The following is a 72,089-nucleotide window of genomic DNA, read 5'->3' on the forward strand; positions in this document are numbered from 1 at the left end:
CAACATCAAATCAGTCCCTTCCTATGAAACTGAGCTGTAGCTTTTTTACAATGAGACACTTGCATGTAATTTCACTGAATCTTATCAAATGAACGATATATAGTCCTTCTTATTCAATATATGCCGAAATTTTGGAATCATCCTATTCATCCTAGGCCCAATTTTGATTTTGAAATAATGAAAACAGCATAGAAAAAATGAAAATAACTCGTTGATGAGGAACTACATAATGGAGAAAAATAAAGAATACTAGTATCATTGTTTTCATCTTCTCAAGTGGCGATAATAATAGAATAAAAATTCTATCTCAGACTGCACCGACTAATTATGAAGTGCGGTGGACTCTTAGACAAGGCCAAAAGTTGTTCGAGTAGTGGGGATAACTACGACAAGCTCCCGACAGCGATTCGGTATATAAACCATCGCAGCTTAAGTGTCGCTCAGTGCTTGGGATTGCAGCAGCGCAAACGCTCTACTATTGACCACTTTGATGCTATTCTAGAACAATTGAGTTGGTCGATCGTCCAGTTTGTGTGCTCTCTCCTCGTGTACATTGGATATTTCTAGCGACTCAATCAAAACGCTTCGTTTTCAATATGGCGTCGAAATCTGAAAACTACTCGTACGAAATGTTCGAAGATGGAAATATTATAACCGAGAAGACTTTCCATCTCATTTCATCTAGTAGGCGTTCGGATCGATGCATTATGATATCAGGACTTGAAAACGCTGGTAGAAGAAGAGTTGAGTTAGGTAGAAATATTTATGAACCAAGAATTACTCCTCAAGATCTCGAAGTTCTGCTCTCTGAGCCATTTTGCTCGATACAAGAACAATATTGAGGAGGGGAATTTCATCACGGACATATCATTTAGTTGAATAGATGATCAAAAAATAGGACGAGGATGAATCACCATCACTCATTTATTCAATAAAAATTCAAGTATAATAACCACAATTTGCATAGATTTTTGTTTCCTTTTCATCCCAAAGTGAAGTGATATTCGATTATTTGCAATTTCGAGTATATAAGAATATATACTTTGACATCAAATGTCAGAAATATTCGAATTTTCGAGACGACTGCTATTCTCCAGGTTTGTCCTCTCTTCAAAACATAGTTGTTTTGACTTTTCAGGAATCAAGGTCAGAGTGTCTCTTTTCTAAGAATTGCATATGGTATAAGAGTGAAATCGATGAATTAATTACACATAACCCATTGCAGAGGAATTGTTTCATTATATTCAGTTCTGATTCCACCCTTAGCATATCGCTGCTTGATAGTCTGAAAGTATGGTAAGATTTTCAACATGAAATCAGTCCCTTCCTATGAAACTGAGCTGTCGCTTTTTTACAATGAGACACTTGCATGTAATTTCACTGAATCTTATCAAATGAACGATATATAGTCCTTTTTATTCAATATATGCCGAAATTTTGGAATCATCCTATTCATCCTAGGCCCAATTTTGATTTTGGAATGATGAAAACAGCATAGAAAAAATGAAAATAACTCGTTGATGAGGGACTACATAATGGAGAAAAATAAAGAATACTAGTATCATTCTTCATAGTTCATGTCCATGCTGATTCAATATTAATAAAATTCACAGGGAATTGGACAATAGTTTATTCTCAAAGTACTTATAACGAAACGTCGGCGATGTTATAAGTACTTTGAGAATAAACTATTGTCCAATTCCCTGTGAATTTTATTAATACTAGTATCATTGTTTTCATCTTCTCAAGTGGCGATAATAATAGAATAAAAATTCTATCTCAGACTGCACCGACTAATTATGAACTGCGGTGGACTTTTAGACAAGGCCAAAAGTTGTTCGAGTAGTGAGGATAACTACGACAAGCTCCCGACAGCGATTCGGTATAGAAACCATCGCAGCTTAAGTGTTGCTCAGTGCTTGGGATTGCAGCAGCGCAAACGCTCTACTATTGACCACTTTGATGCTATTCTAGAACAATTGAGGTGGTCGATCGTCCAGTTTGTGTGCTCTCTCCTCGTGTACATTGGATATTTCTAGCGACTCAATCAAAACGCTTCGTTTTCAATATGGCGTCGAAATCTGAAAACTACTCGAACGAAATGTTCGAAGATGGAAGTATTATAACCGAGAAGACTTTCCATCTCATTTCATCTAGTAAGCGTTCGGATCGATGCATTATGATATCAGGAGTTGAAAACGCTGGTAGAAGAAGAGTTGAGTTAGGTAGAAATATTTATGTACCAAGAATTACTCCTCAAGATCTCGAAGTTCTGCTCTCTGAGCCATTTTGCTCGATACAAGAACAATATTGAGGAGGGGAATTTCATCACGGACATATCATTCAGTTGACTAGATGATCAAAAAATTGGACGAGGATGAATCACCATCACTCATTTATTCAATAAAAATTCAAGTATAATAACCACAATTTGCATAGATTTTTGTTTCCTTTTCACTCCAAAGTGAAGTTATATTCGATTATTTGCAATTTCGAGTATATAAGAATATATACTTTGACATCAAATGTCAGAATTATTCGAATTTTCGAGACCACTGCTATTCTCCAGATTTGTCCTCTCTTCAAAACATAGTTGTTTTGACTTTTCAGGAATCGAGATCAGATTGTCTCTTTTCTATGAATTGCATATGGTATAAGAGTGAAATCGATGAATTAATTACACATAACCCATTGCAGAGGAATTGTTTCATTATATTCAGTTCTGATTCCACCCTTAGCATATCGCTGCTTGATAGTCTGAAAGTATGGTAAGATTTTCAACATAAAATCAGTCCCTTTCTATGAAACTGAGCTGTCGCTTTTTTACAATGAGACACTTGCATGTAATTTCACTGAATCTTATCAAATGAACGATATATAGTCCTTCTTATTCAATATATGCCGAAATTTTGGAATCATCCTATTCATCCTAGGCCCAATTTTGATTTTGAAATAATGAAAACAGCATAGAAAAAATGAAAATAACTCGTTGATGAGGAACTACATAATGGAGAAAAATAAAGAATACTAGTATCATTGTTTTCATCTTCTCAAGTGGCGATAATAATAGAATAAAAATTCTATCTCAGACTGCACCGACTAATTATGAAGTGCGGTGGACTCTTAGACAAGGCCAAAAGTTGTTCGAGTAGTGGGGATAACTACGACAAGCTCCCGACAGCGATTCGGTATATAAACCATCGCAGCTTAAGTGTCGCTCAGTGCTTGGGATTGCAGCAGCGCAAACGCTCTACTATTGACCACTTTGATGCTATTCTAGAACAATTGAGTTGGTCGATCGTCCAGTTTGTGTGCTCTCTCCTCGTGTACATTGGATATTTCTAGCGACTCAATCAAAACGCTTCGTTTTCAATATGGCGTCGAAATCTGAAAACTACTCGAACGAAATGTTCGAAGATGGAAGTATTATAACCGAGAAGACTTTCCATCTCATTTCATCTAGTAAGCGTTCGGATCGATGCATTATGATATCAGGAGTTGAAAACGCTGGTAGAAGAAGAGTTGAGTTAGGTAGAAATATTTATGTACCAAGAATTACTCCTCAAGATCTCGAAGTTCTGCTCTCTGAGCCATTTTGCTCGATACAAGAACAATATTGAGGAGGGGAATTTCATCACGGACATATCATTCAGTTGACTAGATGATCAAAAAATTGGACGAGGATGAATCACCATCACTCATTTATTCAATAAAAATTCAAGTATAATAACCACAATTTGCATAGATTTTTGTTTCCTTTTCACTCCAAAGTGAAGTTATATTCGATTATTTGCAATTTCGAGTATATAAGAATATATACTTTGACATCAAATGTCAGAATTATTCGAATTTTCGAGACCACTGCTATTCTCCAGATTTGTCCTCTCTTCAAAACATAGTTGTTTTGACTTTTCAGGAATCGAGATCAGAGTGTCTCTTTTCTATGAATTGCATATGGTATAAGAGTGAAATCGATGAATTAATTACACATAACCCATTGCAGAGGAATTGTTTCATTATATTCAGTTCTGATTCCACCCTTAGCATATCGCTGCTTGATAGTCTGAAAGTATGGTAAGATTTTCAACATGAAATCAGTCCCTTTCTATGAAACTGAGCTGTCGCTTTTTTACAATGAGACACTTGCATGTAATTTCACTGAATCTTATCAAATGAACGATATATAGTCCTTCTTATTCAATATATGCCGAAATTTTGGAATCATCCTATTCATCCTAGGCCCAATTTTGATTTTGAAATAATGAAAACAGCATAGAAAAAATGAAAATAACTCGTTGATGAGGAACTACATAATGGAGAAAAATAAAGAATACTAGTATCATTGTTTTCATCTTCTCAAGTGGCGATAATAATAGAATAAAAATTCTATCTCAGACTGCACCGACTAATTATGAAGTGCGGTGGACTCTTAGACAAGGCCAAAAGTTGTTCGAGTAGTGGGGATAACTACGACAAGCTCCCGACAGCGATTCGGTATATAAACCATCGCAGCTTAAGTGTCGCTCAGTGCTTGGGATTGCAGCAGCGCAAACGCTCTACTATTGACCACTTTGATGCTATTCTAGAACAATTGAGTTGGTCGATCGTCCAGTTTGTGTGCTCTCTCCTCGTGTACATTGGATATTTCTAGCGACTCAATCAAAACGCTTCGTTTTCAATATGGCGTCGAACTCTGAAAACTACTCGTACGAAATGTTCGAAGATGGAAATATTATAACCGAGAAGACTTTCCATCTCATTTCATCTAGTAGGCGTTCGGATCGATGCATTATGATATCAGGAGTTGAAAACGCTGGTAGAAGAAGAGTTGAGTTAGGTAGAAATATTTATGAACCAAGAATTACTCCTCAAGATCTCGAAGTTCTGCTCTCTGAGCCATTTTGCTCGATACAAGAACAATATTGAGGAGGGGAATTTCATCACGGACTTATCATTTAGTTGACTAGATGATCAAAAAATAGGACGAGGATGAATCAGCATCACTCATTCATTCAATAAAAATTCAAATATAATAACCACAATTTGCATAGATTTTTGTTTCCTTTTCACCCCAAAGTGAAGTGATATTCGATTATTTGCAATTTCGAGTATATAAGAATATATACTTTGACATCAAATGTCAGAAATATTCGAATTTTCGAGACGACTGCTATTCTCCAGGTTTGTCCTCTCTTCAAAACATAGTTGTTTTGACTTTTCAGGAATCAAGATCAGAGTGTCTCTTTTCTATGAATTCAATGGTATAAGAGTGAAATCGATGAATTAATTACACATAACCCATTGCAGAGAATTGTTTCATTATATTCAGTTCTGATTCCACCCTTAGCATATCGCTGCTTGATAGTCTGAAAGTATGGTAAGATTTTCAACATGAAATCAGTCCCTTCCTATGAAACTGAGCTGTCGCTTTTTTACAATGAGACACTTGCATGTAATTTCACTGAATCTTATCAAATGAACGATATATAGTCCTTCTTATTCAATATATGCCGAAATTTTGGAATCATCCTATTCATCCTAGGCCCAATTTTGATTTTGGAATAATGAAAACAGCATAGAAAAAATGAAAATAACTCGTTGATGAGGGAATACATAATGGAGAAAAATAAAGAATACTAGTATCATTGTTTTCATCTTCTCAAGTGGCGATAATAATAGAATAAAAATTCTATCTCAGACTGCACCGACTAATTATGAACTGCGGGGGACTCTTAGACAAGGCCAAAAGTTGTTCGAGTAGTGGGGATAACTACGACAAGCTCCCGACAGCGATTCGGTATATAAACCATCGCAGCTTAAGTGTTGCTCAGTGCTTGGTATTGCAGCAGCGCAAACGCTCTACTATTGACCACTTTGATGCTATTCTAGAACAATTGAGTTGGTCGATCGTCCAGTTTGTGTGCTCTCTCCTCGTGTACATTGGATATTTCTAGCGACTCAATCAAAACGCTTCGTTTTCAATATGGCGTCGAAATCTGAAAACTACTCGTACGAAATGTTCGAAGATGGAAATATTATAACCGAGAAGACTTTCCATCTCATTTCATCTAGTAAGTGTTCGGATCGATGCATTATGATATCAGGAGTTGAAAACGCTGGTAGAAGAAGAGTTGAGTTAGGTAGAAATATTTATGAACCAAGAATTACTCCTCAAGATCTCGAAGTTCTGCTCTCTGAGCCATTTTGCTCGATACAAGAACAATATTGAGGAGGGGAATTTCATCACGGACTTATCATTTAGTTGACTAGATGATCAAAAAATAGGACGAGGATGAATCAGCATCACTCATTTATTCAATAAAAATTCAAGTATGATAACCACAATTTGCATAGATTTTTGTTTCCTTTTCACCCCAAAGTGAAGTGATATTCGATTATTTGCAATTTCGAGTATATAAGAATATATACTTTGACATCAAATGTCAGAAATATTCGAATTTTCGAGACGACTGCTATTCTCCAGGTTTGTCCTCTCTTCAAAACATAGTTGTTTTGACTTTTCAGGAATCAAGATCAGAGTGTCTCTTTTCTATGAATTGCATATGGTATAAGAGTGAAATCGATGAATTAATTACACATAACCAATTGCAGAGGAATTGTTTCATTATATTCAGTTCTGATTCCACCCTTAGCATATCGCTGCTTGATAGTCTGAAAGTATGGTAAGATTTTCAACATGAAATCAGTCCCTTCCTAAGAAACTGAGCTGTCGCTTTTTCACAATGAGACACTTGCATGTAATTTCACTGAATCTTATCAAATGAACGATATATAGTCCTTTTTATTCAATATATGCCGAAATTTTGGAATCATCCTATTCATCTTAGGCCCAATTTTGATTTTGGAATAATGAAAACAGCATAGAAAAAATGAAAATAACTCGTTGATGAGGGACTACATAATGGAGAAAAATAAAGAATACTAGTATCATTCTTCATAGTTCATGTCCATGCTGATTTAATATTAATAAAATTCACAGGGAATTGGACAATAGTTTATTCTCAAAGTACTTATAACGAAACGTCGGCGATGTTATAAGTACTTTGAGAATAAACTATTGTCAAATTCCTTGTGAATTTTATTAATACTAGTATCATTGTTTTCATCTTCTCAAGTGGCGATAATAATAGAATAAAAATTCTATCTCAGACTGCACCGACTAATTATGAACTGCGGTGGACTCTTAGACAAGGCCAAAAGTTGTTCGAGTAGTGGGGATAACTACGACAAGCTCCCGACAGCGATTCGGTAAATAAACCATCGCAGCTGAAGTGTTGCTCAGTGCTTGGGATTGCAGCAGCGCAAACGCTCTACTATTGACCACTTTGATACTATTCTAGAACAATTGAGTTGGTCGATCGTCCAGTTTGTGTGCTCTCTCCTCGTGTACATTGGATATTTCTAGCGACTCAATCAAAACGCTTCGTTTTCAATATGGCGTCGAAATCTGAAAACTACTCGTACGAAATGTTCGAAGATGGAAATATTATAACCGAGAAGACTTTCCATCTCATTTCATCTAGTAGGCGTTCGGATCGATGCATTATGATATCAGGAGTTGAAAACGCTGGTAGAAGAAGAGTTGAGTTAGGTAGAAATATTTATGAACCAAGAATTACTCCTCAAGATCTCGAAGTTCTGCTCTCTGAGCCATTTTGCTCGATACAAGAACAATATTGAGGAGGGGAATTTCATCACGGACATATCATTTAGTTGACTAGATGATCAAAAAATATGACGAGGATGAATCAGCATCACTCATTTATTCAATAAAAATTCAAATATAATAACCACAATTTGCATAGATTTTTGTTTCCTTTTCACTCCAAAGTGAAGTGATATTCGCATTTGCTATTTCGAGTATATAAGAATATATACTTCGACATCAAATGTCAGAATTATTCGAATTTTCGAGACGACTGCTATTCTCCAGGTTTGTCCTCTCTTCAAAACATAGTTGTTTTGACTTTTCAGGAATCAAGATCAGAGTGTCTCGTTTCTATGAATTGCATATGGTATAAGAGTGAAATCGATGAATTAATTACACATAACCCATTGCAGAGGAATTGTTTCATTATATTCAGTTCTGATTCCACCCTTAGCATATCGCTGCTTGATAGTCTGAAAGTATGGTAAGATTTTCAACATGAAATCAGTCCCTTCCTATGAAACTGAGCTGTCGCTTTTTTACAATGAGACACTTGCATGTAATTTCACTGAATCTTATCAAATGAACGATATATAGTCCTTCTTATTCAATATATGCCGAAATTTTGGAATCATCCTATTCATCCTAGGCCCAATTTTGATTTTGAAATAATGAAAACAGCATAGAAAAAATGAAAATAACTCGTTGATGAGGAACTACATAATGGAGAAAAATAAAGAATACTAGTATCATTGTTTTCATCTTCTCAAGTGGCGATAATAATAGAATAAAAATTCTATCTCAGACTGCACCGACTAATTATGAAGTACGGTGGACTCTTAGAAAAGGCCAAAAGTTGTTCGAGTAGTGGGGATAACTACGACAAGCTCCCGACAGCGATTCGGTATATAAACCATCGCAGCTTAAGTGTCGCTCAGTGCTTGGGATTGCAGCAGCGCAAACGCTCTACTATTGACCACTTTGATGCTATTCTAGAACAATTGAGTTGGTCGATCGTCCAGTTTGTGTGCTCTCTCCTCGTGTACATTGGATATTTCTAGCGACTCAATCAAAACGCTTCGTTTTCAATATGGCGTCGAAATCTGAAAACTACTCGTACGAAATGTTCGAAGATGGAAATATTATAACCGAGAAGACTTTCCATCTCATTTCATCTAGTAGGCGTTCGGATCGATGCATTATGATATCAGGACTTGAAAACGCTGGTAGAAGAAGAGTTGAGTTAGGTAGAAATATTTATGAACCAAGAATTACTCCTCAAGATCTCGAAGTTCTGCTCTCTGAGCCATTTTGCTCGATACAAGAACAATATTGAGGAGGGGAATTTCATCACGGACATATCATTTAGTTGAATAGATGATCAAAAAATAGGACGAGGATGAATCACCATCACTCATTTATTCAATAAAAATTCAAGTATAATAACCACAATTTGCATAGATTTTTGTTTCCTTTTCACTCCAAAGTGAAGTGATATTCGATTATTTGCAATTTCGAGTATATAAGAATATATACTTTGACATCAAATGTCAGAAATATTCGAATTTTCGAGACCACTGCTATTCTCCAGGTTTGTCCTCTCTTCAAAACATAGTTGTTTTGACTTTTCAGGAATCAAGATCAGAGTGTCTCTTTTCTAAGAATTGCATATGGTATAAGAGTGAAATCGATGAATTAATTACACATAACCCATTGCAGAGGAATTGTTTCATTATATTCAGTTCTGATTCCACCCTTAGCATATCGCTGCTTGATAGTCTGAAAGTATGGTAAGATTTTCAACATGAAATCAGTCCCTTCCTATGAAACTGAGCTGTCGCTTTTTTACAATGAGACACTTGCATGTAATTTCACTGAATCTTATCAAATGAACGATATATAGTCCTTTTTATTCAATATATGCCGAAATTTTGGAATCATCCTATTCATCCTAGGCCCAATTTTGATTTTGGAATGATGAAAACAGCATAGAAAAAATGAAAATAACTCGTTGATGAGGGACTACATAATGGAGAAAAATAAAGAATACTAGTATCATTCTTCATAGTTCATGTCCATGCTGATTCAATATTAATAAAATTCACAGGGAATTGGACAATAGTTTATTCTCAAAGTACTTATAACGAAACGTCGGCGATGTTATAAGTACTTTGAGAATAAACTATTGTCCAATTCCCTGTGAATTTTATTAATACTAGTATCATTGTTTTCATCTTCTCAAGTGGCGATAATAATAGAATAAAAATTCTATCTCAGACTGCACCGACTAATTATGAACTGCGGTGGACTTTTAGACAAGGCCAAAAGTTGTTCGAGTAGTGAGGATAACTACGACAAGCTCCCGACAGCGATTCGGTATAGAAACCATCGCAGCTTAAGTGTTGCTCAGTGCTTGGGATTGCAGCAGCGCAAACGCTCTACTATTGACCACTTTGATGCTATTCTAGAACAATTGAGGTGGTCGATCGTCCAGTTTGTGTGCTCTCTCCTCGTGTACATTGGATATTTCTAGCGACTCAATCAAAACGCTTCGTTTTCAATATGGCGTCGAAATCTGAAAACTACTCGAACGAAATGTTCGAAGATGGAAGTATTATAACCGAGAAGACTTTCCATCTCATTTCATCTAGTAAGCGTTCGGATCGATGCATTATGATATCAGGAGTTGAAAACGCTGGTAGAAGAAGAGTTGAGTTAGGTAGAAATATTTATGAACCAAGAATTACTCCTCAAGATCTCGAAGTTCTGCTCTCTGAGCCGTTTTGCTCGATACAAGAACAATATTGAGGAGGGGAATTTCATCACGGACATATCATTCAGTTGACTAGATGATCAAAAAATTGGACGAGGATGAATCACCATCACTCATTTATTCAATAAAAATTCAAGTATAATAACCACAATTTGCATAGATTTTTGTTTCCTTTTCACTCCAAAGTGAAGTGATATTCGATTATTTGCAATTTCGAGTATATAAGAATATATACTTTGACATCAAATGTCAGAATTATTCGAATTTTCGAGACCACTGCTATTCTCCAGGTTTGTCCTCTCTTCAAAACATAGTTGTTTTGACTTTTCAGGAATCGAGATCAGAGTGTCTCTTTTCTATGAATTGCATATGGTATAAGAGTGAAATCGATCAATTAATTACACATAACCCATTGCAGAGGAATTGTTTCATTATATTCAGTTCTGATTCCACCCTTAGCATATCGCTGCTTGATAGTCTGAAAGTATGGTAAGATTTTCAACATGAAATCAGTCCCTTCCTATGAAACTGAGCTGTCGCTTTTTTACAATGAGACACTTGCATGTAATTTCACTGAATCTTATCAAATGAACGATATATAGTCCTTCTTATTCAATATATGCCGAAATTTTGGAATCATCCTATTCATCTTAGGCCCAATTTTGATTTTGGAATAATGAAAACAGCATAGAAAAAATGAAAATAACTCGTTGATGAGGAACTACATAATGGAGAAAAATAAAGAATACTAGTATCATTGTTTTCATCTTCTCAAGTGGCGATAATAATAGAATAATAATTCTATCTCAGACTGCACCGACTAATTATGAACTGCGGTGGACTCTTAGACAAGGCCAAAAGTTGTTCGAGTAGTGGGGATAACTACGACAAGCTCCCGACAGCGATTCGGTATATAAACCATCGCAGCTTAAGTGTTGCTCAGTGCTTGGGATTGCAGCAGCGCAAACGCTCTACTATTGACCACTTTGATGCTATTCTAGAACAATTGAGTTGGTCGATCGTCCAGTTTGTGTGCTCTCTTCTCGTGTACATTGCATATTTCTAGCGACTCAATCAAAACGCTTCGTTTTCAATATGGCGTCGAAATCTGAAAACTACTCGTACGAAATGTTCGAAGATGGAAATATTATAACCGAGAAGACTTTCCATCTCATTTCATCTAGTAGGCGTTCGGATCGATGCATTATGATATCAGGAGTTGAAAACGCTGGTAGAAGAAGAGTTGAGTTAGGTAGAAATATTTATGAACCAAGAATTACTCCTCAAGATCTCCAAGTTCTGCTCTCTGAGCCATTTTGCTCGATACAAGAACAATATTGAGGAGGGGAATTTCATCACGGACATATCATTCAGTTGACTAGATGATCAAAAAATTGGACGAGGATGAATCACCATCACTCATTTATTCAATAAAAATTCAAGTATAATAACCACAATTTGCATAGATTTTTGTTTCCTTTTCACTCCAAAGTGAAGTGATATTCGATTATTTGCAATTTCGAGTATATAAGAATATATACTTTGACATCAAATGTCAGAAATATTCGAATTTTCGAGACCACTGCTATTCTCCAGGTTTGTCCTCTCTTCAAAACATAGTTGTTTTGACTTTTCAGGAATCAAGATCAGAGTGTCTCTTTTCTAAGAATTGCATATGGTATAAGAGTGAAATCGATGAATTAATTACACATAACCCATTGCAGAGGAATTGTTTCATTATATTCAGTTCTGATTCCACCCTTAGCATATCGCTGCTTGATAGTCTGAAAGTATGGTAAGATTTTCAACATGAAATCAGTCCCTTCCTATGAAACTGAGCTGTCGCTTTTTTACAATGAGACACTTGCATGTAATTTCACTGAATCTTATCAAATGAACGATATATAGTCCTTTTTATTCAATATATGCCGAAATTTTGGAATCATCCTATTCATCTTAGGCCCAATTTTGATTTTGGAATAATGAAAACAGCATAGAAAAAATGAAAATAACTCGTTGATGAGGGAATACATAATGGAGAAAAATAAAGAATACTAGTATCATTGTTTTCATCTTCTCAAGTGGCGATAATAATAGAATAAAAATTCTATCTCAGACTGCAATGACTAATTATGAACTGCGGTGGACTCTTAGACAAGGCCAAAAGTTGTTCGAGTAGTGGGGATAACTACGACAAGCTCCCGACAGCGATTCGGTATATAAACCATCGCAGCTTAAGTGTTGCTCAGTGCTTGGGATTGCAGCAGCGCAAACGCTCTACTATTGACCACTTTGATGCTATTCCAGAACAATTGAGTTGGTCGATCGTCCAGTTTGTGTGCTCTCTCCTCGTGTACATTGGATATTTCTAGCGACTCAATCAAAACGCTTCGTTTTCAATATGGCGTCGAAATCTGAAAACTACTCGTACGAAATGTTCGAAGATGGAAATATTATAACCGAGAAGAATTTCCATCTCATTTCATCTAGTAGGCGTTCGGATCGATGCATTATGATATCAGGAGTTGAAAACGCTGGTAGAAGAAGACTTGAGTTAGGTAGAAATATTTATGAACCAAGAATTACTCCGTAAGATCTCGAAGTTCTGCTCTCTGAGCCATTTTGCTCAATACAAGAACAATATTGAGGAGGGGAATTTCATCACGGACATATCATTTAGTTGACTAGATGATCAAAAAATTGGACGAGGATGAATCACCATCACTCATTTATTCAATAAAAATTCAAGTATAATAACCACAATTTGCATAGATTTTTGTTTCCTTTTCACTCCAAAGTGAAGTGATATTCGCATTTGCTATTTCGAGTATATAAGAATATATACTTCGACATCAAATGTCAGAATTATTCGAATTTTCGAGACGACTGCTATTCTCCAGGTTTGTCCTCTCTTCAAAACATTGTTGTTTTGACTTTTCAGGAATCAAGATCAGAGTGTCTCTTTTCTATGAATTGCATATAGTATAAGAGTGAAATCGATGAATTAATTACACATAACTCATTGCAGAGGAATTGTTTCATTAGATTCAGTTCTGATTCCACCCTTAGCATATCGCTGCTTCGGCTGCTTGATAGTCTGAAAGTATGGTAAGATTTTCAACATCAAATCAGTCCCTTCCTATGAAACTGAGCTGTAGCTTTTTTACAATGAGACACTTGCATGTAATTCCACTGAATCATATCAAATGAACGATATATAGTCCTTCTTATTCAATATATGCCGAAATTTTGGAATCATCCTATTCATCCTAGGCCCAATTTTGATTTTGAAATAATGAAAACAGCATAGAAAAAATGAAAATAACTCGTTGATGAGGAACTACATAATGGAGAAAAATAAAGAATACTAGTATCATTGTTTTCATCTTCTCAAGTGGCGATAATAATAGAATAAAAATTCTATCTCAGACTGCACCGACTAATTATGAAGTGCGGTGGACTCTTAGACAAGGCCAAAAGTTGTTCGAGTAGTGGGGATAACTACGACAAGCTCCCGACAGCGATTCGGTATATAAACCATCGCAGCTTAAGTGTCGCTCAGTGCTTGGGATTGCAGCAGCGCAAACGCTCTACTATTGACCACTTTGATGCTATTCTAGAACAATTGAGTTGGTCGATCGTCCAGTTTGTGTGCTCTCTCCTCGTGTACATTGGATATTTCTAGCGACTCAATCAAAACGCTTCGTTTTCAATATGGCGTCGAAATCTGAAAACTACTCGTACGAAATGTTCGAAGATGGAAATATTATAACCGAGAAGACTTTCCATCTCATTTCATCTAGTAGGCGTTCGGATCGATGCATTATGATATCATCTAGTCAACTAAATGATAAGTCCGTGATGAAATTCCCCTCCTCAATATTGTTCTTGTATCGAGCAAAATGGCTCAGAGAGCAGAACTTCGAGATCTTGAGGAGTAATTCTTGGTTCATAAATATTTCTACCTAACTCAACTCTTCTTCTACCAGCGTTTTCAACTCCTGATATCATAATGCATCGATCCGAACGCCTACTAGATGAAATGAGATGGAAAGTCTTCTCGGTTATAATATTTCCATCTTCGAACATTTCGTACGAGTAGTTTTCAGATTTCGACGCCATATTGAAAACGAAGCGTTTTGATTGAGTCGCTAGAAATATCCAATGTACACGAGAAGAGAGCACACAAACTGGACGATCGACCAACTCAATTGTTCTAGAATAGCATCAAAGTGGTCAATAGTAGAGCGTTTGCGCTGCTGCAATCCCAAGCACTGAGCAACACTTAAGCTGCGATGGTTTATATACCGAATCGCTGTCGGGAGCTTGTCGTAGTTATCCCCACTACTCGAACAACTTTTGGCCTTGTCTAAGAGTCCACCGCAGTTCATAATTAGTCGGTGCAGTCTGAGATAGAATTTTTATTCTATTATTATCGCCACTTGAGAAGATGAAAACAATGATACTAGTATTCTTTATTTTTCTCCATTATGTAGTTCCTCATCAACGAGTTATTTTCATTTTTTCTATGCTGTTTTCATTATTCCAAAATCAAAATTGGGCCTAAGATGAATAGGATGATTCCAAAATTTCGGCATATATTGAATAAGGACTATATATCGTTCATTTGATAAGATTCAGTGAAATTACATGCAAGTGTCTCATTGTAAAAAAGCGACAGCTCAGTTTCATAGGAAGGGACTGATTTCATGTTGAAAATCTTACCATACTTTCAGACTATCAAGCAGCGATATGCTAAGGGTGGAATCAGAACTGAATATAATGAAACAATTCCTCTGCAATGGGTTATGTGTAATTAATTCATCGATTTCACTCTTATACCATATGCAATTCATAGAAAAGAGACACTCTGATCTCGATTCCTGAAAAGTCAAAATAACTATGTTTTGAAGAGAGGACAAACCTGGAGAATAGCAGTGGTCTCGAAAATTCGAATAATTCTGACATTTGATGTCAAAGTATATATTCTTATATACTCGAAATTGCAAATAATCGAATATCACTTCACTTTGGAGTGAAAAGGAAACAAAAATCTATGCAAATTGTGGTTATTATACTTGAATTTTTATTGAATAAATGAGTGATGCTGATTCATCCTCGTCCAATTTTTTGATCATCTAGTCAACTAAATGATATGTCCGTGATGAAATTCCCCTGTAATGAGAAAATGGGTTTTCCAACCTATTCCCTCATTTTAGAATAATTATTTTAGTTTTCCTTTTTAAATAATTTTGTTTCGAATTAATTTCCGAGAAATCTTTTCGAATTTCCAATTCAGGATTCCGACATCGTTCGGAATTGTAAACATACCGTACCGTTTTTATTCCGTTTTTATTTCCTAAAAACGATGTCGCACCGTATAAAACATCCTGAATTGGAAGATAACCGAGTTTTTTGGTTTGCTAGCACAGATAAGTCGAAATTAAGACGTTTTCATCGACGCAAAATTACCGAATTTCGACTGTCGGGCACATCTGATTTCCGCACCCCCCCTGTGGGTATAAAATCAGATGTTTCCCCGCAGGCCACTTCACTTGCGACTTACGTTTTTCACTTAAGATTTCCTGACTGTCGACTTGCTAATTGCGATCATTAGTGCCGTCCGCCGGAGTTTTTCAGAAGATTTTTTTTGTTTCTTTATATTAGAGTTCAAGTTCTTTTTTTTTTTGCTTTTTCCTCATTCACCGCCGTTGGGGCGAATTACTTTCTGTTTCGCGAGTGCAAGTGGCCAAGCCAAAGGTAAGACGACACGCCGTTATATTTTTTTTTTAATGTTGGAACTTCAGTTTTCCGTCTCTCATACCCGAGTCTGAGTTCCGCCCCTACTGTCATTAAAGTACCCTGCAGGTGCGTACGCCCAGGGGGTACCGAAGACACTTTGGGGTGGCTCACCCTTTCCCGAAATTTCCCGTCTTATCTAGTTCACCCCTACTGTCATTAAAGTACCCTGCAGGTGCGGACGCCCAGGGGGTACCGAGGACACTTTGGGGTGACACACCCTTTCCCCAGTTCCCGTCTTTTTACCCCGTTCCGGTGTTCACCTTTACGGTTAGGGAGGCATTCTGCTGGTGCGGAGGCCCGGGGAGTGCCGAACGAGCCTGAAGGTGAGCCGTCGTATTTCTGTGCTGTCTTTTATCCCCTAACCCGGCTGAAGTCCAATATCTGTCCGTCAAGTGTACGTCTCAGGTTCTGGCTGGCGAACAACTCCGTTAACCCCCGTATACCGTTGAGATCGGATCCATTGTTATTCCGTTAGTTTTTGCCCTGTAAATCTCACCGATTTCGAGTCACTGAATTGTGTAATAGTGCTAGTTGTGTTCCCCTTTTTCGAATCGACAAATAAAAGTTGTATACGTTGATTCTGCCTATCATTGTGCGTCGCTAACATCCTAGACACAAGGGAACCCTGTCTCCGGCTAGTAGCTGCCAGGGTAGGTTTGCTATTCTCCCTTAAAGAATAGCTGGCGCTCGAGTCCACCGAAGAAAACCCCGTTACAAAAATGGCGCAACGAGCAGGGACCGTTCAGAATCTACCAGGAAACAACTGAGGTGAGAGACATTAACCGGACAGTGAGTGAATTCCCGAAACAGTGAGTAAAACCTCAGAACAGTGAGTAACTATTCCTTGAACGGAAAACCGTGAAAAATAAACTTGAACTGTGTTTTATTCCCTGCCACTCCATATTGAACTGTTATACTGTGAATTGAATTGGACTATATTTTGGAAATTTTTCCTACTGTTGAACTCCGTTGAAAATAATTTGTGATTATTCTTTTTGCCGATTACTGTATTGAGTTGTTGAAATCTGAACTGTTATTCCGCCGTTATATCAGTGAAAATTATTTCCGATTTCTAATTGCATATTTCTGATTTATTGAATTGAACTGTTTTAATTTCACAGTTAAGGTGAGTGAATTTCCGGACTTTGAAAAATTGAAAATTTATTGTCGCAATTGGTAAAATTTAATAGGTGTGATTTACCTATCGGTTCAATAGGGAATCACCTATTACCTATTGATAACCTATCTACCTGTTTGCTATTTCTTTTGACCTGTACTGTTGAAACTTACCGATTATTTCTGATTTTTCTGAAAACTGAAAGTCAATTATTGTGATTTATTTTCTGGCTATTGAACTTGAAAGACTGTTTGGAGTTTAACCTGTGCGTTTTGGTGCTATTCGAATTTCAGGAAATTTTTTCGGACTATACGAGGTGATTTACGATTGTGTGCGGCATTTCTCGAATATTTTCGGACTTTAGTGGGACTGATTGAAATTTTTTTCGAGTAACGTTGGACTTTAAAAATTTTTTTTTTTTTGAAATTTTTTTTTGATACATCGGGACTTAGATTGTTTTTGGTGCGCCGGGACTTAGACTCTTTTTTTGATACACCGGGACTTAGACTTAATTTTTGTTTGGGGTACACCGATACCCACTTCGAACTTAAGTGAATAGGTTGGCTAACGATTAACTTACCGGGTTGGACTTAGAACTTAAACGGATTGTGAAGGACATACCGAGTGTGAAATATTGGTGCGTTCTGAATCGGACTTAGTTGAAATAATATGTCGAACATGGATGTGAACCGGTTACTCAGTGATGAACTTACATTCGAATTACAACTGAGAGGACAATCGATACCCGGTACTGTGATGACTAAACGGAGTCTGCTACGACAGGTGCTTCAGTCTAATGAACCTCTACTACCCCCAACATCATTGAATCCCGCCTCCGAGATTGAGATCTGTCAAAATAAACTAACCGATTTGGTGGAATCCCTTCAGAACTTCAATCATAGTAATGCGGCTAACGAATTTTCGCGAATTTACACCAGATTAATACACATTCAAGGCAGGCTGAACTTTATTGTCACCACAGACACAACACAGTTACAATTGATTGAACAAATGAAGGCAACTACAGATAAGGCGTTGGAGGCACTGGAGGGACTGCGTAGGAAGAGTAATCCGGAACAGCCGCAGACATCCAACCGAGGTCAGAGGTCTCTCTTGGATGAGGAGGTGCCCAGTTCACCTGGGATGTCAACGATCCAACCGGAGAGGTTATCAAAGGTTGAGACATCACTTATCGACTTAGGAGATGGTGTCGATCCTCCTGCTGTAGTTAATGTCTCACGTACCGGTACACCTGTAAGAAATCCAACATTAGAACGGGTCATGAATGAGACAAGGCAGACATGTAGAGCATTACTACAACAATTACCAGCGATACCTCTCACACAGTCACAGGACTGTGGGACAACAACACCTGAGGGTCCGACACAAAGTAGATGGGTTAATTCCACACGAAGGGTGTCTTTTCCACACTTACCTGCACCGTGGATAAGTTCTGACCGGCCAATTATCACAACACCTGCCAGATCGGAACCGGAGTCTCGATCAACAGTACCAACTGTTCCGGTACACAAATGGAACATCTCCTTTGATGGCACTGGTAGTGTGACCGGATTTCTTGAAGAAGTGGAGAGACTGGCTGAATCCCGTAAAGTGTCCCTGGAACAAGTTTTCGAATCAGTGTATGAATTGCTGAGAAAGGATGCAAGGGATTGGTTCATTCCCCGGAGAGGTACTTTCGAGGACTGGGAGGATTTTAGCAACCAGCTAAAAGAAGCATTTCTGCCAGTTAATTACGAGGAGAATCTGTTGGAGGAAATAAAAAGGCGAACACAAGGCCCTGAAGAAAAGTTGCTTCTATATGTTACCCGGATGCAGAACTTATTCCAGAAACTCACCTATGCAAAACCATCCGAGGTGGAGCAGATCCGGCTTATCCGACAGAGGTTGATCCCGCCCTTACAACAAGCCTTGGCCTTCCAGGAGACCAAGACTTATGATGAACTTCTCCGTAAGGGAAAAGTTTTTGAACTGGTCCAGTGGCAGATGAGCCAGTACACCCGGCCTCCTTCCAAACCAGGTTTTGTGGAAGAACCTCACCTGACGTACAATTCCCGTCAACTGAACCGATATCAAGCCAGTTTTCCTATGGACACCGGAGAGCAGGTTCACCAAACACTCGATCACAGGGAATCGCCGCCGACACCAGCCAACCAGACACGACTTTCCCAGCCGAGGGAAAGCCGCCCAGAGCCACCCAAGTCCAGAGAGTCAATATCCCAGCGACAGGGATCTCACCGTCCGACTTCTGGAGACAGGTCCGAAGGTCGATCCAGACCTGCAACACCGCCACCCCGCCGTCCAGCCGAAAATAGCCCCGCTGACCGGACTGAACCACCATCAGGGAGGAGAGTGTCCTTCCAGACACAATGTTTCCGATGTGGTGGATATGGCCACATGCGTCGAGAGTGTCGCAGGCCACCGAAAATCTTCTGTTCTCGATGCCAGAGGGAGAACATTCTCTCACGAGACTGTCCGTGTTCGGGAAACTGAAAGGGAGATTGGAGGCGGAGTCGACCACATCTCCCGGAATCCTGACTCCACTGGCACCGACTACCTGTAATGATAACCGTCCGTTAGTAGAGGTCAGAATAGCCGGCAAACACTTCCGAGCACTGATAGATACCGGAGCGACCAGGAGTTTCTGCAGTCAGGCCGTATCCGATCAGTGTGAAAGTAAAGGAATCACAGGACAACCAATGCACAACAGTTTCGCAGTAATAGCGAACGGACAAACCACCGTCACACCGAAACTGTACACCACCACCGTGCAAATTTCCGATTACACACTGCCTGATTTGAAATTCTTACTGGTACCAAACTTACCGGTTGACATTATTCTGGGGATGGATGTTCTGTCGACTTTCAAGTTTTCCGTAAATCTCAGTACCGCCGAGTGCTTTCTGGAAGGCCGTCTGATCTCGAAACCGATGACTACTGTCGAAACCACCGCAGAAGTTCACACCGCCGAAGAACACCTGTTGGAGTTGACGGAGTCTCAGAAACAGGAGCTGGAGGCATTTCTGAAAGAAGAATTAAAGAAGTTTGAAGACCTATATGGTACAACCGACCTGATTGAACATAAGATCAAACTGAAACCGGGCACCGAACCGATCAAACAACGATACCGACCCCTAAACCCGAAAATGCAGGAGATCTTCAATCAGGAAGTAGACCGTATGCTGGCTGAGGGAGTGATTGAACCCTCCAAGTCACCGTGGAGTTCACCGGTAGTGTTGGTCAGGAAGAAAGACGGAAAATACCGTTTTTGCATCGACTTCCGTGCCGTCAACCAAGTGTCTGTAAAAGATGCATACCCGTTGCCGTACATTTCTGGGATTCTGGATAAACTGCGTAAGGCCAAATACATCTCCACACTGGATCTGAAACAAGGATACTGGCAGATACCGTTAGCAAAGGAAAGCCGTCCGATTACTGCCTTCACAGTTCCAGGAAGGGGATTGTTCCAGTTCACCGTCATGCCGTTTGGTCTTCACGCTAGTCCAGCCACATTCCAGAGATTCTTAGACACCGTTATTGGCCCAGAAATGGAACCGGAGGCGTTCGCTTACCTGGACGATATAGTTGTCCTGGGGGAAACTTTCGAGGAGCACCTAGAGAATTTAAGAGAAGTATTCCGGCGGTTGAGAGAAGCCAATCTTCGTCTCAATCCCGAAAAGTGTGATTTTGTGCGAAAATCCCTAAAATACCTAGGACATGTCGTTACTTCCGAAGGAATCCGTACCGACCCGGATAAAGTTTCCTCTATCGTAGCATTCCCAGCGCCGAAAACCATCCGTGAATTGCGCCGTTTTCTGGGAGTTGCTAGCTGGTACCGTCGTTTTATAGAGAACTTTTCCGATGTCGTTGCACCGTTGACCCACCTGTTAAAGAAGAAACCACGTTGGAAGTGGGGTGAGGAACAACAAAAAGCGTTCGACCTCCTGAAACAAAAACTGACCGAATCACCGATACTGGCCTGTCCGGATTTCAATCAACCGTTCGTCCTGCAAACAGACGCCAGTGACGTAGGCCTTGGAGGAGCCCTGACCCAAGTTCTTGATGGAGAGGAAAGGGTGATCGCCTATGTCAGCCGTACCTTGAACACCGCCGAAAGAAATTACTCCGTGTCCGAAAAGGAATGTCTCGCCATTGTTTTCTCGATAGAGAAACTGCGACCATACCTGGAAGGATTTCATTTCACCGTAATTTCCGACCACATGAGTCTGAAATGGCTGAATTCCATCAAGTCACCGTCCGGAAGAATTGCTCGATGGGCCGTTTTCCTTCAGCAATTCGACTTTGAAGTCCAATACCGGAAAGGTGCCCTGAACAAAGTCGCCGACAGTCTGTCCCGAAACCCGTTACCGTCTGTAGATTCCGTATGCCTGGCCGACGTCGAAGTTCGCTGCAGTTGGTACAACAAAAAGCTCCAAGAGGTACAAAGAGACCCAGAAGATTTCCCTGACTTCGCCGTTGAGGATGGGAAACTGTATCGTCACTTCTGGGACTCTTCCGACTTTACTGAAGTCGGATCCGGACAACCATGGAAGCTCTGTGTACCCACCGAACAACGACTTGAGGTCCTGAAAGAAAATCACGATTCTGAATTAGCTGGTCACCTGGGAATCTCCAAAACCATCTCTCGGCTAGCCCGGAATTACTACTGGCCAGGGATGTTCAGAGATGTCGCAAAATACGTAAGGAACTGCCCATCCTGTCAAAGGTACAAAGTACCACAACAGAAGACGCCTGGAAAAATGCAACCACATAGAATGACTGATGCACCGTTCCAAGAGGTCTGTACAGATGTGGTTGGGCCACTCCCCCGTTCCAAGAAGGGAAATTCTTACGTAGTGGTGATGCAGGACCGTTTCACGAAATGGGTTGAATGCCGTCCGTTGCGGAAAGCCACCGCCAAAACCGTTTATTCAGCCCTGTATGAACAGGTTATACTCCGATATGGCTGTCCGAAACTGGTGATATCTGATAATGGGGTACAGTATGACAGTAGACTGTTCAAAAACAGTCTCCGAGAGCTAAACATTGCTCACCGTTTCACCCCTCCGTATACACCACAGTGCAACGCCGTAGAACGAGCCAATCGTACGTTGAAAACTATGATAGGTCAGTTCTGTGAAGCCGATCACCGTACTTGGGATGAGAAGTTAGGTGAACTAACTTTCGCCCTGAATACCGCAAAACAAGAATCTACAGGATTCACACCGGCATTTCTGAACTATGGAAGGGAACTAACAGTTCCAAAGGCAATCTACTCGTCAAACACCCGAAACGAAGACACCGAGGAGACAAACAGAAGCCCCGAAGAAAGTAGAGTAAATCTTACTCACCGTACAGAACAAATCCGTCATCTTCAGGAGGCCTATGAGTTTGTCAATACCAGGTTGTACCGTGCATTTGAGCAGCAAGCTCACCATTACAACCTCCGTCGAAGAGAAGTTCGTTTCCATGTCGGTGATAGAGTTCTGCGCCGTGCTAATCCGTTGTCATCTGCCGTTGATAGCTTTGCAGCCAAGTTGGCTCCGAAGTTCTCTGGTCCGTATACCGTTGTGAAAGTAATTTCACCCGTTGTGTATGACCTGAAAGATGACAGTGGTAAGAAAATCACCAATATTCATGTAAAGGATTTAAAACCGTTCCATCCGTCTGATCATTAGTAAGTACACTGTATAGCAACCGAAATAAAAACCAACCGTACCGTTATATTGTACTGATCACCGATAATAAATGAGATACATCCGTTCTGTCCGTCTCTATTTCACTCCTCTATTACCGTTAAAAATAATATTTATCACCGAAAATAGGTTAGTAATGGGGTACTACCGCTGCTTTCACTGAATAAGTGCCCAGGTGAGTGAAATAGAGCCTTATACTTGTATCTCCTTATTAACTGACAGAATGTACATACCTATATTTCCGCGATTCCACCATAACCGATAGATCTAACCTGGTCTGCCAGCGTTGGAAGATTCTGTTCCGTACAGTTTTGTGTGTTCTGTGCAGCTTTTGTTACCACCAAGCAGGGCCGTCTGACCGTCATTGGGTGGATAAGTGGTATCCCAGAACACCTACAACAGAAAATTCCGTTAATTCACTGGAAATACAGGAACCGTAACAGTTAATTCAATTTTTCTGTATTATTTGTGAGACCGATAATAACAAGTGAGATACACCCGTCCTGTCTGTCTCTATTTCACCCCTGTGTCACTGTTAAATACAATAACCGAATAGAAAATAGCAATAGAAGGCTGACACCGCTTACACCGATATTACAAACTGGCCTGAACGGTAAGTGAAATAGAACAGTATATTGGTATCTCCTTATTCAAATTACCGACCGTACTTACCGTTTCTTCCGAAATTCCACCGTACACCCTGTTATCCCTCTGCTCCAGGATATCAGTATGCTAGATGCTTTTCTCTCATTTTTGTGCAGCCTACAACTGCTGCTGACTCCGACACCATCGGAGAATTGCACCACCGTCACAGGGGGGAGCCAACGACGCTGTCCAGTATTCCAAACTACCCTGGTTGGACGATATTGGTAACTGTTAACCCCCATGACATGTGCCCGGAGCCGGCTTTGCGAAGTCCACCCTAAAATGGTTCAGAAATAACACAACGAATGACAAATCGAAATGGTACTCACTTTGAAGATTCCGTCCTGCACTGTTTCCACTGTTTTCCGGCATTTCTTTCACCGATGGAGGTGGAGATCGAAGTTTGGAACCACCCGGCGAGGTTTGACAATTGGACTTTGGAGGTTAGCTGATAGAACACCGAACTTCGACAGAACCACCGGCGGACATACGTCAACGCGGACCATAGAGTGGGAGCATTGGCCGAGTATACGCCACCTGGAGTAGATTAGGTGAACTTGTTTATTGTAAATCCGATCTCAATCGTCTTGCCGTGAATAGTCAAACCGTTAACCGGACTTAGTAGATTTCACCGTGAAAAATTTAATCCCCTATTTCATCGTGGATTCAATTTTTCAACCGGAGACGAGGGGATGTAATGAGAAAATGGGTTTTCCAACCTATTCCCTCATTTTAGAATAATTATTTTAGTTTTCCTTTTTAAATAATTTTGTTTCGAATTAATTTCCGAGAAATCTTTTCGAATTTCCAATTCAGGATTCCGACATCGTTCGGAATTGTAAACATACCGTACCGTTTTTATTCCGTTTTTATTTCCTAAAAACGATGTCGCACCGTATAAAACATCCTGAATTGGAAGATAACCGAGTTTTTTGGTTTGCTAGCACAGATAAGTCGAAATTAAGACGTTTTCATCGACGCAAAATTACCGAATTTCGACTGTCGGGCACATCTGATTTCCGCACCCCCCCTGTGGGTATAAAATCAGATGTTTCCCCGCAGGCCACTTCACTTGCGACTTACGTTTTTCACTTAAGATTTCCTGACTGTCGACTTGCTAATTGCGATCATTAGTGCCGTCCGCCGGAGTTTTTCAGAAGATTTTTTTTGTTTCTTTATATTAGAGTTCAAGTTCTTTTTTTTTTGCTTTTTCCTCATTCACCGCCGTTGGGGCGAATTACTTTCTGTTTCGCGAGTGCAAGTGGCCAAGCCAAAGGTAAGACGACACGCCGTTATATTTTTTTTTTAATGTTGGAACTTCAGTTTTCCGTCTCTCATACCCGAGTCTGAGTTCCGCCCCTACTGTCATTAAAGTACCCTGCAGGTGCGTACGCCCAGGGGGTACCGAAGACACTTTGGGGTGGCTCACGCTTTCCCGAAATTTCCCGTCTTATCTAGTTCACCCCTACTGTCATTAAAGTACCCTGCAGGTGCGGACGCCCAGGGGGTACCGAGGACACTTTGGGGTGACACACCCTTTCCCCAGTTCCCGTCTTTTTACCCCGTTCCGGTGTTCACCTTTACGGTTAGGGAGGCATTCTGCTGGTGCGGAGGCCCGGGGAGTGCCGAACGAGCCTGAAGGTGAGCCGTCGTATTTCTGTGCTGTCTTTTATCCCCTAACCCGGCTGAAGTCCAATATCTGTCCGTCAAGTGTACGTCTCAGGTTCTGGCTGGCGAACAACTCCGTTAACCCCCGTATACCGTTGAGATCGGATCCATTGTTATTCCGTTAGTTTTTGCCCTGTAAATCTCACCGATTTCGAGTCACTGAATTGTGTAATAGTGCTAGTTGTGTTCCCCTTTTTCGAATCGACAAATAAAAGTTGTATACGTTGATTCTGCCTATCATTGTGCGTCGCTAACATCCTAGACACAAGGGAACCCTGTCTCCGGCTAGTAGCTGCCAGGGTAGGTTTGCTATTCTCCCTTAAAGAATAGCTGGCGCTCGAGTCCACCGAAGAAAACCCCGTTACACCCCTCCTCAATATTGTACTTGTATCGAGCAAAATGGCTCAGAGAGCAGAACTTCGAGATCTTGAGGAGTAATTCTTGGTTCATAAATATTTCTACCTAACTCAACTCTTCTTCTACCAGCGTTTTCAACTCCTGATATCATAATGCATCGATCCGAACGCTTACTAGATGAAATGAGATGGAAAGTCTTCTCGGTTATAATACTTCCATCTTCGAACATTTCGTTCGAGTAGTTTTCAGATTTCGACGCCATATTGAAAACGAAGCGTTTTGATTGAGTCGCTAGAAATATCCAATGTACACGAGGAGAGAGCACACAAACTGGACGATCGACCACCTCAATTGTTCTAGAATAGCATCAAAGTGGTCAATAGTAGAGCGTTTGCGCTGCTGCAATCCCAAGCACTGAGCAACACTTAAGCTGCGATGGTTTCTATACCGAATCGCTGTCGGGAGCTTGTCGTAGTTATCCTCACTACTCGAACAACTTTTGGCCTTGTCTAAAAGTCCACCGCAGTTCATAATTAGTCGGTGCAGTCTGAGATAGAATTTTTATTCTATTATTATCGCCACTTGGGAAGATGAAAACAATGATACTAGTATTAATAAAATTCACAGGGAATTGGACAATAGTTTATTCTCAAAGTACTTATAACATCGCCGACGTTTCGTTATAAGTACTTTGAGAATAAACTATTGTCCAATTCCCTGTGAATTTTATTAATATTGAATCAGCATGGACATGAACTATGAAGAATGATACTAGTATTCTTTATTTTTCTCCATTATGTAGTCCCTCATCAACGAGTTATTTTCATTTTTTCTATGCTGTTTTCATCATTCCAAAATCAAAATTGGGCCTAGGATGAATAGGATGATTCCAAAATTTCGGCATATATTGAATAAAAAGGACTATATATCGTTCATTTGATAAGATTCAGTGAAATTACATGCAAGTGTCTCATTGTATAAAAGCGACAGCTCAGTTTCATAGGAAGGGACTGATTTCATGTTGAAAATCTTACCATACTTTCAGACTATCAAGCAGCGATATGCTAAGGGTGGAATCAGAACTGAATATAATGAAACAATTCCTCTGCAATGGGTTATGTGTAATTAATTCATCGATTTCACTCTTATACCATATGCAATTCTTAGAAAAGAGACACTCTGATCTTGATTCCTGAAAAGTCAAAACAACTATGTTTTGAAGAGAGGACAAACCTGGAGAATAGCAGTGGTCTCGAAAATTCGAATATTTCTGACATTTGATGTCAAAGTATATATTCTTATATACTCGAAATTGCAAATAATCGAATATCACTTCACTTTGGAGTGAAAAGGAAACAAAAATCTATGCAAATTGTGGTTATTATACTTGAATTTTTATTGAATAAATGAGTGATGGTGATTCATCCTCGTCCAATTTTTTGATCATCTAGTCAACTGAATGATATGTCCGTGATGAAATTCCCCTCCTCAATATTGTTCTTGTATCGAGCAAAATGGCTCAGAGAGCAGAACTTCGAGATCTTGAGGAGTAATTCTTGGTTCATAAATATTTCTACCTAACTCAACTCTTCTTCTACCAGCGTTTTCAACTCCTGATATCATAATGCATCGATCCGAATGCTTACTAGATGAAATGAGATGGAAAGTCTTCTCGGTTATAATACTTCCATCTTCGAACATTTCGTTCGAGTAGTTTTCAGATTTCGACGCCATATTGAAAACGAAGCGTTTTGATTGATTCGCTAGAAATATCCAATGTACACGAGGAGAGAGCACACAAACTGGACGATCGACCACCTCAATTGTTCTAGAATAGCATCAAAGTGGTCAATAGTAGAGCGTTTGCGCTGCTGCAATCCCAAGCACTGAGCAACACTTAAGCTGCGATGGTTTCTATACCGAATCGCTGTCGGGAGCTTGTCGTAGTTATCCTCACTACTCGAACAACTTTTGGCCTTGTCTAAAAGTCCACCGCAGTTCATAATTAGTCGGTGCAGTCTGAGATAGAATTTTTATTCTATTATTATCGCCACTTGAGAAGATGAAAACAATGATACTAGTATTAATAAAATTCACAGGGAATTGGACAATAGTTTATTCTCAAAGTACTTATAACATCGCCGACGTTTCGTTATAAGTACTTTGAGAATAAACTATTGTCCAATTCCCTGTGAATTTTATTAATATTGAATCAGCATGGACATGAACTATGAAGAATGATACTAGTATTCTTTATTTTTCTCCATTATGTAGTCCCTCATCAACGAGTTATTTTCATTTTTTCTATGCTGTTTTCATCATTCCAAAATCAAAATTGGGCCTAGGATGAATAGGATGATTCCAAAATTTCGGCATATATTGAATAAAAAGGACTATATATCGTTCATTTGATAAGATTCAGTGAAATTACATGCAAGTGTCTCATTGTAAAAAAGCGACAGCTCAGTTTCATAGGAAGGGACTGATTTCATGTTGAAAATCTTACCATACTTTCAGACTATCAAGCAGCGATATGCTAAGGGTGGAATCAGAACTGAATATAATGAAACAATTCCTCTGCAATGGGTTATGTGTAATTAATTCATCGATTTCACTCTTATACCATATGCAATTCTTAGAAAAGAGACACTCTGATCTTGATTCCTGAAGAGTCAAAACAACTATGTTTTGAAGAGAGGACAAACCTGGAGAATAGCAGTGGTCTCGAAAATTCGAATATTTCTGACATTTGATGTCAAAGTATATATTCTTATATACTCGAAATTGCAAATAATCGAATATCACTTCACTTTGGAGTGAAAAGGAAACAAAAATCTATGCAAATTGTGGTTATTATACTTGAATTTTCATTGAATAAATGAGTGATGGTGATTCATCCTCGTCCTATTTTTTGATCATCTATTCAATTAAATGATATGTCCGTGATGAAATTCCCCTCCTCAATATTGTTCTTGTATCGAGCAAAATGGCTCAGAGAGCAGAACTTCGAGATCTTGAGGAGTAATTCTTGGTTCATAAATATTTCTACCTAACTCAACTCTTCTTCTAACAGCGTTTTCAAGTCCTGATATCATAATGCATCGATCCGAACGCCTACTAGATGAAATGAGATGGAAAGTCTTCTCGGTTATAATATTTCCATCTTCGAACATTTCGTACGAGTAGTTTTCAGATTTCGACGCCATATTGAAAACGAAGCGTTTTGATTGAGTCGCTAGAAATATCCAATGTACACGAGGAGAGAGCACACAAACTGGACGATCGACCAACTCAATTGTTCTAGAATAGCATCAAAGTGGTCAATAGTAGAGCGTTTGCGCTGCTGCAATCCCAAGCACTGAGCGACACTTAAGCTGCGATGGTTTATATACCGAATCGCTGTCGGGAGCTTGTCGTAGTTATCCCCACTACTCGAACAACTTTTGGCCTTGTCTAAGAGTCCACCGCACTTCATAATTAGTCGGTGCAGTCTGAGATAGAATTTTTATTCTATTATTATCGCCACTTGAGAAGATGAAAACAATGATACTAGTATTCTTTATTTTTCTCCATTATGTAGTTCCTCATCAACGAGTTATTTTCATTTTTTCTATGCTGTTTTCATTATTTCAAAATCGAAATTGGGCCTAGGATGAATAGGATGATTCCAAAATTTCGGCATATATTGAATAAGAAGGACTATATATCGTTCATTTGATAAGATTCAGTGAAATTACATGCAAGTGTCTCATTGTAAAAAAGCTACAGCTCAGTTTCATAGGAAGGGACTGATTTCATGTTGAAAATCTTACCATACTTTCAGACTATCAAGCAGCGATATGCTAAGGGTGGAATCAGAACTGAATATAATGAAACAATTCCTCTGCAATGGGTTATGTGTAATTAATTCATCGATTTCACTCTTATACTATATGCAATTCATAGAAAAGAGACACTCTGATCTTGATTCCTGAAAAGTTAAAACAACAATGTTTTGAAGAGAGGACAAACCTGGAGAATAGCAGTCGTCTCGAAAATTCGAATAATTCTGACATTTGATGTCGAAGTATATATTCTTATATACTCGAAATAGCAAATGCGAATATCACTTCACTTTGGAGTGAAAAGGAAACAAAAATCTATGCAAATTGTGGTTATTATACTTGAATTTTTATTGAATAAATGAGTGATGGTGATTCATCCTCGTCCAATTTTTTGATCATCTAGTCAACTAAATGATATGTCCGTGATGAAATTCCCCTCCTCAATATTGTTCTTGTATCGAGCAAAATGGCTCAGAGAGCAGAACTTCGAGATCTTGCGGAGTAATTCTTGGTTCATAAATATTTCTACCTAACTCAAGTCTTCTTCTACCAGCGTTTTCAACTCCTGATATCATAATGCATCGATCCGAACGCCTACTAGATGAAATGAGATGGAAATTCTTCTCGGTTATAATATTTCCATCTTCGAACATTTCGTACGAGTAGTTTTCAGATTTCGACGCCATATTGAAAACGAAGCGTTTTGATTGAGTCGCTAGAAATATCCAATGTACACGAGGAGAGAGCACACAAACTGGACGATCGACCAACTCAATTGTTCTAGAATAGCATCAAAGTGGTCAATAGTAGAGCGTTTGCGCTGCTGCAATCCCAAGCACTGAGCAACACTTAAGCTGCGATGGTTTATATATCGAATCGCTGTCGGGAGCTTGTCGTAGTTATCCCCACTACTCGAACAACTTTTGGCCTTGTCTAAGAGTCCACCGCAGTTCATAATTAGTCATTGCAGTCTGAGATAGAATTTTTATTCTATTATTATCGCCACTTGAGAAGATGAAAACAATGATACTAGTATTCTTTATTTTTCTCCATTATGTATTCCCTCATCAACGAGTTATTTTCATTTTTTCTATGCTGTTTTCATTATTCCAAAATCAAAATTGGGCCTAAGATGAATAGGATGATTCCAAAATTTCGGCATATATTGAATAAAAAGGACTATATATCGTTCATTTGATAAGATTCAGTGAAATTACATGCAAGTGTCTCATTGTAAAAAAGCGACAGCTCAGTTTCATAGGAAGGGACTGATTTCATGTTGAAAATCTTACCATACTTTCAGACTATCAAGCAGCGATATGCTAAGGGTGGAATCAGAACTGAATATAATGAAACAATTCCTCTGCAATGGGTTATGTGTAATTAATTCATCGATTTCACTCTTATACCATTAAATTCATAGAAAAGAGACACTCTGATCTTGATTCCTGAAAAGTCAAAACAACTATGTTTTGAAGAGAGGACAAACCTGGAGAATAGCAGTCGTCTCGAAAATTCGAATATTTCTGACATTTGATGTCAAAGTATATATTCTTATATACTCGAAATTGCAAATAATCGAATATCACTTCACTTTGGAGTGAAAAGGAAACAAAAATCTATGCAAATTGTGGTTATTATATTTGAATTTTTATTGAATAAATGAGTGATGCTGATTCATCCTCGTCATATTTTTTGATCATCTAGTCAACTAAATGATATGTCCGTGATGAAATTTCCCTTCTCAATATTGTTCTTGTATCGAGCAAAATGGCTCAGAGAGCAGAACTTCGAGATCTTGAGGAGTAATTCTTGGTTCATAAATATTTCTACCTAACTCAACTCTTCTTCTACCAGCGTTTTCAAGTCCTGATATCATAATGCATCGATCCGAACGCTTACTAGATGAAATGAGATGGAAAGTCTTCTCGGTTATAATACTTCCATCTTCGAACATTTCGTTCGAGTAGTTTTCAGATTTCGACGCCATATTGAAAACGAAGCGTTTTGATTGAGTCGCTAGAAATATCCAATGTACACGAGGAGAGAGCACACAAACTGGACGATCGACCACCTCAATTGTTCTAGAATAGCATCAAAGTGGTCAATAGTAGAGCGTTTGCGCTGCTGCAATCCCAAGCACTGAGCAACACTTAAGCTGCGATGGTTTCTATACCGAATCGCTGTCGGGAGCTTGTCGTAGTTATCCTCACTACTCGAACAACTTTTGGCCTTGTCTAAAAGTCCACCGCAGTTCATAATTAGTCGGTGCAGTCTGAGATAGAATTTTTATTCTATTATTATCGCCACTTGAGAAGATGAAAACAATGATACTAGTATTAATAAAATTCACAGGGAATTGGACAATAGTTTATTCTCAAAGTACTTATAACATCGCCGACGTTTCGTTATAAGTACTTTGAGAATAAACTATTGTCCAATTCCCTGTGAATTTTATTAATATTGAATCAGCATGGACATGAACTATGAAGAATGATACTAGTATTCTTTATTTTTCTCCATTATGTAGTCCCTCATCAACGAGTTATTTTCATTTTTTCTATGCTGTTTTCATCATTCCAAAATCAGAATTGGGCCTAGGATGAATAGGATGATTCCAAAATTTCGGCATATATTGAATAAAAAGGACTATATATCGTTCATTTGATAAGATTCAGTGAAATTACATGCAAGTGTCTCATTGTAAAAAAGCGACAGCTCAGTTTCATAGGAAGGGACTGATTTCATGTTGAAAATCTTACCATACTTTCAGACTATCAAGCAGCGATATGCTAAGGGTGGAATCAGAACTGAATATAATGAAACAATTCCTCTGCAATGGGTTATGTGTAATTAATTCATCGATTTCACTCTTATACCATATGCAATTCTTAGAAAAGAGACACTCTGATCTTGATTCCTGAAAAGTCAAAACAACTATGTTTTGAAGAGAGGACAAACCTGGAGAATAGCAGTGGTCTCGAAAATTCGAATATTTCTGACATTTGATGTCAAAGTATATATTCTTATATACTCGAAATTGCAAATAATCGAATATCACTTCACTTTGGAGTGAAAAGGAAACAAAAATCTATGCAAATTGTGGTTATTATACTTGAATTTTTATTGAATAAATGAGTGATGGTGATTCATCCTCGTCCTATTTTTTGATCATCTATTCAATTAAATGATATGTCCGTGATGAAATTCCCCTCCTCAATATTGTTCTTGTATCGAGCAAAATGGCTCAGAGAGCAGAACTTCGAGATCTTGAGGAGTAATTCTTGGTTCATAAATATTTCTACCTAACTCAACTCTTCTTCTACCAGCGTTTTCAAGTCCTGATATCATAATGCATCGATCCGAACGCCTACTAGATGAAATGAGATGGAAAGTCTTCTCGGTTATAATATTTCCATCTTCGAACATTTCGTACGAGTAGTTTTCAGATTTCGACGCCATATTGAAAACGAAGCGTTTTGATTGAGTCGCTAGAAATATCCAATGTACACGAGGAGAGAGCACACAAACTGGACGATCGACCAACTCAATTGTTCTAGAATAGCATCAAAGTGGTCAATAGTAGAGCGTTTGCGCTGCTGCAATCCCAAGCACTGAGCGACACTTAAGCTGCGATGGTTTATATACCGAATCGCTGTCGGGAGCTTGTCGTAGTTATCCCCACTACTCGAACAACTTTTGGCCTTGTCTAAGAGTCCACCGCACTTCATAATTAGTCGGTGCAGTCTGAGATAGAATTTTTATTCTATTATTATCGCCACTTGAGAAGATGAAAACAATGATACTAGTATTCTTTATTTTTCTCCATTATGTAGTTCCTCATCAACGAGTTATTTTCATTTTTTCTATGCTGTTTTCATTATTTCAAAATCAAAATTGGGCCTAGGATGAATGGGATGATTCCAAAATTTCGGCATATATTGAATAAGAAGGACTATATATCGTTCATTTGATAAGATTCAGTGAAATTACATGCAAGTGTCTCATTGTAAAAAAGCTACAGCTCAGTTTCATAGGAAGGGACTGATTTGATGTTGAAAATCTTACCATACTTTCAGACTATCAAGCAGCCGAAGCAGCGATATGCTAAGGGTGGAATCAGAACTGAATCTAATGAAACAATTCCTCTGCAATGAGTTATGTGTAATTAATTCATCGATTTCACTCTTATACTATATGCAATTCATAGAAAAGAGACACTCTGATCTTGATTCCTGAAAAGTCAAAACAACTATGTTTTGAAGAGAGGACAAACCTGGAGAATAGCAGTGGTCTCGAAAATTCGAATATTTCTGACATTTGATGTCAAAGTATATATTCTTATATACTCGAAATTGCAAATAATCGAATATCACTTCACTTTGGAGTGAAAAGGAAACAAAAATCTATGCAAATTGTGGTTATTATACTTGAATTTTTATTGAATAAATGAGTGATGGTGATTCATCCTCGTCCAATTTTTTGATCATCTAGTCAACTGAATGATATGTCCGTGATGAAATTCCCCTCCTCAATATTGTTCTTGTATCGAGCAAAATGGCTCAGAGAGCAGAACTTCGAGATCTTGAGGAGTAATTCTTGGTTCATAAATATTTCTACCTAACTCAACTCTTCTTCTACCAGCGTTTTCAACTCCTGATATCATAATGCATCGATCCGAATGCTTACTAGATGAAGTGAGATGGAAAGTCTTCTCGGTTATAATACTTCCATCTTCGAACATTTCGTTCGAGTAGTTTTCAGATTTCGACGCCATATTGAAAACGAAGCGTTTTGATTGAGTCGCTAGAAATATCCAATGTACACGAGGAGAGAGCACACAAACTGGACGATCGACCACCTCAATTGTTCTAGAATAGCATCAAAGTGGTCAATAGTAGAGCGTTTGCGCTGCTGCAATCCCAAGCACTGAGCAACACTTAAGCTGCGATGGTTTCTATACCGAATCGCTGTCGGGAGCTTGTCGTAGTTATCCTCACTACTCGAACAACTTTTGGCCTTGTCTAAAAGTCCACCGCAGTTCATAATTAGTCGGTGCAGTCTGAGATAGAATTTTTATTCTATTATTATCGCCACTTGAGAAGATGAAAACAATGATACTAGTATTAATAAAATTCACAGGGAATTGGACAATAGTTTATTCTCAAAGTACTTATAACATCGCCGACGTTTCGTTATAAGTACTTTGAGAATAAACTATTGTCCAATTCCCTGTGAATTTTATTAATATTGAATCAGCATGGACATGAACTATGAAGAATGATACTAGTATTCTTTATTTTTCTCCATTATGTAGTCCCTCATCAACGAGTTATTTTCATTTTTTCTATGCTGTTTTCATCATTCCAAAATCAAAATTGGACCTAGGATGAATAGGATGATTCCAAAATTTCGGCATATATTGAATAAAAAGGACTATATATCGTTCATTTGATAAGATTCAGTGAAATTACATGCAAGTGTCTCATTGTAAAAAAGCGACAGCTCAGTTTCATAGGAAGGGACTGATTTCATGTTGAAAATCTTACCATACTTTCAGACTATCAAGCAGCGATATGCTAAGGGTGGAATCAGAACTGAATATAATGAAACAATTCCTCTGCAATGGGTTATGTGTAATTAATTCATCGATTTCACTCTTATACCATATGCAATTCTTAGAAAAGAGACACTCTGATCTTGATTCCTGAAAAGTCAAAACAACTATGTTTTGAAGAGAGGACAAACCTGGAGAATAGCAGTGGTCTCGAAAATTCGAATATTTCTGACATTTGATGTCAAAGTATATATTCTTATATACTCGAAATTGCAAATAATCGAATATCACTTCACTTTGGAGTGAAAAGGAAACAAAAATCTATGCAAATTGTGGTTATTATACTTGAATTTTTATTGAATAAATGAGTGATGGTGATTCATCCTCGTCCTATTTTTTGATCATCTATTCAATTAAATGATATGTCCGTGATGAAATTCCCCTCCTCAATATTGTTCTTGTATCGAGCAAAATGGCTCAGAGAGCAGAACTTCGAGATCTTGAGGAGTAATTCTTGGTTCATAAATATTTCTACCTAACTCAACTCTTCTTCTACCAGCGTTTTCAAGTCCTGATATCATAATGCATCGATCCGAACGCCTACTAGATGAAATGAGATGGAAAGTCTTCTCGGTTATAATATTTCCATCTTCGAACATTTCGTACGAGTAGTTTTCAGATTTCGACGCCATATTGAAAACGAAGCGTTTTGATTGAGTCGCTAGAAATATCCAATGTACACGAGGAGAGAGCACACAAACTGGACGATCGACCAACTCAATTGTTCTAGAATAGCATCAAAGTGGTCAATAGTAGAGCGTTTGCGCTGCTGCAATCCCAAGCACTGAGCGACACTTAAGCTGCGATGGTTTATATACCGAATCGCTGTCGGGAGCTTGTCGTAGTTATCCCCATTACTCGAACAACTTTTGGCCTTGTCTAAGAGTCCACCGCACTTCATAATTAGTCGGTGCAGTCTGAGATAGAATTTTTATTCTATTATTATCGCCACTTGAGAAGATGAAAACAATGATACTAGTATTCTTTATTTTTCTCCATTATGTAGTTCCTCATCAACGAGTTATTTTCATTTTTTCTATGCTGTTTTCATTATTTCAAAATCAAAATTGGGCCTATGATGAATAGGATGATTCCAAAATTTCGGCATATATTGAATAAGAAGGACTATATATCGTTCATTTGATATGATTCAGTGAAATTACATGCAAGTGTCTCATTGTAAAAAAGCTACAGCTCAGTTTCATAGGAAGGGACTGATTTGATGTTGAAAATCTTACCATACTTTCAGACTATCAAGCAGCCGAAGCAGCGATATGCTAAGGGTGGAATCAGAACTGAATCTAATGAAACAATTCCTCTGCAATGAGTTATGTGTAATTAATTCATCGATTTCACTCTTATACTATATGCAATTCATAGAAAAGAGACACTCTGATCTTGATTCCTGAAAAGTCAAAACAACAATGTTTTGAAGAGAGGACAAACCTGGAGAATAGCAGTCGTCTCGAAAATTCGAATAATTCTGACATTTGATGTCGAAGTATATATTCTTATATACTCGAAATAGCAAATGCGAATATCACTTCACTTTGGAGTGAAAAGGAAACAAAAATCTATGCAAATTGTGGTTATTATACTTGAATTTTTATTGAATAAATGAGTGATGGTGATTCATCCTCGTCCAATTTTTTGATCATCTAGTCAACTAAATGATATGTCCGTGATGAAATTCCCCTCCTCAATATTGTTCTTGTATCGAGCAAAATGGCTCAGAGAGCAGAACTTCGAGATCTTACGGAGTAATTCTTGGTTCATAAATATTTCTACCTAACTCAAGTCTTCTTCTACCAGCGTTTTCAACTCCTGATATCATAATGCATCGATCCGAACGCCTACTAGATGACATGAGATGGAAATTCTTCTCGGTTATAATATTTCCATCTTCGAACATTTCGTACGAGTAGTTTTCAGATTTCGACGCCATATTGAAAACGAAGCGTTTTGATTGAGTCGCTAGAAATATCCGAAATTTTGGAATCATCCTATTCATCTTAGGCCCAATTTTGATTTTGGAATAATGAAAACAGCATAGAAAAAATGAAAATAACTCGTTGATGAGGAACTACATAATGGAGAAAAATAAAGAATACTAGTATCATTGTTTTCATCTTCTCAAGTGGCGATAATAATAGAATAAAAATTCTATCTCAGACTGCACCGACTAATTATGAACTGCAAAAGTTGTTCGAGTAGTGGGGATAACTACGACAAGCTCCCGACAGCGATTCGGTATATAAACCATCGCAGCTTAAGTGTTGCTCAGTGCTTGGGATTGCAGCAGCGCAAACGCTCTACTATTGACCACTTTGATGCTATTCTAGAACAATTGAGTTGGTCGATCGTCCAGTTTGTGTGCTCTCTTCTCGTGTACATTGGATATTTCTAGCGACTCAATCAAAACGCTTCGTTTTCAATATGGCGTCGAAATCTGAAAACTACTCGTACGAAATGTTCGAAGATGGAAATATTATAACCGAGAAGACTTTCCATCTCATTTCATCTAGTAGGCGTTCGGATCGATGCATTATGATATCAGGAGTTGAAAACGCTGGTAGAAGAAGAGTTGAGTTAGGTAGAAATATTTATGAACCAAGAATTACTCCTCAAGATCTCGAAGTTCTGCTCTCTGAGCCATTTTGCTCGATACAAGAACAATATTGAGGAGGGGAATTTCATCACGGACTTATCATTTAGTTGACTAGATGATCAAAAAATAGGACGAGGATGAATCAGCATCACTCATACATTCAATAAAAATTCAAATATAATAACCACAATTTGCATAGATTTTTGTTTCCTTTTCACCCCAAAGTGAAGTGATATTCGATTATTTGCAATTTCGAGTATATAAGAATATATACTTTGACATCAAATGTCAGAAATATTCGAATTTTCGAGACGACTGCTATTCTCCAGGTTTGTCCTCTCTTCAAAACATAGTTGTTTTGACTTTTCAGGAATCAAGATCAGAGTGTCTCTTTTCTATGAATTTAATGGTATAAGAGTGAAATCGATGAATTAATTACACATAACCCATTGCAGAGGAATTGTTTCATTATATTCAGTTCTGATTCCACCCTTAGCATATCGCTGCTTGATAGTCTGAAAGTATGGTAAGATTTTCAACATGAAATCAGTCCCTTCCTATGAAACTGAGCTGTCGCTTTTTTACAATGAGACACTTGCATGTAATTTCACTGAATCTTATCAAATGAACGATATATAGTCCTTTTTATTCAATATATGCCGAAATTTTGGAATCATCCTATTCATCTTAGGCCCAATTTTGATTTTGGAATAATGAAAACAGCATAGAAAAAATGAAAATAACTCGTTGATGAGGGAATACATAATGGAGAAAAATAAAGAATACTAGTATCATTGTTTTCATCTTCTCAAGTGGCGATAATAATAGAATAAAAATTCTATCTCAGACTGCACCGACTAATTATGAACTGCGGGGGACTCTTAGACAAGGCCAAAAGTTGTTCGAGTAGTGGGGATAACTACGACAAGCTCCCGACAGCGATTCGGTATATAAACCATCGCAGCTTAAGTGTTGCTCAGTGCTTGGTATTGCAGCAGCGCAAACGCTCTACTATTGACCACTTTGATGCTATTCTAGAACAATTGAGTTGGTCGATCGTCCAGTTTGTGTGCTCTCTCCTCGTGTACATTGGATATTTCTAGCGACTCAATCAAAACGCTTCGTTTTCAATATGGCGTCGAAATCTGAAAACTACTCGTACGAAATGTTCGAAGATGGAAATATTATAACCGAGAAGACTTTCCATCTCATTTCATCTAGTAAGTGTTCGGATCGATGCATTATGATATCAGGAGTTGAAAACGCTGGTAGAAGAAGACTTGAGTTAGGTAGAAATATTTATGAACCAAGAATTACTCCTCAAGATCTCGAAGTTCTGCTCTCTGAGCCATTTTGCTCGATACAAGAACAATATTGAGGAGGGGAATTTCATCACGGACATATCATTTAGTTGACTAGATGATCAAAAAATTGGACGAGGATGAATCACCATCACTCATTTATTCAATAAAAATTCAAGTATAATAACCACAATTTGCATAGATTTTTGTTTCCTTTTCACTCCAAAGTGAAGTGATATTCGATTATTTGCAATTTCGAGTATATAAGAATATAAACTTTGACATCAAATGTCAGAAATATTCGAATTTTCGAGACGACTGCTATTCTCCAGGTTTGTCCTCTCTTCAAAACATAGTTGTTTTGACTTTTCAGGAATCAAGATCAGCGTGTCTCTTTTCTATGAATTGCATATGGTATAAGAGTGAAATCGATGAATTAATTACACATAACCCATTGCAGAGGAATTGTTTCATTATATTCAGTTCTGATTCCACCCTTAGCATATCGCTGCTTGATAGTCTGAAAGTATGGTAAGATTTTCAACATGAAATCAGTCCCTTCCTAAGAAACTGAGCTGTCGCTTTTTCACAATGAGACACTTGCATGGAATTTCACTGAATCTTATCAAATGAACGATATATAGTCCTTTTTATTCAATATATGCCGAAATTTTGGAATCATCCTATTCATCTTAGGCCCAATTTTGATTTTGGAATAATGAAAACAGCATAGAAAAAATGAAAATAACTCGTTGATGAGGGACTACATAATGGAGAAAAATAAAGAATACTAGTATCATTCTTCATAGTTCATGTCCATGCTGATTTAATATTAATAAAATTCACAGGGAATTGGACAATAGTTTATTCTCAAAGTACTTATAACGAAACGTCGGCGATGTTATAAGTACTTTGAGAATAAACTATTGTCAAATTCCTTGTGAATTTTATTAATACTAGTATCATTGTTTTCATCTTCTCAAGTGGCGATAATAATAGAATAAAAATTCTATCTCAGACTGCACCGACTAATTATGAACTGCGGTGGACTCTTAGACAAGGCCAAAAGTTGTTCGAGTAGTGGGGATAACTACGACAAGCTCCCGACAGCGATTCGGTATATAAAACATCGCAGCTGAAGTGTTGCTCAGTGCTTGGGATTGCAGCAGCGCAAACGCTCTACTATTGACCACTTTGATACTATTCTAGAACAATTGAGTTGGTCGATCGTCCAGTTTGTGTGCTCTCTCCTCGTGTACATTGGATATTTCTAGCGACTCAATCAAAACGCTTCGTTTTCAATATGGCGTCGAAATCTGAAAACTACTCGTACGAAATGTTCGAAGATGGAAATATTATAACCGAGAAGACTTTCCATCTCATTTCATCTAGTAGGCGTTCGGATCGATGCATTATGATATCAGGAGTTGAAAACGCTGGTAGAAGAAGAGTTGAGTTAGGTAGAAATATTTATGTACCAAGAATTACTCCTCAAGATCTCGAAGTTCTGCTCTCTGAGCCATTTTGCTCGATACAAGAACAATATTGAGGAGGGGAATTTCATCACGGACATATCATTCAGTTGACTAGATGATCAAAAAATTGGACGGGGATGAATCACCATCACTCATTTATTCAATAAAAATTCAAGTATAATAACCACAATTTGCATAGATTTTTGTTTCCTTTTCACTCCAAAGTGAAGTTATATTCGATTATTTGCAATTTCGAGTATATAAGAATATATACTTTGACATCAAATGTCAGAATTATTCGAATTTTCGAGACGACTGCTATTCTCCAGGTTTGTCCTCTCTTCAAAACATTGTTGTTTTGACTTTTCAGGAATCAAGATCAGAGTGTCTCTTTTCTATGAATTGCATATAGTATAAGAGTGAAATCGATGAATTAATTACACATAACTCATTGCAGAGGAATTGTTTCATTAGATTCAGTTCTGATTCCACCCTTAGCATATCGCTGCTTCGGCTGCTTGATAGTCTGAAAGTATGGTAAGATTTTCAACATCAAATCAGTCCCTTCCTATGAAACTGAGCTGTAGCTTTTTTACAATGAGACACTTGCATGTAATTTCACTGAATCTTATAAAATGAACGATATATAGTCCTTCTTATTCAATATATGCCGAAATTTTGGAATCATCCTATTCATCCTAGGCCCAATTTTGATTTTGAAATAATGAAAACAGCATAGAAAAAATGAAAATAACTCGTTGATGAGGAACTACATAATGGAGAAAAATAAAGAACACTAGTATCATTGTTTTCATCTTCTCAAGTGGCGATAATAATAGAATAAAAATTCTATCTCAGACTGCACCGACTAATTATGAAGTGCGGTGGACTCTTAGACAAGGCCAAAAGTTGTTCGAGTAGTGGGGATAACTACGACAAGCTCCCGACAGCGATTCGGTATATAAACCATCGCAGCTTAAGTGTCGCTCAGTGCTTGGGATTGCAGCAGCGCAAACGCTCTACTATTGACCACTTTGATGCTATTCTAGAACAATTGAGTTGGTCGATCGTCCAGTTTGTGTGCTCTCTCCTCGTGTACATTGGATATTTCTAGCGACTCAATCAAAACGCTTCGTTTTCAATATGGCGTCGAAATCTGAAAACTACTCGTACGAAATGTTCGAAGATGGAAATATTATAACCGAGAAGACTTTCCATCTCATTTCATCTAGTAGGCGTTCGGATCGATGCATTATGATATCAGGACTTGAAAACGCTGGTAGAAGAAGAGTTGAGTTAGGTAGAAATATTTATGAACCAAGAATTACTCCTCAAGATCTCGAAGTTCTGCTCTCTGAGCCATTTTGCTCGATACAAGAACAATATTGAGGAGGGAAATTTCATCACGGACATATCATTTAGTTGAATAGATGATCAAAAAATAGGACGAGGATGAATCACCATCACTCATTTATTCAATAAAAATTCAAGTATAATAACCACAATTTGCATAGATTTTTGTTTCCTTTTCACTCCAAAGTGAAGTGATATTCGATTATTTGCAATTTCGAGTATATAAGAATATATACTTTGACATCAAATGTCAGAAATATTCGAATTTTCGAGACCACTGCTATTCTCCAGGTTTGTCCTCTCTTCAAAACATAGTTGTTTTGACTTTTCAGGAATCAAGATCAGAGTGTCTCTTCTCTAAGAATTGCATATGGTATAAGAGTGAAATCGATGAATTAATTACACATAACCCATTGCAGAGGAATTGTTTCATTATATTCAGTTCTGATTCCACCCTTAGCATATCGCTGCTTGATAGTCTGAAAGTATGGTAAGATTTTCAACATGAAATCAGTCCCTTCCTATGAAACTGAGCTGTCGCTTTTTTACAATGAGACACTTGCATGTGATTTCACTGAATCTTATCAAATGAACGATATATAGTCCTTTTTATTCAATATATGCCGAAATTTTGGAATCATCCTATTCATCCTAGGCCCAATTTTGATTTTGGAATGATGAAAACAGCATAGAAAAAATGAAAATAACTCGTTGATGAGGGACTACATAATGGAGAAAAATAAAGAATACTAGTATCATTCTTCATAGTTCATGTCCATGCTGATTCAATATTAATAAAATTCCCAGGGAATTGGACAATAGTTTATTCTCAAAGTACTTATAACGAAACGTCGGCGATGTTATAAGTACTTTGAGAATAAACTATTGTCCAATTCCCTGTGAATTTTATTAATACTAGTATCATTGTTTTCATCTTCTCAAGTGGCGATAATAATAGAATAAAAATTCTATCTCAGACTGCACCGACTAATTATGAACTGCGGTGGACTTTTAGACAAGGCCAAAAGTTGTTCGAGTAGTGAGGATAACTACGACAAGCTCCCGACAGCGATTCGGTATAGAAACCATCGCAGCTTAAGTGTTGCTCAGTGCTTGGGATTGCAGCAGCGCAAACGCTCTACTATTGACCACTTTGATGCTATTCTAGAACAATTGAGGTGGTCGATCGTCCAGTTTGTGTGCTCTCTCCTCGTGTACATTGGATATTTCTAGCGACTCAATCAAAACGCTTCGTTTTCAATATGGCGTCGAAATCTGAAAACTACTCGAACGAAATGTTCGAAGATGGAAGTATTATAACCGAGAAGACTTTCCATCTCATTTCATCTAGTAAGCGTTCGGATCGATGCATTATGATATCAGGAGTTGAAAACGCTGGTAGAAGAAGAGTTGAGTTAGGTAGAAATATTTATGTACCAAGAATTACTCCTCAAGATCTCGAAGTTCTGCTCTCTGAGCCATTTTGCTCGATACAAGAACAATATTGAGGAGGGGAATTTCATCACGGACATATCATTCAGTTGACTAGATGATCAAAAATTGGACGAGGATGAATCACCATCACTCATTTATTCAATAAAAATTCAAGTATAATAACCACAATTTGCATAGATTTTTGTTTCCTTTTCACTCCAAAGTGAAGTTATATTCGATTATTTGCAATTTCGAGTATATAAGAATATATACTTTGACATCAAATGTCAGAAATATTCGAATTTTCGAGACCACTGCTATTCTCCAGGTTTGTCCTCTCTTCAAAACATAGTTGTTTTGACTTTTCAGGAATCGAGATCAGAGTGTCTCTTTTCTAAGAATTGCATATGGTATAAGAGTGAAATCAATGAATTAATTACACATAACCCATTGCAGAGGAATTGTTTCATTATATTCAGTTCTGATTCCACCCTTAGCATATCGCTGCTTGATAGTCTGAAAGTATGGTAAGATTTTCAACATGAAATCAGTCCCTTCCTATGAAACTGAGCTGTCGCTTTTTTACAATGAGACACTTGCATGTAATTTCACTGAATCTTATCAAATGAACGATATATAGTCCTTCTTATTCAATATATGCCGAAATTTTGGAATCATCCTATTCATCCTAGGCCCAATTTTGATTTTGAAATAATGAAAACAGCATAGAAAAAATGAAAATAACTCGTTGATGAGGAACTACATAATGGAGAAAAATAAAGAATACTAGTATCATTGTTTTCATCTTCTCAAGTGGCGATAATAATAGAATAAAAATTCTATCTCAGACTGCACCGACTAATTATGAAGTGCGGTGGACTCTTAGACAAGGCCAAAAGTTGTTCGAGTAGTGGGGATAACTACGACAAGCTCCCGACAGCGATTCGGTATATAAACCATCGCAGCTTAAGTGTCGCTTAGTGCTTGGGATTGCAGCAGCGCAAACGCTCTACTATTGACCACTTTGATGCTATTCTAGAACAATTGAGTTGGTCGATCGTCCAGTTTGTCTGCTCTCTCCTCGTGTACATTGGATATTTCTAGCGACTCAATCAAAACGCTTCGTTTTCAATATGGCGTCGAAATCTGAAAACTACTCGTACGAAATGTTCGAAGATGGAAATATTATAACCGAGAAGACTTTCCATCTCATTTCATCTAGTAGGCGTTCGGATCGATGCATTATGATATCAGGACTTGAAAACGCTGGTAGAAGAAGAGTTGAGTTAGGTAGAAATATTTATGAACCAAGAATTACTCCTCAAGATCTCGAAGTTCTGCTCTCTGAGCCATTTTGCTCGATACAAGAACAATATTGAGGAGGGAAATTTCATCACGGACATATCATTTAGTTGAATAGATGATCAAAAAATAGGACGAGGATGAATCACCATCACTCATTTATTCAATAAAAATTCAAGTATAATAACCACAATTTGCATAGATTTTTGTTTCCTTTTCACTCCAAAGTGAAGTGATATTCGATTATTTGCAATTTCGAGTATATAAGAATATATACTTTGACATCAAATGTCAGAAATATTCGAATTTTCGAGACCACTGCTATTCTCCAGGTTTGTCCTCTCTTCAAAACATAGTTGTTTTGACTTTTCAGGAATCAAGATCAGAGTGTCTCTTCTCTAAGAATTGCATATGGTATAAGAGTGAAATCGATGAATTAATTACACATAACCCATTGCAGAGGAATTGTTTCATTATATTCAGTTCTGATTCCACCCTTAGCATATCGCTGGTTGATAGTCTGAAAGTATGGTAAGATTTTCAACATGAAATCAGTCCCTTCCTATGAAACTGAGCTGTCGCTTTTTTACAATGAGACACTTGCATGTAATTTCACTGAATCTTATCAAATGAACGATATATAGTCCTTCTTATTCAATATATGCCGAAATTTTGGAATCATCCTATTCATCCTAGGCCCAATTTTGATTTTGAAATAATGAAAACAGCATAGAAAAAATGAAAATAACTCGTTGATGAGGAACTACATAATGGAGAAAAATAAAGAATACTAGTATCATTGTTTTCATCTTCTCAAGTGGCGATAATAATAGAATAAAAATTCTATCTCAGACTGCACCGACTAATTATGAAGTGCGGTGGACTCTTAGACAAGGCCAAAAGTTGTTCGAGTAGTGGGGATAACTACGACAAGCTCCCGACAGCGATTCGGTATATAAACCATCGCAGCTTAAGTGTCGCTCAGTGCTTGGGATTGCAGCAGCGCAAACGCTCTACTATTGACCACTTTGATGCTATTCTAGAACAATTGAGTTGGTCGATCGTCCAGTTTGTGTGCTCTCTCCTCGTGTACATTGGATATTTCTAGCGACTCAATCAAAACGCTTCGTTTTCAATATGGCGTCGAAATCTGAAAACTACTCGTACGAAATGTTCGAAGATGGAAATATTATAACCGAGAAGACTTTCCATCTCATTTCATCTAGTAGGCGTTCGGATCGATGCATTATGATATCAGGACTTGAAAACGCTGGTAGAAGAAGAGTTGAGTTAGGTAGAAATATTTATGAACCAAGAATTACTCCTCAAGATCTCGAAGTTCTGCTCTCTGAGCCATTTTGCTCGATACAAGAACAATATTGAGGAGGATAATTTCATCACGGACATATCATTTAGTTGAATAGATGATCAAAAAATAGGACGAGGATGAATCACCATCACTCATTTATTCAATAAAAATTCAAGTATAATAACCACAATTTGCATAGATTTTTGTTTCCTTTTCACTCCAAAGTGAAGTGATATTCGATTATTTGCAATTTCGAGTATATAAGAATATATACTTTGACATCAAATGTCAGAAATATTCGAATTTTCGAGACCACTGCTATTCTCCAGGTTTGTCCTCTCTTCAAAACATAGTTGTTTTGACTTTTCAGGAATCAAGATCAGAGTGTCTCTTCTCTAAGAATTGCATATGGTATAAGAGTGAAATCGATGAATTAATTACACATAACCCATTGCAGAGGAATTGTTTCATTATATTCAGTTCTGATTCCACCCTTAGCATATCGCTGCTTGATAGTCTGAAAGTATGGTAAGATTTTCAACATGAAATCAGTCCCTTCCTATGAAACTGAGCTGTCGCTTTTTTACAATGAGACACTTGCATGTGATTTCACTGAATCTTATCAAATGAACGATATATAGTCCTTTTTATTCAATATATGCCGAAATTTTGGAATCATCCTATTCATCCTAGGCCCAATTTTGATTTTGGAATGATGAAAACAGCATAGAAAAAATGAAAATAACTCGTTGATGAGGGACTACATAATGGAGAAAAATAAAGAATACTAGTATCATTCTTCATAGTTCATGTCCATGCTGATTCAATATTAATAAAATTCCCAGGGAATTGGACAATAGTTTATTCTCAAAGTACTTATAACGAAACGTCGGCGATGTTATAAGTACTTTGAGAATAAACTATTGTCCAATTCCCTGTGAATTTTATTAATACTAGTATCATTGTTTTCATCTTCTCAAGTGGCGATAATAATAGAATAAAAATTCTATCTCAGACTGCACCGACTAATTATGAACTGCGGTGGACTTTTAGACAAGGCCAAAAGTTGTTCGAGTAGTGAGGATAACTACGACAAGCTCCCGACAGCGATTCGGTATAGAAACCATCGCAGCTTAAGTGTTGCTCAGTGCTTGGGATTGCAGCAGCGCAAACGCTCTACTATTGACCACTTTGATGCTATTCTAGAACAATTGAGGTGGTCGATCGTCCAGTTTGTGTGCTCTCTCCTCGTGTACATTGGATATTTCTAGCGACTCAATCAAAACGCTTCGTTTTCAATATGGCGTCGAAATCTGAAAACTACTCGAACGAAATGTTCGAAGATGGAAGTATTATAACCGAGAAGACTTTCCATCTCATTTCATCTAGTAAGCGTTCGGATCGATGCATTAGGATATCAGGAGTTGAAAACGCTGGTAGAAGAAGAGTTGAGTTAGGTAGAAATATTTATGAACCAAGAATTACTCCTCAAGATCTCGAAGTTCTGCTCTCTGAGCCATTTTGCTCGATACAAGAACAATATTGAGGAGGGGAATTTCATCACGGACATATCATTCAGTTGACTAGATGATCAAAAAATTGGACGAGGATGAATCACCATCACTCATTTATTCAATAAAAATTCAAGTATAATAACCACAATTTGCATAGATTTTTGTTTCCTTTTCACTCCAAAGTGAAGTGATATTCGATTATTTGCAATTTCGAGTATATAAGAATATATACTTTGACATCAAATGTCAGAATTATTCGAATTTTCGAGACCACTGCTATTCTCCAGGTTTGTCCTCTCTTCAAAACATAGTTGTTTTGACTTTTCAGGAATCGAGATCAGAGTGTCTCTTTTCTATGAATTGCATATGGTATAAGAGTGAAATCGATGAATTAATTACACATAACCCATTGCAGAGGAATTGTTTCATTATATTCAGTTCTGATTCCACCCTTAGCATATCGCTGGTTGATAGTCTGAAAGTATGGTAAGATTTTCAACATGAAATCAGTCCCTTCCTATGAAACTGAGCTGTCGCTTTTTTACAATGAGACACTTGCATGTAATTTCACTGAATCTTATCAAATGAACGATATATAGTCCTTCTTATTCAATATATGCCGAAATTTTGGAATCATCCTATTCATCCTAGGCCCAATTTTGATTTTGAAATAATGAAAACAGCATAGAAAAAATGAAAATAACTCGTTGATGAGGAACTACATAATGGAGAAAAATAAAGAATACTAGTATCATTGTTTTCATCTTCTCAAGTGGCGATAATAATAGAATAAAAATTCTATCTCAGACTGCACCGACTAATTATGAAGTGCGGTGGACTCTTAGACAAGGCCAAAAGTTGTTCGAGTAGTGGGGATAACTACGACAAGCTCCCGACAGCGATTCGGTATATAAACCATCGCAGCTTAAGTGTCGCTTAGTGCTTGGGATTGCAGCAGCGCAAACGCTCTACTATTGACCACTTTGATGCTATTCTAGAACAATTGAGTTGGTCGATCGTCCAGTTTGTGTGCTCTCTCCTCGTGTACATTGGATATTTCTAGCGACTCAATCAAAACGCTTCGTTTTCAATATGGCGTCGAAATCTGAAAACTACTCGTACGAAATGTTCGAAGATGGAAATATTATAACCGAGAAGACTTTCCATCTCATTTCATCTAGTAGGCGTTCGGATCGATGCATTATGATATCAGGACTTGAAAACGCTGGTAGAAGAAGAGTTGAGTTAGGTAGAAATATTTATGAACCAAGAATTACTCCTCAAGATCTCGAAGTTCTGCTCTCTGAGCCATTTTGCTCGATACAAGAACAATATTGAGGAGGGGAATTTCATCACGGACATATCATTCAGTTGACTAGATGATCAAAAAATTGGACGAGGATGAATCACCATCACTCATTTATTCAATAAAAATTCAAGTATAATAACCACAATTTGCATAGATTTTTGTTTCCTTTTCACTCCAAAGTGAAGTAATATTCGATTATTTGCAATTTCGAGTATATAAGAATATATACTTTGACATCAAATGTCAGAAATATTCGAATTTTCGAGACCACTGCTATTCTCCAGGTTTGTCCTCTCTTCAAAACATAGTTGTTTTGACTTTTCAGGAATCGAGATCAGAGTGTCTCTTTTCTAAGAATTGCATATGGTATAAGAGTGAAATCGATGAATTAATTACACATAACCCATTGCAGAGGAATTGTTTCATTATATTCAGTTCTGATTCCACCCTTAGCATATCGCTGCTTGATAGTCTGAAAGTATGGTAAGATTTTCAACATGAAGAAATCAGTCCCTTCCTATGAAACTGAGCTGTCGCTTTTTTACAATGAGACACTTGCATGTAATTTCACTGAATCTTATCAAATGAACGATATATAGTCCTTCTTATTCAATATATGCCGAAATTTTGGAATCATCCTATTCATCTTAGGCCCAATTTTGATTTTGGAATAATGAAAACAGCATAGAAAAAATGAAAATAACTCGTTGATGAGGAACTACATAATGGAGAAAAATAAAGAATACTAGTATCATTGTTTTCATCTTCTCAAGTGGCGATAATAATAGAATAATAATTCTATCTCAGACTGCACCGACTAATTATGAACTGCGGTGGACTCTTAGACAAGGCCAAAAGTTGTTCGAGTAGTGGGGATAACTACGACAAGCTCCCGACAGCGATTCGGTATATAAACCATCGCAGCTTAAGTGTTGCTCAGTGCTTGGGATTGCAGCAGCGCAAACGCTCTACTATTGACCACTTTGATGCTATTCTAGAACAATTGAGTTGGTCGATCGTCCAGTTTGTGTGCTCTCTTCTCGTGTACATTGGATATTTCTAGCGACTCAATCAAAACGCTTCGTTTTCAATATGGCGTCGAAATCTGAAAACTACTCGTACGAAATGTTCGAAGATGGAAATATTATAACCGAGAAGACTTTCCATCTCATTTCATCTAGTAGGCGTTCGGATCGATGCATTTTGATATCAGGAGTTGAAAACGCTGGTAGAAGAAGAGTTTAGTTAGGTAGAAATATTTATGAACCAAGAATTACTCCTCAAGATCTCGAAGTTCTGCTCTCTGAGCCATTTTGCTCGATACAAGAACAATATTGAGGAGGGGAATTTCATCACGGACTTATCATTTAGTTGACTAGATGATCAAAAAATAGGACGAGGATGAATCAGCATCACTCATTTATTCAATAAAAATTCAAGTATAATAACCACAATTTGCATAGATTTTTGTTTCCTTTTCACCCCAAAGTGAAGTGATATTCGATTATTTGCAATTTCGAGTATATAAGAATATATACTTTGACATCAAATGTCAGAAATATTCGAATTTTCGAGACCACTGCTATTCTCCAGGTTTGTCCTCTCTTCAAAACATAGTTGTTTTGACTTTTCAGGAATCAAGATCAGAGTGTCTCTTTTCTATGAATTGCATATGGTATAAGAGTGAAATCGATGAATTAATTACATATAACTCATTGCAGAGGAATTGTTTCATTATATTCAGTTCTGATTCCACCCTTAGCATATCGCTGCTTGATAGTCTGAAAGTATGGTAAGATTTTCAACATGAAATCAGTCCCTTCCTATGAAACTGAGCTGTCGCTTTTTTACAATGAGACACTTGCATGTAATTTCACTGAATCTTATCAAATGAACGATATATAGTCCTTCTTATTCAATATATGCCGAAATTTTGGAATCATCCTATTCATCCTAGGCCCAATTTTGATTTTGGAATAATGAAAACAGCATAGAAAAAATGAAAATAACTCGTTGATGAGGGAATACATAATGGAGAAAAATAAAGAATACTAGTATCATTGTTTTCATCTTCTCAAGTGGCGATAATAATAGAATAAAAATTCTATCTCAGACTGCACCGACTAATTATGAACTGCGGTGGACTCTTAGACAAGGCCAAAAGTTGTTCGAGTAGTGGGGATAACTACGACAAGCTCCCGACAGCGATTCGGTATATAAACCATCGCAGCTTAAGTGTTGCTCAGTGCTTGGGATTGCAGCAGCGCAAACGCTCTACTATTGACCACTTTGATGCTATTCTAGAACAATTGAGTTGGTCGATCGTCCAGTTTGTGTGCTCTCTTCTCGTGTACATTGGATATTTCTAGCGACTCAATCAAAACGCTTCGTTTTCAATATGGCGTCGAAATCTGAAAACTACTCGTACGAAATGTTCGAAGATGGAAATATTATAACCGAGAAGACTTTCCATCTCATTTCATCTAGTAGGCGTTCGGATCGATGCATTATGATATCAGGAGTTGAAAACGCTGGTAGAAGAAGAGTTGAGTTAGGTAGAAATATTTATGAACCAAGAATTACTCCTCAAGATCTCCAAGTTCTGCTCTCTGAGCCATTTTGCTCGATACAAGAACAATATTGAGGAGGGGAATTTCATCACGGACTTATCATTTAGTTGACTAGATGATCAAAAAATAGGACGAGGATGAATCAGCATCACTCATTTATTCAATAAAAATTCAAGTATAATAACCAAAATTTGCATAGATTTTTGTTTCCTTTTCATCCCAAAGTGAAGTGATATTCGATTATTTGCAATTTCGAGTATATAAGAATATATACTTTGACATCAAATGTCAGAAATATTCGAATTTTCGAGACGACTGCTATTCTCCAGGTTTGTCCTCTCTTCAAAACATAGTTGTTTTGACTTTTCAGGAATCAAGATCAGAGTGTCTCTTTTCTATGAATTTAATGGTATAAGAGTGAAATCGATGAATTAATTACACATAACCCATTGCAGAGGAATTGTTTCATTATATTCAGTTCTGATTCCACCCTTAGCATATCGCTGCTTGATAGTCTGAAAGTATGGTAAGATTTTCAACATGAAATCAGTCCCTTCCTAAGAAACTGAGCTGTCGCTTTTTCACAATGAGACACTTGCATGTAATTTCACTGAATCTTATCAAATGAACGATATATAGTCCTTTTTATTCAATATATGCCGAAATTTTGGAATCATCCTATTCATCTTAGGCCCAATTTTGATTTTGGAATAATGAAAACAGCATAGAAAAAATGAAAATAACTCGTTGATGAGGGAATACATAATGGAGAAAAATAAAGAATACTAGTATCATTGTTTTCATCTTCTCAAGTGGCGATAATAATAGAATAAAAATTCTATCTCAGACTGCACCGACTAATTATGAACTGCGGGGGACTCTTAGACAAGGCCAAAAGTTGTTCGAGTAGTGGGGATAACTACGACAAGCTCCCGACAGCGATTCGGTATATAAACCATCGCAGCTTAAGTGTTGCTCAGTGCTTGGGATTGCAGCAGCGCAAACGCTCTACTATTGACCACTTTGATGCTATTCTAGAACAATTGAGTTGGTCGATCGTCCAGTTTGTGTGCTCTCTCCTCGTGTACATTGGATATTTCTAGCGACTCAATCAAAACGCTTCGTTTTCAATATGGTGTCGAAATCTGAAAACTACTCGTACGAAATGTTCGAAGATGGAAATATTATAACCGAGAAGACTTTCCATCTCATTTCATCTAGTAGGCGTTCGGATCGATGCATTATGATATCAGGAGTTGAAAACGCTGGTAGAAGAAGAGTTGAGTTAGGTAGAAATATTTATGAACCAAGAATTACTCCTCAAGATCTCGAAGTTCTGCTCTCTGAGCCATTTTGCTCGATACAAGAACAATATTGAGGAGGGAAATTTCATCACGGACATATCATTTAGTTGACTAGATGATCAAAAAATATGACGAGGATGAATCAGCATCACTCATTTATTCAATAAAAATTCAAGTATAATAACCACAATTTGCATAGATTTTTGTTTCCTTTTCACTCCAAAGTGAAGTGATATTCGATTATTTGCAATTTCGAGTATATAAGAATATATACTTTGACATCAAATGTCAGAATTATTCGAATTTTCGAGACCACTGCTATTCTCCAGGTTTGTCCTCTCTTCAAAACATTGTTGTTTTGACTTTTCAGGAATCAAGATCAGAGTGTCTCTTTTCTATGAATTGCATATGGTATAAGAGTGAAATCGATGAATTAATTACACATAACTCATTGCAGAGGAATTGTTTCATTATATTCAGTTCTGATTCCACCCTTAGCATATCGCTGCTTGATAGTCTGAAAGTATGGTAAGATTTTCAACATGAAATCAGTCCCTTCCTATGAAACTGAGCTGTCGCTTTTTTACAATGAGACACTTGCATGTAATTTCACTGAATCTTATCGAATGAACGATATATAGTCCTTCTTATTCAATATATGCCGAAATTTTGGAATCATCCTATTCATCCTAGGCCCAATTTTGAGTTTGGAATAATGAAAACAGCATAGAAAAAATGAAAATTACTCGTTGATGAGGGACTACATAATGGAGAAAAATAAAGAATACTAGTATCATTGTTTTCATCTTCTCAAGTGGCGATAATAATAGAATAAAAATTCTATCTCAGACTGCACCGACTAATTATGAAGTGCGGTGGACTCTTAGACAAGGCCAAAAGTTGTTCGAGTAGTGGGGATAACTACGACAAGCTCCCGACAGCGATTCGGTATATAAACCATCGCAGCTTAAGTGTCGCTCAGTGCTTGGGATTGCAGCAGCGCAAACGCTCTACTATTGACCACTTTGATGCTATTCTAGAACAATTGAGTTGGTCGATCGTCCAGTTTGTGTGCTCTCTCCTCGTGTACATTGGATATTTCTAGCGACTCAATCAAAACGCTTCGTTTTCAATATGGCGTCGAAATCTGAAAACTACTCGTACGAAATGTTCGAAGATGGAAATATTATAACCGAGAAGACTTTCCATCTCATTTCATCTAGTAGGCGTTCGGATCGATGCATTATGATATCAGGACTTGAAAACGCTGGTAGAAGAAGAGTTGAGTTAGGTAGAAATATTTATGAACCAAGAATTACTCCTCAAGATCTCGAAGTTCTGCTCTCTGAGCCATTTTGCTCGATACAAGAACAATATTGAGGAGGATAATTTCATCACGGACATATCATTTAGTTGAATAGATGATCAAAAAATAGGACGAGGATGAATCACCATCACTCATTTATTCAATAAAAATTCAAGTATAATAACCACAATTTGCATAGATTTTTGTTTCCTTTTCACTCCAAAGTGAAGTGATATTCGATTATTTGCAATTTCGAGTATATAAGAATATATACTTTGACATCAAATGTCAGAAATATTCGAATTTTCGAGACCACTGCTATTCTCCAGGTTTGTCCTCTCTTCAAAACATAGTTGTTTTGACTTTTCAGGAATCAAGATCAGAGTGTCTCTTCTCTAAGAATTGCATATGGTATAAGAGTGAAATCGATGAATTAATTACACATAACCCATTGCAGAGGAATTGTTTCATTATATTCAGTTCTGATTCCACCCTTAGCATATCGCTGCTTGATAGTCTGAAAGTATGGTAAGATTTTCAACATGAAATCAGTCCCTTCCTATGAAACTGAGCTGTCGCTTTTTTACAATGAGACACTTGCATGTGATTTCACTGAATCTTATCAAATGAACGATATATAGTCCTTTTTATTCAATATATGCCGAAATTTTGGAATCATCCTATTCATCCTAGGCCCAATTTTGATTTTGGAATGATGAAAACAGCATAGAAAAAATGAAAATAACTCGTTGATGAGGGACTACATAATGGAGAAAAATAAAGAATACTAGTATCATTCTTCATAGTTCATGTCCATGCTGATTCAATATTAATAAAATTCCCAGGGAATTGGACAATAGTTTATTCTCAAAGTACTTATAACGAAACGTCGGCGATGTTATAAGTACTTTGAGAATAAACTATTGTCCAATTCCCTGTGAATTTTATTAATACTAGTATCATTGTTTTCATCTTCTCAAGTGGCGATAATAATAGAATAAAAATTCTATCTCAGACTGCACCGACTAATTATGAACTGCGGTGGACTTTTAGACAAGGCCAAAAGTTGTTCGAGTAGTGAGGATAACTACGACAAGCTCCCGACAGCGATTCGGTATAGAAACCATCGCAGCTTAAGTGTTGCTCAGTGCTTGGGATTGCAGCAGCGCAAACGCTCTACTATTGACCACTTTGATGCTATTCTAGAACAATTGAGGTGGTCGATCGTCCAGTTTGTGTGCTCTCTCCTCGTGTACATTGGATATTTCTAGCGACTCAATCAAAACGCTTCGTTTTCAATATGGCGTCGAAATCTGAAAACTACTCGAACGAAATGTTCGAAGATGGAAGTATTATAACCGAGAAGACTTTCCATCTCATTTCATCTAGTAAGCGTTCGGATCGATGCATTATGATATCAGGAGTTGAAAACGCTGGTAGAAGAAGAGTTGAGTTAGGTAGAAATATTTATGTACCAAGAATTACTCCTCAAGATCTCGAAGTTCTGCTCTCTGAGCCATTTTGCTCGATACAAGAACAATATTGAGGAGGGGAATTTCATCACGGACATATCATTCAGTTGACTAGATGATCAAAAAATTGGACGAGGATGAATCACCATCACTCATTTATTCAATAAAAATTCAAGTATAATAACCACAATTTGCATAGATTTTTGTTTCCTTTTCACTCCAAAGTGAAGTAATATTCGATTATTTGCAATTTCGAGTATATAAGAATATATACTTTGACATCAAATGTCAGAAATATTCGAATTTTCGAGACCACTGCTATTCTCCAGGTTTGTCCTCTCTTCAAAACATAGTTGTTTTGACTTTTCAGGAATCGAGATCAGAGTGTCTCTTTTCTAAGAATTGCATATGGTATAAGAGTGAAATCGATGAATTAATTACACATAACCCATTGCAGAGGAATTGTTTCATTATATTCAGTTCTGATTCCACCCTTAGCATATCGCTGCTTGATAGTCTGAAAGTATGGTAAGATTTTCAACATGAAGAAATCAGTCCCTTCCTATGAAACTGAGCTGTCGCTTTTTTACAATGAGACACTTGCATGTAATTTCACTGAATCTTATCAAATGAACGATATATAGTCCTTCTTATTCAATATATGCCGAAATTTTGGAATCATCCTATTCATCTTAGGCCCAATTTTGATTTTGGAATAATGAAAACAGCATAGAAAAAATGAAAATAACTCGTTGATGAGGAACTACATAATGGAGAAAAATAAAGAATACTAGTATCATTGTTTTCATCTTCTCAAGTGGCGATAATAGTAGAATAATAATTCTATCTCAGACTGCACCGACTAATTATGAACTGCGGTGGACTCTTAGACAAGGCCAAAAGTTGTTCGAGTAGTGGGGATAACTACGACAAGCTCCCGACAGCGATTCGGTATATAAACCATCGCAGCTTAAGTGTTGCTCAGTGCTTGGGATTGCAGCAGCGCAAACGCTCTACTATTGACCACTTTGATGCTATTCTAGAACAATTGAGTTGGTCGATCGTCCAGTTTGTGTGCTCTCTTCTCGTGTACATTGGATATTTCTAGCGACTCAATCAAAACGCTTCGTTTTCAATATGGCGTCGAAATCTGAAAACTACTCGTACGAAATGTTCGAAGATGGAAATATTATAACCGAGAAGACTTTCCATCTCATTTCATCTAGTAGGCGTTCGGATCGATGCATTTTGATATCAGGAGTTGAAAACGCTGGTAGAAGAAGAGTTTAGTTAGGTAGAAATATTTATGAACCAAGAATTACTCCTCAAGATCTCGAAGTTCTGCTCTCTGAGCCATTTTGCTCGATACAAGAACAATATTGAGGAGGGGAATTTCATCACGGACTTATCATTTAGTTGACTAGATGATCAAAAAATAGGACGAGGATGAATCAGCATCACTCATTTATTCAATAAAAATTCAAGTATAATAACCACAATTTGCATAGATTTTTGTTTCCTTTTCACCCCAAAGTGAAGTGATATTCGATTATTTGCAATTTCGAGTATATAAGAATATATACTTTGACATCAAATGTCAGAAATATTCGAATTTTCGAGACCACTGCTATTCTCCAGGTTTGTCCTCTCTTCAAAACATAGTTGTTTTGACTTTTCAGGAATCAAGATCAGAGTGTCTCTTTTCTATGAATTGCATATGGTATAAGAGTGAAATCGATGAATTAATTACATATAACTCATTGCAGAGGAATTGTTTCATTATATTCAGTTCTGATTCCACCCTTAGCATATCGCTGCTTGATAGTCTGAAAGTATGGTAAGATTTTCAACATGAAATCAGTCCCTTCCTATGAAACTGAGCTGTCGCTTTTTTACAATGAGACACTTGCATGTAATTTCACTGAATCTTATCAAATGAACGATATATAGTCCTTCTTATTCAATATATGCCGAAATTTTGGAATCATCCTATTCATCCTAGGCCCAATTTTGATTTTGGAATAATGAAAACAGCATAGAAAAAATGAAAATAACTCGTTGATGAGGGAATACATAATGGAGAAAAATAAAGAATACTAGTATCATTGTTTTCATCTTCTCAAGTGGCGATAATAATAGAATAAAAATTCTATCTCAGACTGCACCGACTAATTATGAACTGCGGTGGACTCTTAGACAAGGCCAAAAGTTGTTCGAGTAGTGGGGATAACTACGACAAGCTCCCGACAGCGATTCGGTATATAAACCATCGCAGCTTAAGTGTTGCTCAGTGCTTGGGATTGCAGCAGCGCAAACGCTCTACTATTGACCACTTTGATGCTATTCTAGAACAATTGAGTTGGTCGATCGTCCAGTTTGTGTGCTCTCTTCTCGTGTACATTGGATATTTCTAGCGACTCAATCAAAACGCTTCGTTTTCAATATGGCGTCGAAATCTGAAAACTACTCGTACGAAATGTTCGAAGATGGAAATATTATAACCGAGAAGACTTTCCATCTCATTTCATCTAGTAGGCGTTCGGATCGATGCATTATGATATCAGGAGTTGAAAACGCTGGTAGAAGAAGAGTTGAGTTAGGTAGAAATATTTATGAACCAAGAATTACTCCTCAAGATCTCCAAGTTCTGCTCTCTGAGCCATTTTGCTCGATACAAGAACAATATTGAGGAGGGGAATTTCATCACGGACTTATCATTTAGTTGACTAGATGATCAAAAAATAGGACGAGGATGAATCAGCATCACTCATTTATTCAATAAAAATTCAAGTATAATAACCAAAATTTGCATAGATTTTTGTTTCCTTTTCATCCCAAAGTGAAGTGATATTCGATTATTTGCAATTTCGAGTATATAAGAATATATACTTTGACATCAAATGTCAGAAATATTCGAATTTTCGAGACGACTGCTATTCTCCAGGTTTGTCCTCTCTTCAAAACATAGTTGTTTTGACTTTTCAGGAATCAAGATCAGAGTGTCTCTTTTCTATGAATTTAATGGTATAAGAGTGAAATCGATGAATTAATTACACATAACCCATTGCAGAGGAATTGTTTCATTATATTCAGTTCTGATTCCACCCTTAGCATATCGCTGCTTGATAGTCTGAAAGTATGGTAAGATTTTCAACATGAAATCAGTCCCTTCCTAAGAAACTGAGCTGTCGCTTTTTCACAATGAGACACTTGCATGTAATTTCACTGAATCTTATCAAATGAACGATATATAGTCCTTTTTATTCAATATATGCCGAAATTTTGGAATCATCCTATTCATCTTAGGCCCAATTTTGATTTTGGAATAATGAAAACAGCATAGAAAAAATGAAAATAACTCGTTGATGAGGGAATACATAATGGAGAAAAATAAAGAATACTAGTATCATTGTTTTCATCTTCTCAAGTGGCGATAATAATAGAATAAAAATTCTATCTCAGACTGCACCGACTAATTATGAACTGCGGGGGACTCTTAGACAAGGCCAAAAGTTGTTCGAGTAGTGGGGATAACTACGACAAGCTCCCGACAGCGATTCGGTATATAAACCATCGCAGCTTAAGTGTTGCTCAGTGCTTGGGATTGCAGCAGCGCAAACGCTCTACTATTGACCACTTTGATGCTATTCTAGAACAATTGAGTTGGTCGATCGTCCAGTTTGTGTGCTCTCTCCTCGTGTACATTGGATATTTCTAGCGACTCAATCAAAACGCTTCGTTTTCAATATGGTGTCGAAATCTGAAAACTACTCGTACGAAATGTTCGAAGATGGAAATATTATAACCGAGAAGACTTTCCATCTCATTTCATCTAGTAGGCGTTCGGATCGATGCATAATGATATCAGGAGTTGAAAACGCTGGTAGAAGAAGAGTTGAGTTAGGTAGAAATATTTATGAACCAAGAATTACTCCTCAAGATCTCGAAGTTCTGCTCTCTGAGCCATTTTGCTCGATACAAGAACAATATTGAGGAGGGAAATTTCATCACGGACATATCATTTAGTTGACTAGATGATCAAAAAATATGACGAGGATGAATCAGCATCACTCATTTATTCAATAAAAATTCAAGTATAATAACCACAATTTGCATAGATTTTTGTTTCCTTTTCACTCCAAAGTGAAGTGATATTCGATTATTTGCAATTTCGAGTATATAAGAATATATACTTTGACATCAAATGTCAGAATTATTCGAATTTTCGAGACCACTGCTATTCTCCAGGTTTGTCCTCTCTTCAAAACATTGTTGTTTTGACTTTTCAGGAATCAAGATCAGAGTGTCTCTTTTCTATGAATTGCATATGGTATAAGAGTGAAATCGATGAATTAATTACACATAACTCATTGCAGAGGAATTGTTTCATTATATTCAGTTCTGATTCCACCCTTAGCATATCGCTGCTTGATAGTCTGAAAGTATGGTAAGATTTTCAACATGAAATCAGTCCCTTCCTATGAAACTGAGCTGTCGCTTTTTTACAATGAGACACTTGCATGTAATTTCACTGAATCTTATCGAATGAACGATATATAGTCCTTCTTATTCAATATATGCCGAAATTTTGGAATCATCCTATTCATCCTAGGCCCAATTTTGAGTTTGGAATAATGAAAACAGCATAGAAAAAATGAAAATTACTCGTTGATGAGGGACTACATAATGGAGAAAAATAAAGAATACTAGTATCATTGTTTTCATCTTCTCAAGTGGCGATAATAATAGAATAAAAATTCTATCTCAGACTGCACCGACTAATTATGAACTGCGGTGGACTCTTAGACAAGGCCAAAAGTTGTTAGAGTAGTGGGGATAACTACGACAAGCTCCCGACAGCGATTCGGTATATAAACCATCGCAGCTTAAGTATTGCTCAGTGCTTGGTATTGCAGCAGCGCAAACGCTCTACTATTGACCACTTTGATGCTATTCTAGAACAATTGAGTTGGTCGATCGTCCAGTTTGTGTGCTCTCTCCTCGTGTACATTGGATATTTCTAGCGACTCAATCAAAACGCTTCGTTTTCAATATGGCGTCGAAATCTGAAAACTACTCGTACGAAATGTTCGAAGATGGAAATATTATAACCGAGAAGACTTTCCATCTCATTTCATCTAGTAAGCGTTCGGATCGATGCATTATGATATCAGGAGTTGAAAACGCTGGTAGAAGAAGAGTTGAGTTAGGTAGAAATATTTATGAACCAAGAATTAATCCTCAAGATCTCGAAGTTCTGCTCTCTGAGCCATTTTGCTCGATACAAGAACAATATTGAGGAGGGGAATTTCATCACGGACTTATCATTTAGTTGACTAGATGATCAAAAAATAGGACGAGGATGAATCAGCATCACTCATTTATTCAATAAAAATTCAAATATAATAACCACAATTTGCATAGATTTTTGTTTCCTTTTCACCCCAAAGTGAAGTGATATTCGATTATTTGCAATTTCGAGTATATAAGAATATATACTTTGACATCAAATGTCAGAAATATTCGAATTTTCGAGACGACTGCTATTCTCCAGGTTTGTCCTCTCTTCAAAACATAGTTGTTTTGACTTTTCAGGAATCAAGATCAGAGTGTCTCTTTTCTATGAATTTAATGGTATAAGAGTGAAATCGATGCATTATGATATCAGGAGTTGAAAACGCTGGTAGAAGAAGAGTTGAGTTAGGTAGAAATATTTATGAACCAAGAATTAATCCTCAAGATCTCGAAGTTCTGCTCTCTGAGCCATTTTGCTCGATACAAGAACAATATTGAGGAGGGGAATTTCATCACGGACTTATCATTTAGTTGACTAGATGATCAAAAAATAGGACGAGGATGAATCAGCATCACTCATTTATTCAATAAAAATTCAAATATAATAACCACAATTTGCATAGATTTTTGTTTCCTTTTCACCCCAAAGTGAAGTGATATTCGATTATTTGCAATTTCGAGTATATAAGAATATATAATTTGACATCAAATGTCAGAAATATTCGAATTTTCGAGACGACTGCTATTCTCCAGGTTTGTCCTCTCTTCAAAACATAGTTGTTTTGACTTTTCAGGAATCAAGATCAGAGTGTCTCTTTTCTATGAATTTAATGGTATAAGAGTGAAATCGATGAATTAATTACACATAACCCATTGCAGAGGAATTGTTTCATTATATTCAGTTCTGATTCCACACTTAGCATATCGCTGCTTGATAGTCTGAAAGTATGGTAAGATTTTCAACATGAAATCAGTCCCTTCCTATGAAACTGAGCTGTCGCTTTTTTACAATGAGACACTTGCATGTAATTTCACTGAATCTTATCAAATGAACGATATATAGTCCTTTTTATTCAATATATGCCGAAAATTTTGGAATCATCCTATTCATCTTAGGCCCAATTTTGATTTTGGAATAATGAAAACAGCATAGAAAAAATGAAAATAACTCGTTGATGAGGGAATACATAATGGAGAAAAATAAAGAATACTAGTATCATTGTTTTCATCTTCTCAAGTGGCGATAATAATAGAATAAAAATTCTATCTCAGACTGCACCGACTAATTATGAACTGCGGGGGACTCTTAGACAAGGCCAAAAGTTGTTCGAGTAGTGGGGATAACTACGACAAGCTCCCGACAGCGATTCGGTATATAAACCATCGCAGCTTAAGTGTTGCTCAGTGCTTGGGATTGCAGCAGCGCAAACGCTCTACTATTGACCACTTTGATGCTATTCTAGAACAATTGAGTTGGTCGATCGTCCAGTTTGTGTGCTCTCTCCTCCTGTACATTGGATATTTCTAGCGACTCAATCAAAACGCTTCGTTTTCAATATGGTGTCGAAATCTGAAAACTACTCGTACGAAATGTTCGAAGATGGAAATATTATAACCGAGAAGACTTTCCATCTCATTTCATCTAGTAGGCGTTCGGATCGATGCATTATGATATCAGGAGTTGAAAACGCTGGTAGAAGAAGAGTTGAGTTAGGTAGAAATATTTATGAACCAAGAATTACTCCTCAAGATCTCGAAGTTCTGCTCTCTGAGCCATTTTGCTCGATACAAGAACAATATTGAGGAGGGGAATTTCATCACGGACATATCATTTAGTTGACTAGATGATCAAAAAATATGACGAGGATGAATCAGCATCACTCATTTATTCAATAAAAATTCAAGTATAATAACCACAATTTGCATAGATTTTTATTTCCTTTTCACTCCAAAGTGAAGTGATATTCGATTTTTTGCAATTTCGAGTATATAAGAATATATACTTTGACATCAAATGTCAGAATTATTCGAATTTTCGAGACCACTGCTATTCTCCAGGTTTGTCCTCTCTTCAAAACATTGTTGTTTTGACTTTTCAGGAATCAAGATCAGAGTGTCTCTTTTCTATGAATTGCATATGGTATAAGAGTGAAATCGATGAATTAATTACACATAACTCATTGCAGAGGAATTGTTTCATTAGATTCAGTTCTGATTCCACCCTTAGCATATCGCTGCTTGATAGTCTGAAAGTATGGTAAGATTTTCAACATGAAATCAGTCCCTTCCTATGAAACTGAGCTGTCGCTTTTTTACAATGAGACACTTGCATGTAATTTCACTGAATCTTATCGAATGAACGATATATAGTCCTTCTTATTCAATATATGCCGAAATTTTGGAATCATCCTATTCATCCTAGGCCCAATTTTGATTTTGGAATAATGAAAACAGCATAGAAAAAATGAAAATTACTCGTTGATGAGGGACTACATAATGGAGAAAAATAAAGAATACTAGTATCATTGTTTTCATCTTCTCAAGTGGCGATAATAATAGAATAAAAATTCTATCTCAGACTGCACCGACAAATTATGAACTGCGGTGGACTCTTAGACAAGGCCAAAAGTTGTTAGAGTAGTGGGGATAACTACGACAAGCTCCCGACAGCGATTCGGTATATAAACCATCGCAGCTTAAGTGTTGCTCAGTGCTTGGTATTGCAGCAGCGCAAACGCTCTACTATTGACCACTTTGATGCTATTCTAGAACAATTGAGTTGGTCGATCGTCCAGTTTGTGTGCTCTCTCCTCGTGTACATTGGATATTTCTAGCGACTCAATCAAAACGCTTCGTTTTCAATATGGCGTCGAAATCTGAAAACTACTCGTACGAAATGTTCGAAGATGGAAATATTATAACCGAGAAGACTTTCCATCTCATTTCATCTAGTAAGCGTTCGGATCGATGCATTATGATATCAGGAGTTGAAAACGCTGGTAGAAGAAGAGTTGAGTTAGGTAGAAATATTTATGAACCAAGAATTAATCCTCAAGATCTCGAAGTTCTGCTCTCTGAGCCATTTTGCTCGATACAAGTACAATATTGAGGAGGGGAATTTCATCACGGACATATCATTTAGTTGACTAGATGATCAAAAAATTGGACGAGGATGAATCAGCATCACTCATTTATTCAATAAAAATTCAAATATAATAACCACAATTTGCATAGATTTTTGTTTCCTTTTCACCCCAAAGTGAAGTGATATTCGATTATTTGCAATTTCGAGTATATAAGAATATATACTTTGACATCAAATGTCAGAAATATTCGAATTTTCGAGACGACTGCTATTCTCCAGGTTTGTCCTCTCTTCAAAACATAGTTATTTTGACTTTTCAGGAATCGAGATCAGAGTGTCTCTTTTCTATGAATTGCATATGGTATAAGAGTGAAATCGATGAATTAATTACACATAACCCATTGCAGAGGAATTGTTTCATTATATTCAGTTCTGATTCCACCCTTAGCATATCGCTGCTTGATAGTCTGAAAGTATGGTAAGATTTTCAACATGAAATCAGTCCCTTCCTATGAAACTGAGCTGTCGCTTTTTTACAATGAGACACTTGCATGTAATTTCACTGAATCTTATCAAATGAACGATACATAGTCCTTATTCAATATATGCCGAAATTTTGGAATCATCCTATTCATCTTAGGCCCAATTTTGATTTTGGAATAATGAAAACAGCATAGAAAAAATGAAAATAACTCGTTGATGAGGAACTACATAATGGAAAAAAATAAAGAATACTAGTATCATTGTTTTCATCTTCTCAAGTGGCGATAATAATAGAATAAAAATTCTATCTCAGACTGCACCGACTAATTATGAACTGCGGTGGACTCTTAGACAAGGCCAAAAGTTGTTCGAGTAGTGGGGATAACTACGACAAGCTCCCGACAGCGATTCGGTATATAAACCATCGCAGCTTAAGTGTTGCTCAGTGCTTGGGATTGCAGCAGCGCAAACGCTCTACTATTGACCACTTTGATGCTATTCTAGAACAATTGAGTTGGTCGATCGTCCAGTTTGTGTGCTCTCTTCTCGTGTACATTGGATATTTCTAGCGACTCAATCAAAACGCTTCGTTTTCAATATGGCGTCGAAATCTGAAAACTACTCGTACGAAATGTTCGAAGATGGAAATATTATAACCGAGAAGACTTTCCATCTCATTTCATCTAGTAGGCGTTCGGATCGATGCATTATGATATCAGGAGTTGAAAACGCTGGTAGAGGAAGAGTTGAGTTAGGTAGAAATATTTATGAACCAAGAATTACTCCTCAAGATCTCGAAGTTCTGCTCTCTGAGCCATTTTGCTCGATACAAGAACAATATTGAGGAGGGGAATTTCATCACGGACTTATCATTTAGTTGACTAGATGATCAAAAAATAGGACGAGGATGAATCAGCATCACTCATTTATTCAATAAAAATTCAAATATAATAACCACAATTTGCATAGATTTTTGTTTCCTTTTCACCCCAAAGTGAAGTGATATTCGATTATTTGCAATTTCGAGTATATAAGAATATATACTTTGACATCAAATGTCAGAAATATTCGAATTTTCGAGACGACTGCTATTCTCCAGGTTTGTCCTCTCTTCAAAACATAGTTGTTTTGACTTTTCAGGAATCAAGATCAGAGTGTCTCTTTTCTATGAATTTAATGGTATAAGAGTGAAATCGATGAATTAATTACACATAACCCATTGCAGAGGAATTGTTTCATTATATTCAGTTCTGATTCCACCCTTAGCATATCGCTGCTTGATAGTCTGAAAGTATGGTAAGATTTTCAACATGAAATCAGTCCCTTCCTATGAAACTGAGCTGTCGCTTTTTTACAATGAGACACTTGCATGTAATTTCACTGAATCTTATCAAATGACCGATATATAGTCCTTTTTATTCAATATATGCCGAAATTTTGGAATCATCCTATTCATCTTAGGCCCAATTTTGATTTTGGAATAATGAAAACAGCATAGAAAAAATGAAAATAACTCGTTGATGAGGAACTACATAATGGAGAAAAATAAAGAATACTAGTATCATTGTTTTCATCTTCTCAAGTGGCGATAATAATAGAATAAAAATTCTATCTCAGACTGCACCGACTAATTATGAACTGCGGGGGACTCTTAGACAAGGCCAAAAGTTGTTCGAGTAGTGGGGATAACTACGACAAGCTCCCGACAGCGATTCGGTATATAAACCATCGCAGCTTAAGTGTTGCTCAGTGCTTGGTATTGCAGCAGCGCAAACGCTCTACTATTGACCACTTTGATGCTATTCTAGAACAATTGAGTTGGTCGATCGTCCAGTTTGTGTGCTCTCTCCTTGTGTACATTGGATATTTCTAGCGACTCAATCAAAACGCTTCGTTTTCAATATGGCGTCGAAATCTGAAAACTACTCGTACGAAATGTTCGAAGATGGAAATATTATAACCGAGAAGACTTTCCATCTCATTTCATCTAGTAAGCGTTCGGATCGATGCATTATGATATCAGGAGTTGAAAACGCTGGTAGAAGAAGAGTTGAGTTAGGTAGAAATATTTATGAACCAAGAATTACTCCTCAAGATCTCGAAGTTCTGCTCTCTGAGCCATTTTGCTCGATACCAGAACAATATTGAGGAGGGGAATTTCATCACGGACTTATCATTTAGTTGACTAGATGATCAAAAAATAGGACGAGGATGAATCAGCATCACTCATTTATTCAATAAAAATTCAAATATAATAACCACAATTTGCATAGATTTTTGTTTCCTTTTCACCCCAAAGTGAAGTGATATTCGATTATTTGCAATTTCGAGTATATAAGAATATATACTTTGACATCAAATGTCAGAAATATTCGAATTTTCGAGACGACTGCTATTCTCCAGGTTTGTCCTCTCTTCAAAACATAGTTGTTTTGACTTTTCAGGAATCAAGATCAGAGTGTCTCTTTTCTATGAATTTAATGGTATAAGAGTGAAATCGATGAATTAATTACACATAACCCATTGCAGAGGAATTGTTTCATTATATTCAGTTCTGATTCCACCCTTAGCATATCGCTGCTTGATAGTCTGAAAGTATGGTAAGATTTTCAACATGAAATCAGTCCCTTCCTATGAAACTGAGCTGTCGCTTTTTTACAATGAGACACTTGCATGTAATTTCACTGAATCTTATCAAATGACCGATATATAGTCCTTTTTATTCAATATATGCCGAAATTTTGGAATCATCCTATTCATCTTAGGCCCAATTTTGATTTTGGAATAATGAAAACAGCATAGAAAAAATGAAAATAACTCGTTGATGAGGAACTACATAATGGAGAAAAATAAAGAATACTAGTATCATTGTTTTCATCTTCTCAAGTGGCGATAATAATAGAATAAAAATTCTATCTCAGACTGCACCGACTAATTATGAACTGCGGGGGACTCTTAGACAAGGCCAAAAGTTGTTCGAGTAGTGGGGATAACTACGACAAGCTCCCGACAGCGATTCGGTATATAAACCATCGCAGCTTAAGTGTTGCTCAGTGCTTGGTATTGCAGCAGCGCAAACGCTCTACTATTGACCACTTTGATGCTATTCTAGAACAATTGAGTTGGTCGATCGTCCAGTTTGTGTGCTCTCTCCTCGTGTACATTGGATATTTCTAGCGACTCAATCAAAACGCTTCGTTTTCAATATGGCGTCGAAATCTGAAAACTACTCGTACGAAATGTTCGAAGATGGAAATATTATAACCGAGAAGACTTTCCATCTCATTTCATCTAGTAAGCGTTCGGATCGATGCATTATGATATCAGGAGTTGAAAACGCTGGTAGAAGAAGAGTTGAGTTAGGTAGAAATATTTATGAACCAAGAATTACTCCTCAAGATCTCGAAGTTCTGCTCTCTGAGCCATTTTGCTCGATACAAGAACAATATTGAGGAGGGGAATTTCATCACGGACTTATCATTTAGTTGACTAGATGATCAAAAAATAGGACGAGGATGAATCAGCATCACTCATTTATTCAATAAAAATTCAAGTATAATAACCACAATTTGCATAGATTTTTGTTTCCTTTTCACCCCAAAGTGAAGTGATATTCGATTATTTGCAATTTCGAGTATATAAGAATATATACTTTGACATCAAATGTCAGAAATATTCGAATTTTCGAGACCACTGCTATTCTCCAGGTTTGTCCTCTCTTCAAAACATAGTTGTTTTGACTTTTCAGGAATCAAGATCAGAGTGTCTCTTTTCTATGAATTGCATATGGTATAAGAGTGAAATCGATGAATTAATTACATATAACTCATTGCAGAGGAATTGTTTCATTATATTCAGTTCTGATTCCACCCTTAGCATATCGCTGCTTGATAGTCTGAAAGTATGGTAAGATTTTCAACATGAAATCAGTCCCTTCCTATGAAACTGAGCTGTCGCTTTTTTACAATGAGACACTTGCATGTAATTTCACTGAATCTTATCAAATGAACGATATATAGTCCTTCTTATTCAATATATGCCGAAATTTTGGAATCATCCTATTCATCCTAGGCCCAATTTTGATTTTGGAATAATGAAAACAGCATAGAAAAAATGAAAATAACTCGTTGATGAGGGAATACATAATGGAGAAAAATAAAGAATACTAGTATCATTGTTTTCATCATCTCAAGTGGCGATAATAATAGAATAAAAATTCTATCTCAGACTGCACCGACTAATTATGAACTGCGGTGGACTCTTAGACAAGGCCAAAAGTTGTTCGAGTAGTGGGGATAACTACGACAAGCTCCCGACAGCGATTCGGTATATAAACCATCGCAGCTTAAGTGTTGCTCAGTGCTTGGGATTGCAGCAGCGCAAACGCTCTACTATTGACCACTTTGATGCTATTCTAGAACAATTGAGTTGGTCGATCGTCCAGTTTGTGTGCTCTCTTCTAGTGTACATTGGATATTTCTAGCGACTCAATCAAAACGCTTCGTTTTCAATATGGCGTCGAAATCTGAAAACTACTCGTACGAAATGTTCGAAGATGGAAATATTATAACCGAGAAGACTTTCCATCTCATTTCATCTAGTAAGCGTTCGGATCGATGCATTATGATATCAGGAGTTGAAAACGCTGGTAGAGGAAGAGTTGAGTTAGGTAGAAATATTTATGAACCAAGAATTACTCCTCAAGATCTCGAAGTTCTGCTCTCTGAGCCATTTTGCTCGATACAAGAACAATATTGAGGAGGGGAATTTCATCACGGACTTATCATTTAGTTGACTAGATGATCAAAAAATAGGACGAGGATGAATCAGCATCACTCATTTATTCAATAAAAATTCAAATATAATAACCACAATTTGCATAGATTTTTGTTTCCTTTTCACCCCAAAGTGAAGTGATATTCGATTATTTGCAATTTCGAGTATATAAGAATATATACTTTGACATCAAATGTCAGAAATATTCGAATTTTCGAGACGACTGCTATTCTCCAGGTTTGTCCTCTCTTCAAAACATAGTTGTTTTGACTTTTCAGGAATCAAGATCAGAGTGTCTCTTTTCTATGAATTTAATGGTATAAGAGTGAAATCGATGAATTAATTACACATAACCCATTGCAGAGGAATTGTTTCATTATATTCAGTTCTGATTCCACCCTTAGCATATCGCTGCTTGATAGTCTGAAAGTATGGTAAGATTTTCAACATGAAATCAGTCCCTTCCTATGAAACTGAGCTGTCGCTTTTTTACAATGAGACACTTGCATGTAATTTCACTGAATCTTATCAAATGAACGATATATAGTCCTTTTTATTCAATATATGCCGAAATTTTGGAATCATCCTATTCATCTTAGGCCCAATTTTGATTTTGGAATAATGAAAACAGCATAGAAAAAATGAAAATAACTCGTTGATGAGGGAATACATAATGGAGAAAAATAAAGAATACTAGTATCATTGTTTTCATCTTCTCAAGTGGCGATAATAATAGAATAAAAATTCTATCTCAGACTGCACCGACTAATTATGAACTGCGGGGGACTCTTAGACAAGGCCAAAAGTTGTTCGAGTAGTGGGGATAACTACGACAAGCTCCCGACAGCGATTCGGTATATAAACCATCGCAGCTTAAGTGTTGCTCAGTGCTTGGTATTGCAGCAGCGCAAACGCTCTACTATTGACCACTTTGATGCTATTCTAGAACAATTGAGTTGGTCGATCGTCCAGTTTGTGTGCTCTCTCCTCATGTACATTGGATATTTCTAGCGACTCAATCAAAACGCTTCGTTTTCAATATGGCGTCGAAATCTGAAAACTACTCGTACGAAATGTTCGAAGATGGAAATATTATAACCGAGAAGACTTTCCATCTCATTTCATCTAGTAAGCGTTCGGATCGATGCATTATGATATCAGGAGTTGAAAACGCTGGTAGAAGAAGAGTTGAGTTAGGTAGAAATATTTATGAACCAAGAATTACTCCTCAAGATCTCGAAGTTCTGCTCTCTGAGCCATTTTGCTCGATACAAGAACAATATTGAGGAGGGGAATTTCATCACGGACTTATCATTTAGTTGACTAGATGATCAAAAAATAGGACGAGGATGAATCAGCATCACTCATTTATTCAATAAAAATTCAAGTATAATAACCACAATTTGCATAGATTTTTGTTTCCTTTTCACCCCAAAGTGAAGTGATATTCGATTATTTGCAATTTCGAGTATATAAGAATATATACTTTGACATCAAATGTCAGAAATATTCGAATTTTCGAGACGACTGCTATTCTCCAGGTTTGTCCTCTCTTCAAAACATAGTTGTTTTGACTTTTCAGGAATCAAGATCAGAGTGTCTCTTTTCTATGAATTGCATATGGTATAAGAGTGAAATCGATGAATTAATTACATATAACTCATTGCAGAGGAATTGTTTCATTATATTCAGTTCTGATTCCACCCTTAGCATATCGCTGCTTGATAGTCTGAAAGTATGGTAAGATTTTCAACATGAAATCAGTCCCTTCCTATGAAACTGAGCTGTCGCTTTTTTACAATGAGACACTTGCATGTAATTTCACTGAATCTTATCAAATGAACGATATATAGTCCTTCTTATTCAATATATGCCGAAATTTTGGAATCATCCTATTCATCCTAGGCCCAATTTTGATTTTGGAATAATGAAAACAGCATAGAAAAACTGAAAATAACTCGTTGATGAGGGAATACATAATGGAGAAAAATAAAGAATACTAGTATCATTGTTTTCATCTTCTCAAGTGGCGATAATAATAGAATAAAAATTCTATCTCAGACTGCACCGACTAATTATGAACTGCGGTGGACTTTTAGACAAGGCCAAAAGTTGTTCGAGTAGTGGGGATAACTACGACAAGCTCCCGACAGCGATTCGGTATATAAACCATCGCAGCTTAAGTGTTGCTCAGTGCTTGGGATTGCAGCAGCGCAAACGCTCTACTATTGACCACTTTGATGCTATTCTAGAACAATTGAGTTGGTCGATCGTCCAGTTTGTGTGCTCTCTCCTCGTGTACATTGGATATTTCTAGCGACTCAATCAAAACGCTTCGTTTTCAATATGGCGTCGAAATCTGAAAACTACTCGTACGAAATGTTCGAAGATGGAAATATTATAACCGAGAAGAATTTCCATCTCATTTCATCTAGTAGGCGTTCGGATCGATGCATTATGATATCAGGAGTTGAAAACGCTGGTAGAAGAAGACTTGAGTTAGGTAGAAATATTTATGAACCAAGAATTACTCCGCAAGATCTCGAAGTTCTGCTCTCTGAGCCATTTTGCTCGATACAAGAACAATATTGAGGAGGGGAATTTCATCACGGACATATCATTTAGTTGACTAGATGATCAAAAAATTGGACGAGGATGAATCACCATCACTCATTTATTCAATAAAAATTCAAGTATAATAACCACAATTTGCATAGATTTTTGTTTCCTTTTCACTCCAAAGTGAAGTGATATTCGATTATTTGCAATTTCGAGTATATAAGAATATATACTTTGACATCAAATGTCAGAAATATTCGAATTTTCGAGACGACTGCTATTCTCCAGGTTTGTCCTCTCTTCAAAACATAGTTGTTTTGACTTTTCAGGAATCAAGATCAGAGTGTCTCTTTTCCATGAATTGCATATGGTATAAGAGTGAAATCGATGAATTAATTACACATAACCCATTGCAGAGGAATTGTTTCATTATATTCAGTTCTGATTC

The sequence above is a fragment of the Coccinella septempunctata genome, chromosome 1 (assembly GCF_907165205.1).
Source record: "Coccinella septempunctata chromosome 1, icCocSept1.1, whole genome shotgun sequence".
In the NCBI taxonomy this organism is placed as follows: Eukaryota; Metazoa; Arthropoda; class Insecta; order Coleoptera; family Coccinellidae; genus Coccinella; species Coccinella septempunctata.